This window comes from Carlito syrichta, unplaced genomic scaffold (genome assembly GCF_000164805.1).
Source record: "Carlito syrichta isolate Samal-C Ts95f unplaced genomic scaffold, Tarsius_syrichta-2.0.1 Scaffold273044, whole genome shotgun sequence".
Lineage (NCBI taxonomy): Eukaryota > Metazoa > Chordata > Mammalia > Primates > Tarsiidae > Carlito > Carlito syrichta.
This window is the reverse complement of record NW_007217140.1, coordinates 307431-379519: the sequence shown is the minus strand read 5'-3', so window position 1 is coordinate 379519 and position 72089 is coordinate 307431. Positions and strand designations below refer to the sequence as shown.

The 72089-nt window shown below is 37.0% G+C and overlaps 1 pseudogene; it reads left to right on the top strand.

Moving 5' to 3' along the window:
- The first annotated feature begins 62141 nt into the window (after positions 1 to 62141).
- LOC103254198 lies at positions 62142 to 63183 on the top strand (annotated as a pseudogene).
- The last annotated feature ends 8906 nt before the right edge of the window (positions 63184 to 72089 follow it).

The following is a 72089-nucleotide window of genomic DNA, read 5'->3' as shown; positions in this document are numbered from 1 at the left end:
TTTTGCCACAGATCCTCTGATCAAAGTTAAAGTTACAAACATTTCTAAGGCCATGCTACCACTACCACCACAATTCATGAGATTCCTTCCTCATTCCCTAAGTCTGTTTGCATTGATGCCTATTTCTGGACTTCAGGCTGCTTTGTGTCCAGGCTAGGGTATACCAAAGGGAAAAAATGGTAAACTCATTGCTGGTTTGGTAGTTCTTTGGATCCTGGTCATCTCTAATTTGCTTGCTACTATTTACTTTTCAACATCCTCAAAAAGTTGCTTCATGCATTCTGTCCAATACTAGAGCTATATTCAGTGAGACAAAATGGGATGCACTCACTCTTACCTTACCTGGTATCAATAGTCTAATTCTCTTCTTAATTTTGCCTAATTGCCTGTTAAACTTATACACTGAGTTTTTAAATTTAACTATTATATTATATATTATAATATATAACATATATATTATATGTTTAATTTGTAGGCATTCTAGATGGTTTCTTTCAGCTGTTCTAGTTTGTTTAAAAGTTTCATCCCTCATATTTTTAATTCATCCTTTCATTTTAAAATACATGACAAGCTATTTATATTCTATATCAAATAAACACAGCAACTCTATTCCATAATTCCTAATTCTGAAAAATTTAAAATCATTGTACTACATTTTGTTTTCTTGCACCTCAATATCCAATAGGACAGTCTATCAGTTGGCTTCATCTTTAACATATATCTGAATTTCACTAATATTCACCCAGTTGATGGCTACAGCATCATTAAGAGAGATTTTAATTTTTTTTTTTTTTTTTTTGAGTTGGAGTCTCACTCTGTCGCCCAGACTGGAGTGCAGTGGCCGCTCCCGGCCACTGCAGCCTCGACCTGCTGGGCTCCGGCGATTCTTCCGCCTCAGCCTTCCAAGTAGTCAGAATTACAGGCATGCACTACCATGCCCGGCTGATTTTTTTATTTATTGTAGAGATGAGGTCTCGCTGCCCAGGCGGGTCTTGAACTCGTGGGCTCAGGCAAGTATTTAAATTTTTTATTAAATTTTTTCAAAGGGAATCTCTAATGAAAAACTGATTATTATGAATAAATAATGGGCTTGAAGCCAACTTATGGATGGCATTAGTAATTGGGTGGTGTAAATGAGTGTCTACTCCTAATAATTTTGGATGAAATAACTGCTAGATCTCAGAGAATCTATCTTTTCCCTTGGTGCACAAGCAAGTGTGACCACGAGTGGTGGTGGAAATATAGACAGACATCAGAGAAGCCTGAGACTCTAGGTCTTGCATACTTCAGAGTATCTGAATACTCCAAGATGTCCTGTAAATTCTGACTCCTCCTCGTTGTTTCTACAAAGGCTGCCCAGATTTGTCTAAATACTTCCAAGTAAAGAGGATACCAGGTAGAGAAGAGATGAGCAATTTCACTTTTCTAGTCCCACTTACCTCTTTTCCTGAATGACAAGTAGATAGGCAAAATGCCAATATATATTAAGAAAGGCAGATGCTCAAACACCCATCCAAGGCAAACACTTTTTCCATTCTGTGAAACTGAAAAGGAGTTAAGAAGAAGAATTAGAAAGATAAGACTTTAGGGATGCATTGGAATAGCAACAAACGTGCTGGAACAGGAAACTTTTTAAAGGTCTCAATGTCATGTCTACTTCGGTCTATTCAATCTAAGTCAGGGGTCACACATGAAAGGCAGGCTTGTGAATGAGGTAAAGCCAGGAATCAGGGCTGAGAGGAGGGTTGATAGTCATTGGGCTGAGGATAGAGCAAAGTAGGAAAGAATAATATTTTTCCACTTTTCCCTCCCCTGCAGCATTTGATCAACCTGGAGATAAGATCCAGAGAGTGAGACCCTAGTTACTATAACCTTGTCTGAATGCTAAAGGATCTGATGTTTATAGGATCAACAAAGTAATCATTTTGGAAGACACTGAGTTAGCTAAGAGGACAAAAGTATGTTGGAACCCAATAATTTCTCTCCAGCATCCTTGCTACTTAACCATTCAACCTCTACTTGAATACCTTCATTCTAGAGAGCTTACTAAAGTTTAGAAAGATCACTTTTTTAAACTTTTTTTAAAACCATGCTTTCCTATATTAAACTAGATTTTTAAAAATTTTATTTTAAAGATGTGGGGTACAATTCAGGACTAGGTACATAAGTGGTCATCATACAAGTAAAGTTTGGTTTTCCCATTGATCCTCACTTTGCCTGGATCGGGATCACGTACCCTTATTGATGTTATGTGCCCCATCCCTACATCCTCTGGCAGTAGCAAAAACATGGAAACAGCCATGCTGCCCATCGAAAGTGGACTAGATTTTTTCAATGTGGTACATATACAGGATGCAATATTAATATTATGCAGTCATAAAGAAGGACAAAATTGTGGACTTCATAGCAACTTGGATGGATTTAGTCTATCATACGCAGTGATCTATCACAAAAACAAAGTACCACATGTTCTCACTCATATGTGAATCCTGAACATTTATCATAATATTAAACTAGATTTTTTTTAAGTTTTATTTACATATTTCTAACATTTTTAGAAGACAATGACAGAACTGTTGTATAATTCTGAGATATATCATTCAAAAAAAAATAATTATGTGTTCTTGGCTTAGTGTGTAATAGATCCAGAAAAGACCATGGTTTGTTTTGGGGTTTTTTGTTTTGTTTTGTTTTGTTTGTTTTTGTTTAATTGGTTTTGCTTTGTTTTGGGGTGTGTGTGTGTGTGTGTTTAAGATTACAAATCCCAGAAATTGCCTACAGAATAGTTCCAAAAGGAAGTGTTTCCTTATATTACACTAGAGATAACTCCTACAAGAAAGAAAACTTCTGGCTTTTTTCCCCTTTACTTTATTGCTAATATCTAGAACAGTGCCTAGTATCCATGAGATGTTCAATATACATTTGTTGAATAAATAAGTCAAGTTGCCTAATGAGTTAGTGACCTCCCCATTACTGTATGCAAAGATGGCCTTGCTGCCCACACATCTAGATGGAGAACACCACCATAGTTGGAGCAAAGTGTTGATACTGAAACATCTAGTTTTCAGTCCTGACTCTACATTTAGGGATTGTGTGAGCTTGAGCAATTACCTTAAAAGCTCTAATTACTAATTTCATCTAAAAAATAATGATAATAAATATAATCTATTTCACAGGGTTGTTGGTAAAATATTGATTATAAATCATTTATCACATTTCCTAGCAAATAATAAGTACTCATTCAAAAATATAGGGGTCTTCAAAGAAATTCAAGAAGACACAAACAAATGGAAAAATATTCCATGCTCAAGGATAGGAAGAATCAACATTGTTAAAATGTTCATCCTACCAAAGGGAATCTATAGATTCAATGCAATACCCATTAAATTGCCAACATCATTCTTCTCAGACCTGGAAATGACAATACAAAATTGATATGGAAACATAGATGACCATTAATAGCCAAAACAATCCTTAGCAAAAGAAACAAAGCAGGAGGTATCACACTCCCAGACGTCAAACTCTACCATAAGGCTACAGTAATCAAAACAACCTGGTACTGGTACTGGAACAGGCATAGAGACCAACGGAACAGGATAGAGATTCTGAAAGCAAAGCCTGAATTTCTCAACCAACTCACCTTAACAAACCCTCCAACAGCAGCCACTGGGGAGAGGAGAACCTATTCAGTAAACATTGCTGGAAAAACTGGCTGATTACATGCAAAAGATTGAAACAGGACCCCTGCCTACCACCATACACAAAAATTAACTCTAATTAGTTCAAAAACCTAAATGTAAAACCACAAACTATAAGAATCTTAGAAAATGCAGGAGACACCCTTATGAAAATTGGAACTGGCAACTAATTCCCAATCAAAACCTTAAGTGCCCATATCATAAGAAATAAGATAGACAAGTGGGACTTCATCAAACTGACAAGCTTCTGCAAAGCAAAAGAAACCATCAAGAGAGCAAGAAGACAGCCCACAGAATGGGAAAAAATATTTGCTATCTGTATATCTGACAAAGGCCTAACATCTAGGATCTACAAGGAACTCAAATGTGCCAAAAGGAAAAAAACATGCAGCCCCATTAAAAAGTGGGCAAAAGACATGAATAAACACTTCTCAAAAGAAGATATATGGGTAGCCAACAGACACATGAAAAAATGCTCAGCCTCAATCATCATCAGAAAAATGCAAATCAAAACCACATTGAAATATCACCTAACTCCCAGTAAGAATGGCCATCATTAGTAAAACAAACAACAAGGATAGGGAGAAAAGGAACACTTCCACACTACTGGTGGGAATGCAAATTAGGGCAACCTCTTTGGAAAATAGTGTGGCATTTTCTGAAAGAACTAGAAATTGAAACTTCCATATGACCCAGCAATCCCCCTATTGGGAATATACCCGAAGGAACTCAAATCATTCTACAAAAAAAATACCTGCACACGCATGTTTGTTGCAGCTCCATTTACAATAGCAAAAACATGGAACCAACCATGCTGCCCATCAAAGCTGGACTGGATTAAAAAAATGTGACACATATACACAATAGAATACTATGCAGACATAAAGAAGGACAAACATATGGACTTCGCAGCAACTTGGATGGATTTAGAGTCAATTGTACTCAGTAATCTATCACAGAAACAAAGAATAGAGCACTATATGTTCTTATTCACAAGCGGGCCTTGAACAATTATCATAATACTATAAGAAAGGAATTGGCAGTAGTGGACAACTGTCAGGGGAGGGAGAGTGGAAGTGGCAATTCAGGGAAACTGCTAGGGGAGGGAGGGGCACACCCTATCAACAAAGGTACCTGCATAATCAACGTTTGTATACCTAACTCTGAATTGTACCCCACATCTTTAAAATAAATCATTTAAAAAGTGTGTATGTTCAGGTTAAATGTATAGGAAGAACAAAAGGGGAGTTGAGAAGAGATTTCAAAGGACCATCTGGTTATTGATTCATGTATTTTTCTTTTTCTCTTATTATTAAGGCAAAATATTCTGAACAATTTGAGTAATAAGTCTAAAAATCCACGAATTCCTATGGAAGGGAAGACTATTTTTTAAAACTATTATAATTTAGATTCCAGGAAATGACCCAAATAAGAGGAACAATTAATGATGCCTCAGCAAAAATCAGGAGATCTTGTTGGTAATAGCTACTCTACCAGCAGCAGTGCCTTCACTCTGGAGAATCACACAAAGAAGGAGGGTGACGGCTTAACCTGAAGCATAACTCAAGGCATAAGACTTCCTTTGACAAATATAGGGATGAACTGAGGTATAGGCGACACCATTTTGTATGACTCTCCTCTAAGCACTTTGTATCAAATAAAGAAGAGATGGTTTCAGAACTTGTTACCTTTCTTGAATTAAATACCTTTTATTCTGAGAAATAGAAGAGCAATCATAATAATCAAATATATCAAATGACATGGAATTTTCCTGTGACATTAATGTTATATATTCTGGTATGAACAGGATATCTGAAAAAGAAAGCAGAAAGATTTGGTAAGTAGAGCAGGTTACATTATAAAAAGTTACTGCTAAGAAAGCAGGACCACCACTTAAGGCCCCCATCACACTCTGTGCTCTGTACTCTGGGCTTAGATGAAGACTTTTGGCCAATGAAGCTGGACTAGAGGAAAAAACAAAATTTTGGAGTTATTGAGCCAAGGATAGAACAAGATTGGATGGAGAAATAGTTGCCTATTTCTATACCTACATTCTTATGGACAATCTGTGAGATGAGAGAAATTACAGAAGAGGGTCCTGGGCACCGCAATAAATGTGGGATTTGGGAAAGCCCATAGTTGTTGGACTGAATCAGAAGTGCCTCTGGTTAAATTATACAAAGTGTAAAGAAAATGTGAGGGCTCTAAACTCACAGAAATATAACTGAGAGACTTTTGACGTTGAGTACTTAAATTCTCTGTAGAAACTTCTTTAGAACCAATGTGACAGAAAAATTCTCCCAGAAGAGAGCATCTAATATCCTAATCAAAATATAAAAAGAAGAAAAGAAAGAAAGAATTGTTGACTGTTGATAGAGCAAGTAACTCCTCAAATTCCTCAAAATTCAGAAAACTTGGAAACTGCAAAGCCAGCATTTACCTTATTATTGTCACCAGTGACTTGCCCTATCCCTAATAACTAATGACTTGAAGAATGATATTTAAGGTGCCTTGTGTATGAGATATTGTGAAAAGGGACAAACATGAGTTTTCGAGGAATGAAGGAGAGATTTAAGACAGACAAGAAAATAAAACCACAGAATTATACAAGTAATGCTTCCATATAGTGGAATGTTCAGATAGGAAACACAAAAATAAATATATTCGTGTATTTAAATTTAAAAATTGTGTGAAGCATAGCAGTAAATTAGTACAAAACTATTGGAACTTGAGGAATACATGGATTCTAGAAACAACCACAAAAAACTTGGCTATCTCCATGACTAAATTTGCTTTCTTCATTTTATGAACGGCTTCTGTTCAAATTTTTTAGAATAAACAAGGAAAGAGCATGGAACCTGAGGTTACACATTTATACTTTAGCTTCAACAACACTGATTGTTTTGGGTCATTCTGGCCCTGAATAACTTAGAATAGAAACATAGGATTAAAGGGGAAACCAGAAGTAAGACTCACATGAAGTGGAGCGAAAGATTGAAATTGTGAGTTGATTAGAGGAGTCCATTTTGAATTACAAAAAAGACCTAAGGACCTAAAATGGGTTTTTGATGAACAAGGAAAAAACAGACTTACAAGACTTATTTTATCAGCTTCCTAATTATTCTTCTATGAATGTGAGGGAAAAGAATATCATAAAATTCCCTGATATTAAACCTGGTAAACCAGACTTAGTTAATGATTATCCTCTTCTGTTCAGAGTTTTTTAACAATAGAGCTAAAATTGATCTGAGATCACATCCAAAGTCCCTCTGGTAGACACAGTTGGTATCTTTCAGGGAACATTCTATCTTTCTTCTTTTTAGTGGTAGTACCTCTTGAGAAATGAAACTAAAATAATTCCCTGTCCCTGTGTTAAGCAATATTAGGATCAAGGAAGTTTCTGTCTTGATGGCAAATAGTTTTGTCACTAGGCATACTTTCCTGTCCCTATGTTGAAAAACTGAAACTTGGCTACTAACCCCAGGAAATACTTACTCCTGGCTGATAAGATTGTGCATCAACTAAAGTTGCTTTTACAACAAGACTAATGAGTGGTTCAGCAAGATTCACTTGAAAACCTTCATCTTACCATGCTCATCAATCCAAAGATATCATATTTTAACCAATTTCTTACCCAAAACAGTTCCAAAATTCTATTAATGTCCTTTCCGAATTTCTCAGTTTTAGGATAATACTAATACAATGTCAACATGATGTTCTCCCTCATAGCATTAGATCTAATCCACTTAGCTTTGCTTGATCAACAGATTTTCCAGGTCTTTTAGGAGGTTGATGGCCCATACTCCTCAATATTAATTGGGCATATGGTCACCAAGTGAAAGCCTATATGTGTCAGTCTCCTCAAAAATTGATTGTAGCAATTATTTGGGGTCAGTAAACTAGTAATGGAGCAATATACACAACTTACAGATGTAAAAGGAAATAGTTTGTCTTCTGTTTCCCCACTCCCAAGAGTTGGGATGAAATTGTAATGATGAAAGTCAACTTTAATCATGAAAGAAGGACTAGAGCCCTTGGGATGGCAGAGTAATAAACTGGAAAAGACTTGAATATCTGATATCTCCATTATGTCTGAACTTTTATGGAGTGAGTCTTTTTGTATAATATTTGAGCTTCTTTCCTAACTAAAAATCATCACTCTCACTTTTTCTTACCTCCTGCCTTTCTATCTACTTTGAGTTTTCCAAGGACTGCACCCAGTTACTGATTGAAGCACAAAGACCACAATTTCATGGTGTTTGTCTCTAACCTCTCTGATCACACCCATTCCTTCCCAGAGGACAAATAGCCTTGAATCATGAGTGAGGAGCTGGTATCTAATTCCAGATATAACGTTTATTGGTTGCTGGATCTTTAGTAACCAATTTCTCTACATGTCTATGTCTCTTAAGGTAGTAATAGCATACACTTGTGACATCTATAATTTTTAAAATCAATATTAATTCTACATATTGCTTTGTTTAGTAAAGTCATTTCACTTGCAATATTTCATTTCAAACCCAAAACACCACATAACTTATCATTTCCATATAGAGAAAAATCAATGATCTTGAAGGTTACATAGTAACTAAGGTCACAAAGCTAAAAATAGTAGATCTAGCACACAAATGACATCTCAACTTTGGAAGCCTTAACATGCTATTGGAACAAAGGCTCTTTCTTTCAATATTTCCCATTGCATTAAATACTCCCCCTTAGCTTCTTGTGCTTTCCCTGTTCCTGCCAACTTAATGCAATTTAAATAGTACATATCTATAGACGTTTATAGTTTATAAAGCAACCTCACATTTATTATTTTACTTAATTTTCTCTTTAGTTTGCCATATTAATGAAAACAATTCTTCCTTGATGGAACCAAGCCACATGCACTCACCTGGTATAACAATACCTTCCCTTTTCTCTTGGCCAGTGACTGGGTTGCAAAAGTAGCAAGTGACAGGACCATGGGTGCTATTTTTGAGAAGAATGCTCATCCTCAGGTAGAATAATCCAGCTCCATCCTGAGAGTAAGATTTTGTTGAGTGTGGAATTACATTCCCTCTGCTGTCTCTGAACTCCATCTGGGCTTGTGGGAACCAACCTCCTGAGCTACACTCCACCATAAACCCTTCTGTGGTAGGAGCCTGAACATTAATCTGCACATCCACACTGAGAGCTGGAAAGAGGAGAGAGAAGTGACATTATAAATATTGGTATGAATTCAAGAATTGAAAATTAAATGGGTTCTCTCATTCTCTGTTGTCTGCTGGAAGTTTAATGGGGGTGGCCAAAATTAGGGCAAGGATAATGCTCAAAAACAAATCCAAGCTAGCAAGACATTAAAAATATTAGCTATACAATAAAATACTGATGAATTACTTTGTGAAGGTTAATATTTGTTCTTCAAAAGACAACATGCAAAGAATGAAAAAGTAAGCCACAGACTAGAAGAAAACATTTGCAGTACATCTGATAAAGTAGTTGCCTTCAAAATATATTTTTTAAAAACTATAAATTCACTAGACAGACAAATTTAGTTTTTTAAGTGGGCAAAAGACTTGAAGAGGCATTGAGTTTTAAAAGATATCCAGATGGTCAAGCATGGAGGCTCATGCCTGTAATTCCAGCACTTTGAAAGGCAGAGGTGAGAGGATTGTCTGAGCCCAAGGGTTTGAGACCTGCCTGGGCAACTTAGCAAGACCTCTCTTTTCAGTAAATCAAAAAATTAGCCGGGTGTGGGGTGGCGTGTACCCATAGTTTCAGTTACTTGAAAGACTGAGAAGAAAGGATCACCCGAGCTAGCAGGTCGAGGCTGCAGTGACTGTACTTGTACCACTGTACTCCAACCTGGGTGACAGAGTGAGACTCCAATTCACACACACACAACACACACACACACACACACACACACACACACACATGACATCCAGATGACCAATAAGTATGTGCAAAGATGCTCAACATCACCAGCCATCAGGGAAATACAAAAACTTCAGTGAGATAGTACTTTACTCCCACTAGAATTTTTAAAATGAACAGCACTAGGACTGACATCACCAAGGATTGGAGCAGCTGAAGAACAGTTATAGCTCTCTTATAAGGCTGACTCCAGGACTGTTAATTGGTTCAGTCTCTCTAGAAACCTGCTGGAAACTACCGAAATTGAATACATACTAAAATTGAGCAATTAGTTATGTACTGACAGAAATGAATACTGATATCTACAAAAAAATGTTCAAGAATATTCATGGCAGCATTATTCATAGTAGCCCTAAACCAAAAGTAACTCAAATGTCCGTTCACAACATAGACTACAAAGAAATGCAAAAAAAAAAAACAACTTCTGATATTATGCAACATAAATAAATAATGGTGAGCAGTCACAAATGAAAATGTATTTCATTTATAACAAATTCTAGAACAGGTAAAACTAATCTGTGGAAATAGAAGCTAGAATAGGGGTTACCTCACAGGAAAAGAGTGATGTTGAGTAGAAAGGGGCAAGATGGAACATTTTGGGGTACTGGAAATATTTAATGTCTTAATGTGAGGGGTGAATTCATGGTGTTCTTTTTTTTTTTCATTAATCAGTATTATTATGGTTTTGTGGTGTACAGTTAAGGGGGTTTAGGTGTACAATTACATTTCATTCAGGCACCCTGTTGATAAGAGGTGTTTTCCCATCCCCCGACAGATATTTGCTACTGTTAATTTCATCCTTCTCCCCCCCATAGTTTCCCAGTACCGTCAGTCATTTTCTTATAGTATTGCATTGGATGTTCAAGGTCCATTATATGAGTGAGAACATGTGATATTCGGATCTTTGTTTCTGTGAAAGGTCACTCAGTATTATAGACTCTAGTTCCATCCAGGTTGCAGCGAAATTCATGATTTTGTTCTTTTTTATGGCTGTGTAGTATTCCATCGTGTATATGTACCACATTTTTTTAATCCAGTCCTCTTTTGATGGGCAGCATGGTTGTTTCCAGGTTCTTGCTATTGTGAACAACTCACGGTGTTCTTATATGTAAAAATGCGTTGAGCTTACAATTAAGATTTGTGCACTCCAATGTATATAAACTATATCTCAATACAACCAGAACCAAATTCAGCTGGTACTACCAACTATACATTGACTATTTTCAAATTTGCATTGTCATTTCTTTAGCATAGAAATTGAATCAAGTTCTTTGGGGGGGTAGATGATGATGAAGTAATTTAGACTAATCTTCCTGCTGGAGACAATCCAAAGGGTGGAAGAGATACAAATAGCGCCTCATAAAATTTAAAATATAATAAGATAAAGAACCATTACAGAACCAGAACAAGGAAATGATTGGAATTCAGGGAGATTCTAACCACTTCTGCCCCTGTATTATTTACTTGTAGGAAAAAGCAGCTTATAATCCCGAGTTTCTTTTAGAGAATTTAAGGTCATAAAGAAGATCAGAATCTTGAGGCTGAAAAAGGATAAAGATGCTGATGGATCAATGTAACCGCATATCCAAGTGGGGATAAGCCAATTATCAGCCTTTTCCCGTGGAGAACTTTTGCTGCTTTTGTAGAGGTAAACAGAAAATAATGAACAAAGAGCAGACTAGTAAGATGAGCACATTCAAAAGTCCAATATACACATGACACCTAAAGTTAATAAAATTGTACTGAATTAGAGAGTTCTGCTAAATGAGAGATTTTAGCTGCTCTTGCCACAAAAAGGGTAACCATACGACATAATGAATATGCTAATTCGCTTCACTGTCGTAACTATTTTACTATTAATGCATCCCATGACACCATGTTGTACACCTTAAATATACACAATAAAATTAAAAAAAAAAAAGAAAGAAAGAAAGAAAATAGTGAGCAGTTCAGAGGCCCCCGAAGGCTGAGGGAGCTCTTTCTCAAAGGAGAACAGCACCAGCCAACGCAGAAACTTCACCACAGAAGGTGAGGCTATGGATTAGGACCCTGTAGAGTACACAGACAGGACTAGGTCCAGGAAATGTCAATTCTCTCAAAATTGCTTAATCAATTCAACAAAGACTAGTTAAATGTTCAAAGGCTTTAAGTGTGTGTGTGATTTGATAACTCAATGCTGTAATTTTCACACACATACAAAAACACATATAATTGCACATATGTGAATTTATTCAACTTATTTTTTTGTTTGTTTTGAGTTAGAGTCTCACTCTGTCACCGAGACTGGAGTGCAGTGGCACACTCACATCCACTGCAGCCTCAACCTGCTGGGCTCAGGCAATCCTTCCACCTCAGCCTTCCAAGTAGCTGGAACTACAGGTATGCACCACCACGGCCAGCTAATTTTATGATTTATTGTAGAGATAAGGTCTCACCAAGTTGCCCAGGCTGCTCTCAAATCCTGGACTAAGGCAATCCTCTTGCCTCGTTCTCCCAAAGTGTTGGGATTACAGGTTTGAGCCACCGCATCTGGACTTACTCAACTTATTAATTAGAGCGTTGCTTGTAGACTAGCAGCTTGAAGAAATCTACATATTCTTTAATAAACTATAGGTAAAATAACTTCTGAATCATCCACACCATAGAATAGGAAAAAATTCATATACTGATATGAAATTATTTTCATCTCATGTTATTAAGTAAAAAAAATTGCAAAGCAATGCATATAGTATACAGCTTTTATTTTAAAAGAGCACATCTAATTATACATATTTATGTATAAATATGCCTTGTACATCTATATGTTTGTATATTCATGTACACATATGCCTATGCACATTTTGCATTTGTTGTATGGGTATATATATATATATATATATATGCCCACATATATATGTTAAAAATCTCAGAACGTGGTACATAAGAAACAGATCACGTTAGCTGCCTGTGAAAAGTAAATTTTGTGATTTTGTGACTATGGGAAGAAGAATTCATCACAGGTCCTTGAAATTATTAAACTTTGAATCTTGAGGAAGTTTTTATTCAAAAAGTAAACAGCATTTAAAGAAAATAAAAAATAAATCACTAACACTCCAGTATCAAAACTATAACCATTAAAACTTTAAAAAATAGTATCTCATTTATAATTTTAAAATATTGACTCCTGAAATTTGACAAAAGATGTGCAAGACCTTTATGGGTAAACACATCAAATTTACCTGAAATAAAATCTAAAATCCTGAGTAAATATTCATTGATATGACATTTTATTAAACAAATATACAAAATCTCTCCAAATTAGTCTATACATTCAATTCCAGCCCAACTATAATTTCTAAGAGAAGGTAATTTTATAATAACAATTCATACAGTAAAGGGCCCAAGCACTTTTGAAGATAAACTGCAAGATTGTTAGATATGCCCTATTATATATCAAGGCACATGAGCTGTAGTAATTTAAATGAAGCAGTATTGTCATAGGTAGAGATAGTTACATCTTGATGACTCAATAGAAAATCAAATTAAATACTCATAAAAATGCACATACACAAGTAGGGACTTGATAAAAGACAGAAGTGTGTGTAATTATTGGAAATATTCAATAAACACATAATTTAATATTGAAAGACATCATTCCCTGATAAAATATCCCAAAGTAAGTTCCGTACAGGTCAAGAACTAAATTTGAAAAAAGGACTTTAAGAATTTAAAAAGAAAACCTCAATTTCTCAACTAATTCATCTTTGACAAAGCCTCCAACAACAACCACTGGGGAGTAAATGGTGCTGGGAAAACTGACCACATGCAGAAGATTGAAACAGAACCCCTACCTATCACCATACACAAAAACCAACTCTAAATGGATCAAAGACCTAAATGTAAAACCTCAATCTATAAGAACCTTAGAAAATGCAGGAGACACCTTATGGAAATTGGAACTGCAACCAATTCCGGATCAAAACTCCAAGTGTCCATGCCATAAGAGATAATATAGACAAGTAGTCCCTCATCAAACTGAAAAACTTCTGCAAAGCAAATTAAACCATCAAGAGAGCAAGGAGACAGAATGGGGAAAAAATTTGCCAACTGTATATCTGACAAAGGCCTGACATTTAGGATCTATAAGGAACTCAAATGTGCCAAAAGGAAAAAAACGAACAGCCCCATTTAAAAGTGGGTAAAAGATATGAATAGACACTTCTCAAAAAAGAAGATATATGGGCAGTCAACAGACACATGAAAAAGTGCTCAGTCTCAGTAATCATCAGAGAAATGCAAATCAAAACCACATTGAGATACCACCTAACCCCAGTAAGAATGGCCATCATTAATAAAACAGCAGATGCTGGGGAGGATGCGGAGAAAAAGGACCACTTCTGCACTTCTGGTGGAAATGCAAACCAGGGCAACTTCTTTGGAAAACAGTGTGACAATTTCTAAAAGAACTCGACATTGACCTTCTATATTACCCAGCAATCCCCTACTGGGAATATACCCAGAGGAACTCAAGTCATTCTACAAAAAAGAAACCTGCATACGCATGTTTATCACAGCACTATTCACAATAGCAAAAACATGGAACCAACTGTACTGCTCATCAAAACTGAACTGGATTAAAAAATGTGGTACATATACACAATGAAGTATTACACAGCCATAAAGAAGGACAAACATATGGACTTCACAGCAACTTGGATGGATTTAGAGTCTATCATACTCAATGATCTATTACAGAAACAAAGAATAGAGTACCACATGCTCTCACTCATAAGCGGACCCTGAACAATTACCATAATATTTTAAGAAAAGGATTGGTAGTAGTATAATACAACCAGGGTGGAGGTGGTGGGGAGGGGGCACAACATCAATAAGGGTACCCAATCTCAAACTAGGCAAAGTAAGGACCAGATGGAGGTCCAAGCTTTACCTGTATGATACTCGCTTCTATACCTAATCCTGAATTGTAACCCACACCTTTAAAATAAACAAATTTAAAAAGAAAATATTTTAAAACATCTATATAGCATGAGAATAGAGTTCTTAAGCCTGACTTGAATTACAAATCGTAATTGGTAGACTGTAAGTTTGATAGTATTAAAATTAGAATTGTGCAAAAAAGTAACCATAAAGGATTTTTTAAGACTTAAATTTTTTGCCTCACATATAGAAACAGAAATTTAATATTTAGGAAAAAAATTTCAATAAGTTAAGAAAAAATCAAATAACTCAATGGTAAAATGGACAAAAATAATAAACAGGAAGCATCAGAAAGGGAAAACCTAGTCTCCTTTAAACAAAAAGAAACAAGAAATGTTCTATTAATTTAAAAATGAGAACTAAAATAAAACTTACAAGTTTAAATGCTTAAAAATATGAAATATCTAGCCGGGCTCGGTGGCTCAGCCTGTAATCCCGCGCCTTGGGAGGCTGAGGTGAGTGGAATGCCTGAGCCCGCAGGTTCGAGACCCGCCTGGGCAACTTGGCCAGACCTCATCTCTACAATAAATCAAAAAATCAGCCAGGCATGGTAGTGCGTGCCTGTAATACCGGCTACATGGAAGGCTGAGGAGGAAGGATCGCTGGAGCCCAGCAGGTCGAGGCTGCGGTGGCCGGGAGTGGCCACTGCACTCCAGTCTGGGCGACTGAGTGAGACTCCAACTCAAAAAAAATAATAATAATGAAATAGTATTATGGAGGTAGCTTTCTCATGACTTGATTCCAGTACAAATTGTCTTGTGAACAATTTGCCAAATTAATTTGAATATGTTTGTACACAATGACCCAGCAATTTAACTCTTAATTGTGTCCTAATAGAATTCTTGCACACAAACATCACAGTATAACATAATAGACATTTATCTACCACCCTAATGTACATCAAAATGGAAAACTATAAACCAATAGTTGTATATTTATGAGATTGTATACTATATTGCTATCAAAAGAATGAACTGTGCCAGGTGCAGTGGTTATAATTCCAGCTACTCAAGAAGCTAAGGTAGGAAAATCTCTTGAGCCCAGGAGTTCAAGGCTTCAGTGGAGTAATGATCACACCTCTGCACTCCAGCCTGGGTGACAGAGCAAGACCCTGTCTGCTAAGAAAAATAATAACTTTTTTTTAAAAAAAAGTTTGAACTCTATCTACTGTTATCAATAATAAAATACTAAGAGTATAATAGAACATGTATAATGATACTATTATGTGAAATTTGAAAACCCATAAATAGTAGCTATTTTAACAGAGTCTTATACATAAACTAGCATCTGTTATTTTTTTATCTTTTTATTTATTTATTTTTCAGTGTATTTTTTGTTTCTTTTTATTTAAATTTTATTTTAGAATCAAGGGGTACATGTGTGAGTTTGTTACATGGGTATATTGTGTGATGGTGAGGGTCTACAGCTTTTCTTACATATACTGCTATTGAGGCTTTCTGTACTGTGACTGTTTAGATCTCTTGCTTGTTTTGTTTTTTTTTTGAGTGGGAGTCTCACTCTGTCGTCCAGACTGGAGTGCAGTGGCCGCTCCTGGGAGCGGCCACCGCAGCCTCGACCTGCTGGGCTCTGGCGATCCTTCTGCCTCAGCCTTCCGAGTGGCCGGAATTACAGGCACGCGCTACCACGCCTGGCTAATTTTTGATTTATTGTAGAGATGCGGTCTTGTCAAATTGCTCAGGCAGGTCTCGAACCCGCGGGCTCAGGCAATCCACTCACTTCAGCCTCCCAAAGGTGCAGGATTACTGTTTTTATATTGGTTTATCTGCTTTAAAAATAATTTGTATAATTTGTGTAATTAAAAATAAATATTTAGGATATGCAATCTTTATCATTAATATATTCTTTGTCATTATAAAGTTTTGCAAATATCTTCTCCAGCTCTGTGACTTGTCTCTCTTAGTCATTTAACACTGCTTTTATTTATTCTATTCTTTCCAATCTTACTTTTTTTTTTTTAATGGGTCAAGCTAACCTTTGCAAGAGCCATCCAATCTGTAGATTTTCTCTCTTTAAGTATATTATTTTATTTTATATTTTAAATTTTTATTTATTATTTTATTTTATTTTAAAGGTGTGGAGTACAATTCAGGATTAGGTATACATTTAATCATCATATAGGCAAAGTTTGGGCCTCCCTTTGCTCCTCGCTTTGCCTTGTTTGAGATCAGGTACCCATATTGATGTTGTGTCCCCGCCCCCCTGTCTCACCCCAACCGTATCCCACTACTGCCAATACCTTTCTTATGTTCAGAGTCTGCTTCTGGGTGAGAGCATGTAGTACTCTTCTTTGTTTCTGCGATAGATCATTGAGTGTGATAGACTCTAAATCCATCCAAGTTGCTGTGAAGTTCATATGTTTGTCCTTCTTTATGGCTGCATAATATTCCATTGTGTATATGTACCACGTTTTTTTATCTAGTCCAGTTTCGATGGGTAGCACAGTAGGTTCCATGTTTTTGCTATTGTGAACAGTGCTGCAATGAACATGCATATGTAGGTATCTTTTTTTGTAGAATGATTTGAATTCTTCCGCATCGATTCCCAATAGAGGGGATTGCTGGGTCATATGGAAGGTCAATGTCTAATTCTTTTAGAAATCACTGCACTGTTTTCCAAAGAGGTTGCACTGGGTTGCATTCCCAGCAGCAGTGTAGAAGCATTTCTTTTTCTCCACATCCTTGCCAGCATCTGTTGTTTTCTGTTTTACTAATGATGGTCATTCTTACTGGGGTTAGGTGCTTATATTATAAAACACAAATCTCATCGTGAAATTCTTATCATGGAATTATACCATTTATATTTTGCATTGTGTGCACTCCATTTTCTAGAGGGTAACATTTAATATTTTATTTATTGATATATTTTAGGTTATTCATGAACTTTGCTTTACTGTTGAATATATAAAACCAGATATGTGCCCCCAATCCAGCATGCTAATGCATAACCCATATCTTAGCAGTGTCTTTTTTTCTCTATCTGGGACCCCTAGAAAAGTAGCTTGTGCCCAAACTTACCACTAAGCTTTGATGGGTATTAGAATTGGGGTTGTAATAATAGGCAGCAAAGTGAGGAAGGAAATTAGAAAATCAAGCAAGAAAGCATGTATTTGCTTGCTTTGTCCTATTTCCTGTATCTGATTGATCCAAGTTTATCTCACAGGCATGCAGAACCACTTTTATAAATGAGTTATTTTACCCAGGCCTTCTGGGTACCTACTGGGGAATCTAGATCTCATCTACATGATGTGGCATTTACTTTGAAGTGGTGGGTAGAACCAGAAGTTCCATGGATCCAGTCAGGTCAGTGGAGTTATCAATGTTTGCAGAAGCTAGCTCTTCCCCCACCGAAGAAGGAAATCATTATCCGCATCAGGAAATGAGACAATTTTGGCAACAGCAGCCAGGACTCTTCATTGAACAAGTAACTTAGGTCAAGGGGCACATGGGGCCACAGATCTCTTTAGAACAGTTAATGTGATGAAGGCAGAGAGCCAAGGAAGGAGAAGGAAAGGGTAGAAGAGATCATCTCAGTGGGTCTGACACTTGCAGTTTTACATAGTCATTTGATTGCACATCAAAGGAAATTATCTCAAAAGACATGATTCTTTCACTCTATGTTACCATGATTTTTGCTGCCTGGTTCAGCAATTACTGTTCCATTTTCCAGATGTGATGAAGCCTGCATCTTCCTCTTCATCTGGATATTTTGTGGTCATTCTTCTCTTACAGACAATATTCAGCTCAGGTAGGAACGTCTATTTCTCTTTCATGGTGCATCATATCTATGAAGAAAAATAATGGCGGTAAATGAAATTGAAGGAAATAAGCAAGTTTCTCACTGCTATTCCACAGATTTTTACTCTTCTCTTCTAGTTTTTGAGAGTGGAAATAAGTGTTAAAATAGCCCATGATTAAGAAATGTTATTTCATTTATGGTGTTTTTTCTCAGCTTTAACTCCCCACCTCAGTGTTGCAATGATGTATCTAGGAGAAAAGACAGATAAATGGTTAATGTTTCCCCTTTAGAAGCTTGAATTCTCACTGATAAATCATAATGACTATATCTCTCATATTTAAGAACATGCCACAATCATTTATGGGACCCTATGAATTATAAGTTTAGTAGAACCTCATATGAAAGAGAAGTTGGTGTGAATGGGAGCTCCACAAGTTCTTCTTAAAGCAGTGGGTCATTAAGTTTTATAATTTAGACTTCTTATGGTAAGAAGGATAAACATTCTTGTCAGAGACAGGAATGAATCTGACATAGTTGAAAAAAACAAAAATTAATGATATAGGAGGAATGGTGTAATAGTTATCTAAAATTTCATAACAAATTAGCCTAAAATTAGTGATTTAAAACAATAATCAGTTTATAACAGCTACAATTTTATGGGTCAGAAATCCTTGTCAGTGGTCAGCTGGGTGATTCTTCTGCTCCATGTGACATAGAGCAAGGTCACTTGATGTAGTCAGCTGGTAGGTGGAATAATCTGAAGGGCCCAAGATGGCTTCATTTAATTCTAGCATTTTGGTGAAGTAGGCTGTAAGGCTGAGATCAGCTAAGATTATCAACCACGGTGGTCTCAAGATAGTCAGACAGTGTATAGCAGATCATGGCTTCTAGAAAGATCATTACAATACATAAGAACTCATTTCTTAAGACAGGCTCAGAGACTATTGCAATATGTCTGCTGCCATATTCCACTGAACAAAGAAATCCTAGAACACACAAATACATTCAAGAAGGGTCATAGACTCTCTTTATAGAAGGGGCATTAAAATTTTTATGTCAACAATGCTGTGATAAACATATGTGTGCAAGTATCTTTTTTATAGATTTGAGTTCTTTAGGGTATATTCCCAGTAGGGGGATTGGGAGGTCATATGGAAGGTTAATGGTAGTCATTATCTGTCTGGGGAAGGGGGGCACACCTCATCAACAAGGGTACCTACACAATGAATATTTGTATACCTAACCCTTAACTGTACCCCACAATTTTAAAATAAAAAAATTTTTATGGCCATATTTTCCATAAAAAGTATCTGGTGTATTTTTTAAGTAATTGCTTTCATACAGCAGTTGTATTCCACATCCCACCTCTTGACAATGGGAACATCCTCCATTCATTCTTTAAATATTTATGGAGTGCCTACTATGTTTAGGCAATGTTTTATGCACTGGGGATATAAAAAAGAATGAAACAAGAGACTCTTCTATTACATGACTTTTTAATGGGGTATGAGAATCCATAAAAGAAGGATTTTAAAAGAAAATATCAGGTGGTGACATGTGTGGTAAAGATATATTTAGATATGATTAGGGGAAATGTTGAATGAATGATCATAACATATTTCTCTAATGAATTGATTTCTAAGCTGGGATCTGAGTGAACAGAGAGGAGGCAGCTATGGGAGAGTCTGAGGGAAAAGCACTGCTATCAGAGAGAAAATATCTCTGAAAACACAGTTCCAAAGTCAGAAAGGAAATGGCACTGAGGATCAGAAAAAAGGCCAATGTGTCCAGATCACAGGCATTTAGGTGGACCATTCTATTGTGACCTTCAGACTAAATCCTTCGTTTCCAACTTTTTACACAGAGCAATTCTCTGTGAGAAGCTCCAGGAGCCACCAGGTGGTCATGGTAGGCAGCCAGGCTGAGCTTAGCTACCAGCTGTCCCCACCACAAAATGCATAGCACATGAAGGTGGGCTGGTTTTGGAATCATCACTCCTGACTGGTTTACCTGGGTGAAGATGGAAAAGAACACTCTGAAGAAAGCACTCAGAACTCTGTGAATCACACAGTGTTCTTAAAGGATGCTCTGGGAGAGGGGAAAATGACCCTCCAATCTACACTATCAGTGTTTTTGATGATGGGCAATACCACTGCTTCTTTAAAGATGGTGACACCTATGAAGAGGCCATTGTGGATCTGAGAGTGGCAGGTAAGAATAGAGGAAATCATGTCCAGATTTCCTTAGTAATGCAACTTGACCCATGAGCCCAAATTCATGAATGCTGGACCATGAGAAAATAATACCGGGGCATTTAAAAATATATAACTTTTTAATATAATAAGAGATTGAATTTATTGAAAAATACAGAGAATAATATAGAGCACAGATGTGGTTATCAGTTTGTCATATTTCCTTCAGATTAAGTCACCTTCATATTTCTCAATAGTGCCATTTATTTTCCTCCTATCTAAGAAGTAACCATTACACTCATAACATGTCTCATACATTGCAAGTGGGGATGTAATTTAGCCTCTGTGAAAAACAATATGGAAATTTCTGAAAAAACTAAGATAAAACTCCATACATTCCAGCAATCCCATTACTAGGTATATAGCTAAAGAAAAGGAAATCAGTATATCAAAGGAATACCTACACTCCCATGTTTATAACAACATTATTCACAGTGGCAAAGACATAGAATCAACCTCAGTGTCCATCAACAGATAAATGGATAAAGAAAAGAGTATATATCTAAACAATGGAATACTATTTGATAATTTAAAAAGGAATGAAACCATGTCATTTTCAGTAGCGTGGGTGGATCTGAAGGTCATTATTTTAACTGAATAAGTCAAACACCAAAAGACAAACATCACATGTTCTCACTCATATGTGGAAGCAAAAAATATTGATCCCATAGAGTTAGAGAGTAGGGTAATAGAAACCAAAGGCTAGGAAGATTGGGAAAAAATTAAGAGATGTTGGTTAAGGAGTACAAATATATAGTTAAAAGGAAGGAATAAAGTTCTAATGTTTGACTACGAGGAAGGTAACTATAGTTAACAGTGTATCGTATATTTCAAAACAGCTAGAAGAGAGGACTGGAAAAGTTTCCAACACACAGAAATAGTTGACAGACTATCCTAACTTGATCATCATATACTCTATAAATGTAACCAAATATCACATGTACCCCACAAATATGTACAAAAACTGTATATCAATAAAAAAAATTTTAAAAGGCAAATCTAAAAAAAATCTGCAGTAGAGTTGAAGGGTAGGAACCAACACTGGCTTAGGAACAAGCACAAAAATATTTACTGGGGCTATGAAATTGGTCTGCATATTGACAGCAGTGCAGTTTATACTGGCATATGAATTTATCCAAATACATTGAATTTTGCACTTAAGATTTATATATTTCACTATGGATAAATTTTGCCTGAAATAAAGGAAACATAGACAGCAACAACAAAATGAAAAGGTGTAGAACCTCATTAAGAATTAGGAAAATGCATGTTAAAACCACCATGCAGGCCAGGTGCAGTAGCTCAAGCCTGTAATCCCAGTACTTTGGGAGGCAGAGGCGAGAGGATTGCCTGAGCTCAGGGGTTCAAGACCAGCCTAGTCAACTTGGTAAGACTTCATGTCTACAATAAATCAAAAAGTAAGCCAGGTGTGGTGGCACATGCCTGTAGTTCCAGCTACTTGGAAGGCTGAGGCCCTGAGCCCAGCAGGTCAAGGTCACGGTGGCTGTGAGCATGCACTACACTCTAACCCAGGTGACAGAGTGAAACTCCAACTCAAAAACAAAACAAAACAGAACAAAAAAACATGCAATATCAACATACCCACTAGAATAGGTACAATGGAAAAGACTGACAACACCAAGTTCTGATGAGGATGTGGTTATATTGTGGTATACATGACATTCTTCATGTACACAACTGGTGAGATTGTAATAGAGAGGATGATAGTTGAAAGCATTTTAGCCATCTCTACAAGATCTGAAAATAAACATAACCTATGATTCAGCAATTCTACGTCTTGGTATATGATCAATAGAAATACATACAGCCGGGTACAGTGGCTCATGCCTGTAATTCCAACCCTTTGGGAAACTGAGGTGAGAGGATTGCCTGAGCCCAGGAGTTCAAGATCAGCCTGGGCAACTTGGTGAGACTTCTTCTCTACGTAAATCAAAAAATTAGCCGGGTAGCATGTGTCTGCGTTTTCAGCTACTTGGAAGACTGAGACGGAAGGATTGCCTGAGCCCAGCAAGTTGAGAATGTGGTAACCATGAGCATGCCACTGCACTCCAGCCTGGGCGACAAAGTGAGACTCCAACTCAAAAAAAGAAGGCTAGAGAGAGAGAAAGAGAGAGACAAATACATACACATGAATACTAGACACATGACCAACAAAGTTCATTATAGCTTTACTGATAATAACTAAATTGGAAACAATGCAAATATCGCTAACAATAGACTTGTACATACAACTCAAAATTATGTCAATACACAATAGCAAAAACATGGAACCAACCATGCTGCCCTTCGAAAGAGGACTGGATAAAGAAAATGTGGTACATATACACAACGGAATATTATGCAGTCATAAAGAAAGACAAAATTATGAACTTTGCAGCAACTTGAATGGACTTAAGGTCTATAATACTGAGTGATCTATCACAGAAACAAAGAACTGAGTACCACATGTTCTCACTCATAATCAGACCTTGAACAAGTATCATAATACTATTAGAAAGGAATTGGTAGTAGTGCGAAACTGCCAGGGGAGGGGAGGTGAGATTAGCAGTAGCAGGAAACTGCCAGGGGAGGGGGAGCACACCTCATCAACAAGGGTACCTGCATAATGAACATTTGTATACCTAACCCTGAATTGTACTCCACATCTTTAAAATTACAAATTAAAAAAAAAAGAACTATGTCGGCTGGGCTCGGTGGCTCAGCCTGTAATCCCAGCACTTTGGGAGGCCAAGGCGAGTGAATTGCCTCAGTCCGCAGGTTCAAGACCAACCTGGGCAACTTGACGAGACCTTGTCTCTACAATAAATCGAAATGTAGCCAGGCATGGTAGTGCACGCCTGTGGTTCCGGCTACTTGGAAGGCTGGAGCAGAAGGATCACCAGGGCCCAGTAGGTTGATACTGGGGTGGCCATGAGTGTCCCATTGCACTCCAGCCTGGGCAACAGAGTGAGACAGCAACTCAAAAACAAAAAGTCAACATCCAACAAACAGCTTCAAAAGCATAATGTTAATAATTGATTTTGTATTAATTTGTCAAAATCTCTTCTTGATTATAATAATTTGACTGTATGTTCCATTGTGCTTTCTAATATAAAATTATATTTTTCTGATTAATTTTTTAATTATTTTGTCTATTTAAAAGTCAATACAAATATAAAGTCCTCAGTAATAAGTGTAACAAAAGTGCAAAACTTTATAAATGAAATTATGGCACTCTATTGAAAGATATAACATTAATATTTAAAATTCAAAGGAGACAAGAGTTTGTGAACTGAATATTTTAGTATTATAAAAATATCACATCTACCCAAATGTTCTGTAGATTAAATGAATTTTCACCCAAAATTCTGACTTTTTCTATTTTTGTTTTGCATTATAAATATTAAAAGGATGACTCTAAAACATGCATAGAACAGTAATGAGCCAAGAAGAACCAAGACTCTTCATTGAAAAAAAAAAAACAACATGAAGAAATCTGCATTAAGATATATCTTTTTGGCTCATTACTGTTTTAATTAAAACTATTGTAATTAAAAGAGCTTTAGTAGTAATGTAGGCACAAATAGATAAATCGAACAAAATGGAGAGTCCAATAATAGACCCAAACATATATAGAAGCCTGATCCGTTACAGATCTAGCATTGCAAATCAATTAGGAAAAGAATTGCCTCTATAAATGGTGCTGAGACAACTGCAGAGAAAAAACAGACACATAGAATTCCCACTTCATGGTATATACAAACGTGACCCAACAGATCAAAGACAGGATTGTAAAAGATAAAATTATAAAAATGTTTATTTTATAATAAGATATTTTTATGAAATTGGATTGTGGACAAATATATTAAACTATGAATAAGATGGCAATGGAAAATGTTAAATTCAACTTTGTTAAATGTATTATTTCTTTTTATTGAAGTATAATTGACAAAACTTGTATATATCTACAAAGTGATATTTTAATACATATACTCATAAAATTGTTATAATCAAGTTAACTAACATGTTTTTCAACTCACATAGTTATCATTTTTGTGGTGAGAACATTTTAGATATACTCTGTTAGCAGTTTTCAAGTATACAATACATTATTAACTTTTGTCACTATATTTACTGTACATTAGATCTCCAGAACTTACTTATCCTACCTGTGAATTCTATTTTAGTTCATGTGTAAGTGAGATGATGCATTATTTGTCTTTCTGTGACTGGCTTATTTCATTAGCATATTGTTCCTCAGGTTTATCCGTGTCATTGCAAATGACAGAATTTCTTTCTTTTTCTAAAGCTGAATAAATATTTCACTGTATATAAACCACATTTCTATATCCATTGATCCGTTAATGGACACAGGTTAACTCTATATCTTGGCTATTGCGAATAATGTTACAATAAACATGAATATTATTACAACAGATACCTCTTTGCCATACTGATTTCATTTCCTTTGTCTGTATACCCACGAAGAGGACTTCCAGACATATGGTAGTTCTATTTAAAATTTTTTGGGCAACCCTCCTCAGGTCCCCTCCCACGTGGGAGCTTTTCTGTCCTCTCAATAAATCTTGCTTTCTCAAAAAAAAATAAAATTAAATATTTTAAGAAACCACTATATTGTTTTTCATAATGGCTATACTAATTTACATTCTCATCCATTAAATTTAATAGTATGTTATCTAAAGACAGTATAAAGAAAGCAAAACAACAAGCTCTAATCTGGAAGAAGAAATTTGCAATATGTAGAACTCACAGAGAATCACTATCAAAAATATATGAATTACTCTTTATCATACAAATTGCTACTTGTCTTTTTTTTTAAGATGTGGGGTACAATTCAGGATTAGGTACATAAACGGTCATTGTACAAGTGAGGCTTGGACTCCCTTTGGTCCCCACTTTTCCTGGTTTGGGATCAGGTACTTTGATGATGTTATGTGACCTTCCCTTCCTCCCCTGGCAGTGTCCTGCTACCGCCAATCCCTTTCTTATAGTATTAGATAAATGTTCAGGGTACACTTATGAGTGAGAGCATGTGATATTCAGTTCTTTGTTTCTATGATAGATAACTACTTGTCTTTTAAAAGATGTTCTCTTTTTTTCTTTAAAGAACATCCATGTTCATGAAGGAACTCAGACAACCCAAAGAAAGACTCTACTTTTCAGATTTCTTGCAGCCAGGTAAAACTCTAAGACTAATTTCTGGTCAACGCAGTGTAAACAAAAGAACTGTAAGTAACTTTCTTTGATCCCTAGAGGCATTAAATGTGAGGCAAATTACAAAAAATAACTGGAGCCTGTAAATTTGATAATAGGAGACACAATTTTTTCCTCTCTACTTCCTTACAGCCAGATTGAATGCCATCGCGATGGCTGTACCTCACATGTACCTTAGACCTTGAAGTGGATGCCACAGACTAAAGATGATGGAGCAGCAAATAAAATAGAAAGAGCTTGAGTCCTTAACTTTATGATGTTGCCCCACTCATCTTGGAAACCAACCTTTGGTCTTCTTTCATCTTGTGTATTAATGAGTCTTAAATGTCTCTTTTTCTGAAATGGGTTGCAGTTACATGATTGTTTTGTTTTTTATTCTTTATAATGCAAGTATATTATATATAATTCTGACATATATTCAGTATTTATCTTTATAGTTAAGGTTTTCTTAAAGAAGATAAAAGAAGGCTAAAGACAAGCATTTCGAAGCTGATAGGCTAGCTTCTCAAAATTGTTGAAAATCTAGGTTCCTTCCAGATATTTCTAATATAGTTCCCAACTTTCAAACACACACATACATGTATTTATAACCACTGAGATATTATATGTTATATGTGTGAGAAATTTTATATTTATGATTTACAAAATCATAAACCTATAGACATATATATAAAAATAAGAATCAACTAACTAATTTGTATTTAAATTCTCAGTTATGTTAATTACTAAGAACACAATCTTGTCTTCTCTCTAAAATGCAAGTTTACTCTGTATTTAGGGTTACCTTGTACAACAATTAGTTTACTTTTCATCTTAGGGATCATTTGAACAGAAAAATAATATTCTTTTATTATTATTATTATTAGGTATTCAAAGTAATGAGTGGTACATATTTGTTATTATGCTGTGCAGTGCTATGCAGTGTTTATATAATTATTTCTATTTATTAACTCCATTCCAATAGAAGTCTGTCCTTTGAAGTAATAAAGACCCACAGTGCATATTACTTTTCTTAACTACTAAAAGTAACCATTCTGCATGGAATGAAGTGGAAAAGGAGCAAAAACAAAACAAAGCAAAAAGAATTTAAAAACCTGAGGTCAAGAGCACAGGATAGTATTCTATACAAAGCTTATGTCCAAGCAAGTGAGCAATAAAAGAGATGGTTAACTTAAAAGTTCCTTAAATTTCTCCACTAGTTGACCTCAGAAAATAGAAGACAGGTCTAGAAGGGAACACAGGCCCTTCAGAAAAAATCATCCTCTGAATACTTTGTCGACCTGTTCGTGGGTCAGATTTGTTCTTGCTAACAGAAACCAACATCAGATGTGCTGTGGTCAACAGAACTTTATGTAAGAAAGTCAACAAATGCCTGCATGTGATAGCTTCTTTTTCCACTCTAACATGTAAATCCTTTCACACGAAAAATCAGGAGGTGACAACTCCACACAGTGTGTAGGATTGTTTGTTCAACTTGTTTTTAAGACCAGAATTCAACAATAATTCTCAAGCAAGCACAAGTTTTACCTTGACTAGCCTATCCCTGAAAATAAAACATAAAGCAATGTTATTTATTATTATATAATTTGGGTCATTCAAATTGTCTATAATGGAGAAATTACAAAAAAGTGTCATAAGAATTATATCATAGAATATTGTGTACTATGCTTAGTCTTGGAAAATGGAAATAGGAAAAAAAAGAAAATGGAAATAGGATTATCTTTATCCTTTCAAGAAAAGTCTTGATAAAAGTTATCTATAAAAACGATTGTAAACTTAACATTTAATGAGAAAAAATATCTTGGACTCTTTCTCTTTAAGTCTAAGTAGCTAAATATATTATCTAGCACAATAAGAAAATAAAGATTTCAGTAAAGCACCAATATTGGAAGGGAAGAAGAACACAGATAAATGTAGATGATATAACAACAGACATAGAAAGCAATAAGAAATTAGACAAATACAAACACAGTATTATATGCTGCAATATTTTCTTCCAATATGACACATACCTATTCATATTTTAAAACATTTTAAATTTTTTGTTCTTTTAATGGACATAAAATTTTTATTTTTATTTATTTATTTTATTTTTTTCTGAGTTGGGGTCTCACTCTGTCACCCAGACTGGAGTGCAGTGGCACATTCACAGCCACCCCAGTGTCCAACTGTTGAACTCTGGCAATCCTTCCACCTCAGCCTTTCAAGTAGCCAGAACTACAGGCGTGCTCTACCATGCCCAGCTAATTTTTTAATTTACTGTAGAGACGAGGTCTCGCCAAGTTGCCCAGGCTGGACTCAAACCTGCGGGCTCAGGCAATCCATTCACCTAAGCCTACCAAATTGCTGGGATTACAGACTGAGCCAACAAACCCAGCCTGTATTTTTTTTATGGTACTCATTTTTAATAATGCCTGTTTGTAAACAGAAGCTTTTAATTGTGGTGAAGTCCAATGTATTATTTTTACCTTTTGTGTTAATGCTATTTTCTTTCTTAAATTCTTTACCTATCCCAAAATTGCATAGATATTCTCCTGTATTTTCTCTTAGAAATTACAGTTTTAGGTTTTACACTTAATTATATGATCCATGTTGAATTAAGTTTACTGGATAGTGTAGGGTCTAGGTTTCAATTTTTTTTTCTTTACATATTACTGCATTTAATTTTCTAACATATTTTTAAAATTTTGCACTTATCTTTATGAGAGATAATGACCTATAACTTTTTATTGTTGTTGCTGTTGTAGAGGTCTTATCTGATTTTAGTATCAGCATGATGGTGGCCTAATAAATGAATATTTCTGGAAGATTGTATAGTTTGATGATATTATTTCTTCAGTAAATGTTTGATTTGATTAAATTTACCAGTAATGCAATGTGGGTTATAAGTTTTCTTAATAAAAACATTTTACATAGGAGTGCAATTTATTTAGTACATATAAGCTATTCAGATTACTTGTTTATTGTGTCAACTTTGACAAATATTTTGAAATAGTAGTACTTTTACTTACATTGTGACATTTATTGCCATAAACTGGTTCGCAATATGTTTAATTTCTGTCAGAATGCCTTCTCTTTCACAAGCAGTATTGGTGTTTTGTTTTCTCATACTGTCTTGATTGATTTCATCTGAGGTTTATCAATTTTGTTTTTTTAAAATAAACTATATAAAGATTAAATTTATTTTCTCAGTTGTTTGTCCAGCTTCTATTTCATTGATTTCTGGCTTTATTTTTATTATTTTGTTTCTCCTGCCTTCCAATGGTTTTATTTACTTCATTTTTTTAGCTTCCTAAGGTAAAAACTTAAATATTGATTTAACTCTTTTATTGCTTTCTTTTTAAAAAATTTTTATTATAAAGATGTGGGGTACAATTCAGGGTTAGGTATACAAACATTGACCATGCAGGCACCCCTGTTGATGAGGTATGCCCCTCCCTTCCCCAGCAGTTTCCCTCAACTGCCAATCCCCCTCCCACCGACAGTTTCCCATTACTGCCAATCGCTTTCCAATACCATTACAATTGCTCAAGGTCCTCTTATGAGTGAGAACATATGGAACTCTGTTCTTTGTGATAAATCACTGAGTATGATCAACTCCAAATCCATCCAGGATGTTGCAAAGTTCATATATTTGTCCTTCTTTTTGGCTGCACAATATTCCACTGTGTATAGGTACCATATTTTTCTTTATCCAGTCCAGCTTCTATGGGCAACATGGTTGGTTCCATGTTTATGCTATTGTGAATAGAGCTGCAACAAACATACATGTGCAGGTATCTTTTTCGTAGAATAATTTGAGTTTCTGGGTATATTCCCAATAGGGGAATTGCTGGGTCATATGGAAGGTCAATTTCTAGTTCTTTCAGAAATCGCCACACTGTTTTCCAGAGAGGCTGTACCAGTTTGCATTCCCACCAGCAGTGTAGAAGCGTTCCTTTTTCTCCACATCCTTGCCAGCATCTGATGTTGTTTGTTTTATTAATGATGGCCATTCTTACAGGGGTTAGGTGGTATCTCAATGTGGTTTTGATTTGCATTTCTCTGATGGTAAGTTAGGCTGAGCACTTTTTCATGTGTCTACTGGCTGCCTGTATATCTTCTTTTGAGAAGTGTCTATTCATGTCTTTTGCCCATTTTTTAAAGGGGCTGTTTGTTTTTTTCCCTTCAGTGCATTTGAGTTCCTTGTAGATCCTAGATGCTAGACCTTTGTCAGATATACAGTTGGCAAATATTCTGTGGGTTGTCTCCCTGCTCTCTTGATGGTTTCTTTTGCTTCGCAGAAGCTCGTTAATTTGATGAGGTCCCACTTGTCTATCTTATTTCTTAAGGTATTGGCCTTTAGGGTTCTGAATAAGAATTGATTCCCAGTTCTAATTTCCATAAGGGTGTCTCCTGCGTTTTCTAAGATTCTTATAGTTTGAGGTCTTACATTTAGATCTTTGGTTCATTTTTAGTTAATTTGTGTGTGTGGTGATAGGTAGGGGTCCTGTTTCAATCTACTGCATGTGGTCAGCCAGTTTTCCCAGCACCATTTACTGAATAGTTTTCCTCTCCCCAGTAGTTGTTGTTGGAGACTTTGTGAAAGATGAGTTAGTTGAGGAATTGAGGCTTTGCTTCCAGAATCTCTATCCTGTTTCATTGGTCTATGTGCCTGTTTTTGTACCAATACCAGACCATTTTGAATACTGTAGTCTTATAGTAGAGTTTGAAGTCTGGAAGTGTGATACCTCCTGCTTTGTTTCTCTTGCCAAGAATTGTTTTGGTTATTCATGGTCATTTATATTTCCATATGAATTTCTGTATTGTCATTTCCAGGTCTGAGAAGAATGATGTTGGTAACTTAATGGGTATTGTGTTGAATCTGTAGATTGCCTTTGGTAGGATGGATATCTTAACAATGTTGATTCTTCTTATCCATGAGCATGGAAAATTTTATTGTTTTCTTAAATAGGCATTTGAAACTATAATTATCTCTCTAAGTTCTGCTTTAGCTACATTCCATGTATGTTAATGTACTGTTTTAATTTTTATTCAGTTCTTAACATTTTCTATTTTGTCTTCTGAATTATTCTTTGATCCATGGGCCATATGGTCATATTTTGTTTACATTTAAACTATATGGCTATTTTTCAGACTTCCAAGAATTTTTTTATATATTAGTCACTTTATGATCATGAAATATATACTCTAGGATTTTTATTTTTTGGAATTTATTGTGACTTGTTTTATGGTCTGGTGCTCTATCTATCTTGACAAATGTCCCAGATATACTTGAAAATACTGTGTATTTTCTGTTTCTAAGTTTAATTCTTTATAAATATGATGTTATATTTTGTAGTATTTTAAATTCTTTTTTAATCTTACAAATTTTAGTTTACTTTTTTTGTCAAGTACCAAAAGAGGTGCATTATAATCTGCAAATACAATTGTGGATTTGTCTATTTCCCTTTTTAATTTGATTAGTTTTTGCTTCATGTCTTCTGAATCTATTTTATTGGAAACATACGCATTCATGACTGTTATAGTTTCTTGATGAGCTAGGGCTTATTGCTATAAAAATTTCCACATTATCTCTGCTAATATTGTTTATCTTGAAGTCTACATTATCTGACATAAATACAGTAAAATATTAATATGCTTGCTGTTCACAGGTATATTTTTTGTATAAGTTTATGGGGTCCAAGTGTAATTTTGTTACATGAATATGTTAATATGTTAGATAGTGGTGAGGTTAGGGCTTTAGTGTATCACTGGAGTAATGTACATGGTACCTATTAAGCAATTTCTCATCATCCACTGCCCTTGCCCCATCATCCTTCTGAGTATTCACTGTCTATCATTCCACACCCTACTTCATATGTACATATCACTTAACTCTCCACTTACAGGTGAGAACATGTAGCATTTGTCTTTCTTTGTCTACATGGTGTTTTTTTCCAAGTTTTTACTTGGAAACTTTCTGTGTCATTACATTTGATGCGTCTCTTTTTTTTTTTTTTTTTTTGAGTTGGAGTCTCACTCTCTCACCCAGACTGGAGTGCAGTGGCCGCTCCTGGCCATCGCAGCCTTGACCTGCTGGGCTCCGGCAATCCTTCCGCTTCAGCCTTCCAAGTAGCCGGAATTACAGGTGTGTGCTACCACGCCTGGCTGATTTTTTGATTTATTGTAGAGATGAGGTCTCGCCAAGTTGCCCAGGCGGGTCTCGAACCTGTGGGCTCAGGCAATCCACTCACCTCGGCCTCCCAAGGTGCAGGATTACAGGCTGAGCCACTGAGCCCGGCCTGATGTGTCTCATTTTTACCCAGTTTGATAATTTTTGTCTCTTGTAGCTTGCTTTTGTGACTTTTTTATACTAGGCATCTTATAGTATCCTACTATTTTCTTACTATCAAGGTATCTACTTTAGTGGTTGTCTTTAGTTTTAAAATACTCATCTTTAACTTGGCACAATCCACCTTAAAATTATATTTTATGAGTAATTATATAGTTTAAAAAAATCCGAGGGTATAATTGTTTTCTCTCCACTTCATTCTTTGGGTCATCATTGTCATACTTTTTACTTCTAAAAGTTATAAATCATACATTTTCTTACTATTGTTATTTAACAGTTGATTAATTACCTTATAAGGAAATTAAGAAGAGATGGAACTCTTTTAAATTTACCAGCATATTCACTATTTATCTCCTTTTATATAGATTGTGACTTACTTTTGGTATGATATTTATTTTTCCTGAGGACTGAACTTTACATTTCTGTAGTACAGATCTTCAGGCAAAAAATACTTTCTTTTAATTTTCTGAAGATGTTTATATTCCTCTCCCTTTTTTTGTTTCATATCTTTAACATTGTCTTAAAACGTCCATTACTTTAACCACTCTCAACATATTTGGAAATATAAAAGTAATAATTATACCTGGAACAACTATGCTACATCTAAGTAGGCAATTTATATGGCAACGTTTTTTTACTAAGAGTATATGTTAATTTCAAATATATATAAAATTTCTAAGTCAAAACATGACATGCAATTTGAACATAGTGTTTAAACTCAACATTCAGTAAAATAAACCCTACATATTAGGTTTCTTTTACATACAAATCATTCATTTAAGTAAATGAGATATAATTTATATCCAGGATTAAAAAGGAAGACATCACTTTTTATATGATGACATAATCAAAAGGTTCCAGGACTTTCCATTGAATACCAAGGAACAACTGTATAGACTTATAACCTTTATCTAGAATATATAAAAAGAGCTCTTACAATTTAATAATATAAAGACAAAAAAATGACAAAATTGCTTGAGTAGACACTTCACAAAAGAAGATATATGGACTTCTGGCAAGATGGCAATGGGGCAGCTTGGTCTATGAGACCCTCCGTGAAAGAGGACATGCATAAAGACTCTGGCTCTCTCCCGTGGGCTGCAGCTCCTATCTTTGGTGGCCTCCTCTTCACAGGGAGCTCAGCCACCACCACAGCTCAATCATCACGGCGGTCTGGGCTGCCACCACAGCTGCAAATGCCACTGTGGCGGCCATCACCCCACCCATGCCTGAGGCAACCCACGACCTTGGACTGTGAGGCCCCTGCAAGCAAGATCTACTGAGATCACTGCCACCGGAGCTGCCGCTGCCACTGCCACTGCCACCACCAACACCATGCCCCCTCTCCCAGAGCCAGGCTTGTGGAGCTCCTCCCATGAACCGGGAGGCAGCACCACTGCTACTGTCTGTTGACTCCCTCCCATCCTGGAGGACCTCCGACTTGCAGGCCACAGCAGCTGCAGATAAAGGTCAACTGGAGTGGTGAGATAGCACCACCTGCTGGGGATCCAAGGTAACAACATCAAAACAGGAATGACAGAAGCTCTACCCTCTTGATAAAAAGACAAGGCCAGATCTGAGTAATAGACTGGGCAGGGAGCCCAGATCTGAACTGTCCTTCACAGAAGACCATGGGCACTGATCCCAACTGTGAACAAATCTACCAGCCTGTAAAGACAGCTAGAAATCAGAGCTGAAAGGACATTGGACTTGAAGTATCAGAGTGTGCTTGGATGGCTCTGTTAGTTTGCTGACTTTATTCTATTCCTTTTGTTTTGTTCTTTTTTTCCTTTTCTTTTATTTCTCTGTAAACCCCATCTTTGTATAAAGGAATAGCACACCAATAAGGAGGTTGGTTAGCTTGTACGTTAGCATCATTGTATGTTTTAGTTTTTTCGTATGGTTGTTGGTTAGTTTTTAGTCATGGTTTTTGTTTTTCTTTTTATGGGTTTCAGTATTTGTGTCCCTTTTCACTTGCTAGTCAGTACACTCATCTTTTGTCCCTCTCACTCCTCTCTCCACAGCCATCTTCCCCCCACTACCTACTCCATTCTCTTCCCTCTGTTAACCTCAGATTGCTTTCAGGGAGTAAACCTACAGCCCCACTTCATGGACAGATTCCAAGACAGTGGGAAGTGAGTTTCAGATTATCCATACACCTGTTGGTAGATAACAGGATCAGCAGATAGATTTTGAATCACATCTCCCCCCTTAATTAAATCTCAAAACTGCAAAAAGGACCATCCCCAACCTACAGTCCATCTCCAGAATTGAACAAAGCAAGAGGAAATACATAAGAAAGAATAGGAGATTGAACAAACAGAAGTAAAAGCAACCCCTCCACCCCTGAATAACAGAATTAAAGTAACAGGGAAGTGGAAAGAAGGAAAAAATAGGGAGGAAAAATCTGCACAAGTGAAGAAAAACCAAAAAAAGAATATAGGTCTCACACAGACCCCTCAGAGGTCACACACTGAGAAAACAGACTTCAGAACACAAACAATGAAGAGCCCCCAGAATGACTGGCCACATGCAACAAACCCAGACATCAAGACATAAAAAAAATTGAGGACAGACAAGAGGAAAATAGGAAGGAGCTGGTGACAGAAATAACAGCAGTATGATAGAAAAAATAACAAACTAATAAGCATGGAAAGCAGAATTAGCCAAGCAAAAGAAAGAATCTCAGAGCATGAAGACCAAAATACAGAACTAACCCAAACTGTCAAAAACATAGAAAAGAAGCTTAAAAAGACAGAACAAAACCTTAAAGAGATGAATGATTACTTTCAACAAACCGAACCTTAGAGTAACTGACCTTCCTGAGGCAGAGGGAGAGAGTTAGAGGCCACATTGGAACAAACATTTCATAAAATCATTCAAGAAAACTTCCCTCATCTCATCAGTGATGCAAAAATTCAAACACAAGAGATTCAGAGAACCCCTGCAAGACAACAAATGAGAAGACCAACTCCCAGACACATAATAATTCACCTAAACAAAGTAGGTGAAAAATAAAAAATCCTAAAGGCAGCCAGAGAAAAAGGTCAGACTACCTACCAGGGAAAACCAATTAGAATAGCAGCAGACTTATCTACAGACACCCTCCAGGCTAGGAGAGCTTGGAGGTCTATCTTCAAAGTTCTAAAGATAAACAATTTCAACTGAGAATAACCTACCCATCCAAGCTAAGCTTCATCGGTGAGGGATGATATCCAATCCCCAAGAACCTACACTGCCACCAAACCACCTCTACAAGAAACACTTAAGAAAGTACTGAACACAGAAGAAAAGGAAAAAAGAACAACAATGTTCTTCACAAGAGTACAGGCAAAAGATTAAGAACACACATGAACCAACTTCAAAACCAAAAGAAAGACAACAAACAAACAGGAACAACAAAAACAACTCTGTAAGAACCTTATGATAGGGATCAACTCTCACATTTCAATAACTAGCCTAAATGTGAATGAACTAAATGCACCACTGAAAAGACATAGAATGGCAAAATGGATAAAATATAACCAGGCAACAATTTATTGCCTTCAAGACACTCACCTCACTAGAAAGGATACTCACAGACTCAAAGTAAGAGGATGGGAAACAATTTTTCAGGCTAACAGAACACAAAAGAAAGGAGGAATCAGGATCTTAATTTCAGACAAGATACCCTTTAAGCTATCAAAAATTTAAAAAGATACAGAAGGCCACTACATAATGATAAAAGGTTCAATCCATCAACAAGAAATATCCATCTTAAACATATATGTACCCAACATAGGAGCACCAACTTTCATAAGCAGCTTCTAGGTAAACTCGAAAAAGATATTGACTCTACTTTATCATAACTGGGGACTTCAATACCCCACTCACAACCCCAGACAGTTCATCAGGACAAAAAATCAGCAATGAGCTCTGGACCCTCAATGTGACTTCTGACCAAATGGACTTAATTGATACCTAAGAACACTCCATCCAATGACCACAGAATATACATTCTACTCATCACCACATGGAACGTACTCTAAGATCGACCACATTCTTGTCCATAAATCATGCATAAGCAAATTTTAAAGATTGAAATTTTGCCAGGAAGCTTCTCGGACCACAGTGGTATAAACATCAATACCAAGGTTCCCCAAAACCCACAAAGGCATGGACACTAAACAGAATGATGCTAAACAACTTTTGGGTCAATGATGAAATCAAAGCAAAGATTAAAAGATACCTGGAAACAAGCTGGGCTTGGTGGCTCAGCCTGTAATCCCACGCCTTTGGGAGGCTGAGGAGAATGGATTGCCTGAGCCCGTGGGTTCGAGACCCACTTGAGCTGTGAGACCTCATCTCTACAATAAATCAAAAAATCAGCCAGGCGTGGTAGCACATGCCTGTAATTCCCGTTACTTGGAAGGCTGAGGTGGAAGGATCACCGGAACCCGGCAGGTCAAGGCTGCAGTGGCCGGGAGTGGCCACTGCACTCCAGTCTGGGTGACAGAGTGAGACTCCAACTCAAAAAAAAAAAAAAAAGATACCTGGAAACAAATGAAAATGAAGAAACATCTTACCAAAATCTTTGGGTTGCCATGAAAACTGTAGTAAGAGGGGAATTCATATCTTTACAAATGCACATGAAGAAAATGGAAGGATCACAAATTAACAGCCTAACAGGTCACCTAAGGAAGCTGGAAAAGCAAGACCACAAAAACCCTAACTTCAGCAGAAGAATCCAGATGACCAAAATAGAAGCCCAAATCCAGGACATAGAAGACAAAAAGATAATACAAAAAAAATTAATGAAACAAAAAGCTGGTTCTTTGAAAGGATAAACAAGATTGATGATCCCCTAGCTAGACTGACCAAGAAAAAGAAAGAAAAAGCCCAAATAAACACAATCAGAAACACAAAAGATGAAGTCACATCTAACCCTGAAGAAATACAAAAGATCATTAGAGTCTACTATATACACTCGTATGAAAACAAACTTGAAAACCTTAAAGAAATGGAGGACTCTCTGACATCACACAAGCTGCCTAGGTTGAAACAAGAAGAAATCAAGACCCTCAATAGACCAATAACAATCAGGGAAATTGACTATGTAATAAGAAAACTACCTACCAAAAAAAGCCCTGGACCAGATGGCTTTCCAGCAGAATTCTACAAGACATTTAAGGAGGAGCTGATATCAATCCTACTGAAAGTATTCCAGGCAATTGAGAAAGATGGAACTCTCCCCAAATCATTTTACGAAGCTAACATCACATTGATACCCAAGCCAGGTAAAGACCAAACAAAGAAAGAGAACTAAAGGTCAATATCTTTGATGAACATAGATGCCAAAATCCTCAACAAGATCCTAGCAAACCAGATTCAACAACACATCTCAAAAGTCATCCATCATGACCAAGTAGGCTTCATTCCTGGGACACAAGACTGGCTCAACATTCGTAAAACCTTAAATGTAATTAAATACATCAACAGATGCCAAAACAAAAACCATATGATTACATCATTAGATGCAGAAAAGGTTTTGATAAAATTCAGCATCCCTTCTTGATAAAAGCCCTCAAACATCTAGGCATACATGGAACATACCTCAAAATGTAAAAGCCATCTATGAGAAACCCACAGCCAGCATACTCATAAACAGACAAAAATTGGAACCATTTCCCTTGAAAACTGGAACAAGACAAGGATGCCCACTCTCAACCCTTCTGTTCAATATAGTATTGGAAGTCCTGGCTAGAACAATCAGAGAAGAGAAGGCAATCAGGGGTATCCAAATAGGCAAAGAGTAAGTAAAGTTATCTTTTTGCAGACGACATGATTGTGTACCTTGAAAACCCAAGAGAATCTGATAAAGGACTTTGGCAAAGTCTCTAGGGTATAAAATAAATGTGCAAAACACAATCGCATTTCTCTACACTAATAATAAACAAACAGAAACCCAAATAAAAAGCACAATCCCATTCACAATAGTTACAAAAAAAAAATGAAATACCTTGGCATCTTCCTAACCAGAGACGTGAAAGACCTTTACAATGAAAACTACAAAACGCTGCTCAAAGAATCAAAGATGACACAAACAAGTGTAAAAATATCCCATGCTCATGGATTGGAAGAGTCAACATTGTGAAGATGTCCATCTTACCTAAGGCAATCTACAAATTCATGCGAATACCCATCAAATTACCAGCAACATTCTTCTCAGACCTAGAAAAACAATACAGGAATTCATATGGAAACACAAATGACCAAGAATAGCCAGAACAACCCTCAGCAAAAAAAAGCAAAGCAGGAGGTATCACATTACCAGACTTCAGACTTTACTATAAAGCTACAATAATCAAAACAGCTGTGTATTGCTACAGGAACAGGCATATAGGCCAATGGAATAGAATTGAGATTCCAGAAGCAAAACCTCAATTTCTCAACCAACTCATCTTTGACAAAGCCTCCACCACCCACCACTGGGGAGAGGAGAACCTATTCAGCAAGTGGTGCTAGGAAAACTGGCTGACCACATACAGAAGATTCAAACAAGACCCTTATCTATCCCCATACACAAAAATTAACTCCAAATGGATCAGAGACCTAAATGTGAAGTCTCAAACCATAAAAACCTAGAAAATGCAGGACACACCCTTATGGAAATTGGAACTGGCATCCAATTCCTGAACAAAACCCAAAACACACAGGTCATAAGAGATAAGATAGACAAGTGGGACCTCATTAAACTGACAAGCTTCTGCAAAGTCAAAGAAACCATCAAGAGGGCAGGGAGACAACCCACAAACTGGGAAAAAGTATTTTCCAACTCCATGTCTGACAAAGGCCTAACATCTTGGACCTACAAGGAACTCAAATGTGCTGAAAAGAAAAAAAAACAACCCCATTATAAAATGGGCAAAAGGTATGAACAGACACTTCTCAAAAGAAGACATCCAAGTGGCCAACAGACACATTAAGAAATGTTCAAACTCAAGGAGACGTAAATTAAAACCACACTGAGATACCACCTAACTCCAGTCAGAATGATGATTATCAATAACTCAAAAAATAACAGATGCTGGAGAGGATATTGTGAAAAGGGAACACTGCTACACTGTTGGTGGGAGTGGAAACTAGTGCAACCTCTGTGGAAAGCAGTGTGGCAATCCCTAAAAGCTCTAAACCTTGACCTCCCATATGACCCCGCAATCCCCCTACTGGGAATATACCCTGAAGAACTCACTAACTCTGTCAAAAAGATACCTGCACACATATGTTTATCGCAGCATTGTTCACAATAGCAAGAAACTAGAACCAACCATGCTGTCCATCAAAAGAGGACTGGATTTTTAAAATGTGGTACATATACATGATGGAATACTACACGGTCATAAAAAAGAACAAAATCATGAATTTCGTAGCAACCTGTATGAAACTAGAGTCTATAACACTGAATGACTTCTCACAGAAACAAAGATCTGCGTATCACATGTTCTCACTCATATAGTGGACCCTGAACATCCATCATAATACTATAAGAAAAAGACTGACAGTGGTGGGAAACTATGGGGGGTGGGAGGGGAAGGGAGGTGGGATTAACGGTAGTAATATCTGTCTGGGGTTGGGGAAACACCCCTTATCAACAAGGGTGCCTGAACAATGCATATTTGTATACCTAACCCTTAACTGTACCCCACAATTTTAAAATAAAAAAGATGTTTAAAAAAAAAAGACATATGGATGGCAAATAAGACATACATACTATTATTTGTCACCTAAGAAATATAAATGAAAACTACAGTAGGGTATATCAACATACTTGTACAGCTAAAATTAAAATGACTGACAATGTTAAGTATTTGTAGTAAAGAGCAAAGAATATTTTTATGTATTTCTGGTGAGAGTATAACATGGTACAATAATGGATACAATATATTAAGTTAGGAAGGAGGCAGAGCAATTCAGAAAGGCAGCATTGTAGCAGCAATACCCACCTGACAAGGATAACAGAACAGAAGAGGAGAAAAATTGATTAAAAGGCAATCAGTTGCTGACCACGGATCACAGCAGTAAGGGTCTAAGAGGTCAGAAGTATGATTACATACATAAGAACTAGGCAAATAAGCTAACATTTTTAAGGATAATGGGAGCTACTCTTTGCAATTTGTGAAAGTAGTTACAAATATAAAACAGAAAGTTGGGCTGGGCTCAGTAGCTCAGCCTATAATCCCAGCACCTTGAGAGGCCAAGATGAGTGGATTGCCTGAGCCCGTAGGTTCAAGATCAGCCCCAGCAACTTGGCAAGACCTTGTCTCTAAAATAAATCAAAAAATTAGCCAGGCATGGTGGCATGCACCTGTAGTTCCAGCTACTTGGAAGGATGAGGTGGAAGGATCACCGGAGCCCAGCAGGTCAACGCTGGGGCAACCATGAGTGTGCCACTGCACTTCAGCCTGGGTAACAGAGTGAGATTCCACCAAAACAAAAAAACAAAAAAGCAAAAACATAAAGTTATAATAAACTTTATGAAACTGAGTTGGAACTAGAGAGATTTATATAAAGTCATTAATTTCAATATACACAGGTAGGTAGAAAATTAAACATAAAATATGTGTTTGTGGTTAGAAACTTAAACATAAAATATGTGTTTGTGGATAGATTGATAGGTAGGTAGATAGACAGGCAGACAGACAGGCAGTAGATATTCTTAGTTCTGTTCACTGAGAGCACCTAGGAGCAATATCATTGGACAGCTCTAAGCCCCAGCTATTCCCAGAAGCAGCCCCGACATGAGATCAGCCAAGCACTCTTACAGAAAGAAGCAGTGAGTGTACTGGAGAGGCTTTTTACACATCTCTTGTGAGCGTCCATAGTCCTAACCGAGGGAAACAGCCGAGTCCTCCCCCCAAAACTCTCTCCCACAAAGGTCAGATGCAGAGAGCTGCCAGGAATTGGGACAGACCCATCAGGACAGATCCACGGGATGGATGCTAGTGAGTACCAAAGGACTCCACTTCCTGGTAAATCCTGGCACCAACAGCCACCAACCTACCCACAGAGAGGTTTCATGGGGCTCACCACGTGGGGGTGGTCTGAGCTGTATGAGTGATCCCCTTTTCTCCCTCTTCATTCCCTCACAGATGCAGTGCACCACTTTGGGGACATTTCTCCAACAGAAATGGTCCAGAGCTGTTCTCAGATCTTGATCTCTAAACATCATTCCACTCTCAATAAAGCAGGATTATTTGGAAAAATAGTGGATTCTAGAGTCAGAGCATGAAAAGAAAAAGATGAGAATAGAATAAAGACATGATGGAGATATAGAATTCAGTGTCTCCACTGGTTAAATTGAGGCAATTTGAGCTTCAAAATAAAGAATAATGGATTATATCTGTTGAATAAAATGCCTGCAAGTTCAAACTTATGTAAATATAAATAAATAAATAAATGGAGAGTAGATAAATTATTCCTTTAGAGTAGAATACCACCTAATAAGTGAATAGGAATGATGAAAGTAATGATAAAGATTCTCTGCTTGACCAAGGTTTTGTCAGGCTTCTGAACCTTCTCCTAGGCCCATCTGTGCACTTCAGTTTAAAATCTAGTTTTATCAAAGAACTCTCTTAAGTCACTTAAACAAGAACTCCCCATCCTTGATACTTGATCACCCTTGATATTGGATCAGGTTTCTCATACTCCACCACTCACCACCCACCAGGTAATATCCAATCACCCTGATCAATTTTCAACAAGAATCTTGTTGGGCCAGTTTAGCCAAAATTTCCCCTTACTCCTAGTATTTCCTCTTAGTAATTTTTGATCTACTGACCTCCTCACTCTGCTCCTTGGCTACAAATTCACACATGCCCCTGCTACTTTTGGAATTGAGTCCTCTATCTCTACCTCACTGTAAAATCTTGTTATGTGGTCTCTATACCTATTACTATGGTTCTTAACAAAATCTTCCTTACTGTACTTGAACTGGTATCTTTGAACATTTTTTTCTTTAACATTAGAAAATCACCATTTGCAACCATTATGGTAATAATCAATTTGGCAACATTAATGCATACTGAAACTTGTAAATAAAAGTAAAAAAGATGTATACAATTTTACACACTCTCAAGGAAATCCTACACAAAATAGGTATAAATAAAAATGGAGGGGAGGTAACTTTATGATGAAGAAATGTAATAGACACCATTTTCATCAAGTACTCAAAATTTTTTTACCAGAAATAGGATAAACTAACATCATATTCCACCAGAAACAAAGCAATGAAAAAACATTAATTATTTGATATCCAGCTTAAAATAATTACCTTAGTCTAACCAAGAAGAAACATCACACAAACCCAAACTGATGAGTGCTCTACAAAATGATTGTCATATAATCATCAGAAATACCTATGTCTAATTTGAAGGCAGGTAATGTGACTCTTCCAGATTCACTCTTTTTTGCTCCATATAGTTTTGGATATTATGAGATTTTCATACTTCTATATAAATTTTAGGATTATTTTTCCTTTTTCTGTGAAGAATATCATTGATTTTTTAATAGAAATTGAACTCAATCTACAGATTGCTCTGGATAGTACAGACATTTTAGCAATACTGATTATTCCAATCCATGAATGTGGGATATCGTTTCATTTTGGTACCATCTTCAGTTACTTTCACCAACGTTTTAGATTTTCATTGTAGAGATCTTTCACTTTTTGGTGAAGTTTATTTCTAGATATTTTACTTTTTTGTAGCTATTGTAAATGGTTTACTTTCTTGTTTTCTTTTTCATATTGCTTGTTGTTACAAAGCTATAGTAACCATGCAACCATAAAGAAAAATAAAATCATGAACTTCACAGTAACCTGGATGGAATTAGAGTTTATAAGACTGAGTGATCTTTCACAGAAACAAAGATCTGAGTATCACATGTTCTCACTCATAAGTGGACCTTGAACAACTCCCGTAATACTATAACAAAAGGATTGACTGTAATGGGAAACTGCTGGGGGGAGGGGAGGTGGGGAGGTGGGATTGACAGCAATCGAGATCTGCCTGGGGAGGGGGCACACCTCATCAACAAGGGTAACTGCATAATGAATATTTGTATACCTAACCCTGAATTGAACCCCACAATTTAAAAAAATAATAAAACAAAATAAAATTAAATTAAAAACAAAGCTATAGTAACCAAAACAGCAGGTTACAGGCATAAAAACACACACAAACATCAATGGAACAAAATTGAGAACCCATGAACAAATCCATGCATTTACAGTCAACTTTTTAATTTTATTTTATTTTATTACAGAGATGTGGAGTATAAGTCAGGATTAGCTACACAAGTAGCCTGCATGCAGGTGAAATTCAGGCCTCCAACTGGTCCTCACTTCCATGGGGCTGTCATCCTATGCATTTGATGGTATCTTTTGCTGTGCAAAAGCTTTTCAGTTTGATCAGGTTTAGGATCAGGTACTGTTTGTGTTGTTACATGTCCCTGCCCTGGCGGTGTCCAGCAACTGCCAATCCCTCCCTTGTGTTAATGTGATTAATGTTCAGGTTCCACTTATGAGAACATGCAGTATTCAGTTCTTTGTCACTGTGATATTCTTAAGTGTGATGGTTTCCAACTCCATTCAGTTTTCTGCGAAGTCCATGATTTTGTTCTTTATGGTTGCTTAATATTCCATTGTGTATATGTACCACATTTTATTTATCCAGTCCACTTTCGATGGGCAATAGGGTTGGTTCCATGTTTTTGCTATTGTGAATAGTGCAGCCATAAACTTGCATGTGCAGGTGTGTTTTTGGTAGAACAATTTATGTTCCTCCAGATATATTCCCAGGAGAGGGACTGCTGGATCATATGGAAGGTCAATTTTTGTTTCGGTTAGGAATTACTACACTGCTTTCCACAGGGATTGAACTAGCTTGCACTCCCACCAATAGTGTAGAAGCATTCCATTTTCTCTACGCCCACACTAGTATCTGTTGTTTTCTAATGTATTGTTGAGAACCATCCTTACTGGAATTAGGTGTTTTCTCATTGTGGTTTTGATTTGCATGTCTCTGATGATTAGTGATGCTGAGCATTTTTTCATGTATCTGTTGGCTGCTTGTATATCTTCTTTTTTTGTTTTGTTTAATTTTCATTTTAAAGATGCGGAGTACGATTCAGGGTTAGGTATACAAATGGTCATTGTACAGGTAAAGTTTGGGCCTCATTTTGGTCCCCATGTCACCTGGTTTGAGATCAGATACCCTTGCTGATAAAGTGTGTCACCCCACCCCACCACTCCTGCCTCCCCCACCATCGCTCCCTCCCCTGGCAGTTTCCCACTACTGTTTTTTGAAAAGTTTCTATTCATGTCCTTTGCCCACTTTTTAATAGGGTTGCTTGCGTTTTTTCCTTTCTTTTCATATGAGTTCCTTGTAGATGCTGGATGTTAGGCCTTTGTTAGATATACAGGTGGCAAATACTTCTTCCCATTCTGTGGGTTGTCTCCCCATGCATTTGATGGTTTCTTTTGCTGTGCAAAAGCTTTTCAGTTTGATGAGGTCCCATTTGTCTATCTTAGTTTTTATGGCATTTGCTTTTGGGGATTTGAACAAGAATCGGTTGCCTACTCCAATGTGCATGGTGTGTTTCCTACATTTTCTTCTAAGATTCTTTTCGTTTCACATTTAGGTCTTTGATGCATTTAGAGTTGATTTTTGTATATGGTGATAGGAAAGAATCCTGTTTTATTCTTCTGCATCTGGTCAGTCAGTTTTCCCAGCACCATTTGTTACATATGGTCTCCTTTCCCCTGGTGGTTGTTATTGGTGGCTTTGTCAAAGATTAACTGGTTGAGAGATTGAGTTTTTGCTTCTGGACTCTCTCTTCTGTTCCATTGGAGCCTTTCTTGAAGCAATACCAATATGTTTTGGTTATTATAGCCCTGTAATAAAGTTTAAAGTCTGGAATGTGATACCTCCCTCTTTGTTCCTTTTGCTGATGATTGTTTTGGCTTTTTGTGCTCTTTTTTGTTTGTTTGTTTCCATGTGGATTTCTGTATTGTCATTTCTAGGTCTGAGACAAATAAGGTGGGTAATTTGATGGTTATTGCATTGAATCTGTAGATTGCCTTGGGAAGGATGGACATCTTGACAATATTGATTCTTCCAAAAGATGAGCATGGAATGTTTTTACATTTGTACAGACACATTACTTTGACAAAGGTGCCAAAAACATACATTGGGGAAAGGACAGTCTCTTCAATGAATGGTGCCAAGAAGACTAAATATTTATAACCAGTGGAATGAAACTAACCCCTATCCCTCACCATATACAAATATCAGATCAAAATGGATTAAAGGCTTAAATCTAAGATCCAAAACTATGAAACTACTAAAAGAAAACATTTGAGAAACACTCCAGAACATGGATCTGGGTAAAGATTTCTTGGGCAATATCTCAAAAGTACACATAGGCAACTAAAAAAAAATAGCAAACAAACATGAATTAATGGAGTCACATTGGAAAACTAAGATGCTTTTCCAGGTTGAAGACTACAGAGACCTCAAAACTTTGTGCTTTGCATAATCTTAGATTGGATTATTTTAGAATATTCTAGGGACAAATACTAAAACTTAAATGAAGTCTCTGGCTATACTGGAGTCCTTTGTACTATTCTTGAAACATTGATGAAAGTTTGAAGTTGGCCAGGCTTGGAGGCTCAGCCTGTAATCCCAGTACTTTGGGAGTCCAAGGCGAGTGGATTTCCTGAGCCCATGGGTTCGAGACCAGCCCGGGCAACTTGGGGATACCTCATCTCTACAATAAATCAAAATATTAGCTGGACATGGTAGCATATGCCTGTAGTTTTGGCTACTTGGAAAGCTGAGGTGGAAGGATCATCGGAGACCTGCAGGTCAACCTTGGCATGACTGTGAGTGGGCCATGGCACTCCAGCCTGGGCAATGGAGTGAGACTCCAACTCAAAAAAAAGAAAGTTTGAAGTTATTTCAAAGTTTAAGTAATAAGAGATTGTTACTCCTACCCTAAAAATAAGAATGTTGATAAGCTATAGAATTACAGCTTTTTATTCCTCATAAGAGAGCTAAGGTCACAAAGAAGCTATGTGACCTAAATTCCAGAAAGTAAGGAAACTTTCCCAGATGAAAAGGTATCTACAACTTCTCTCAGCACTGGTGGAATTATGAGAGGAAGAGGAATAAACCATAGATAGAAGTAATACACAATAAGCTAGATTTTTAACAGTCATATGTGGTCTGGGCTGATAGATTAGAGTCTTGCCAAAGTGAAAGTCTGTGTGCACCACCAATTCTTTTTGATGGGAACTCAGTGCATGAGAGTAATAAGCCAAAGGCTGAGGGCAGGGTGTAAAAGATGAGAGAGCTCTCTCTCTCTTGATGCATGCAGGGCCTTTCTCAAGTGCAAGGCAATGGTTTTTGAAGACTGAGGGAGAAACAGGGAAAGCAAAAAAAAAAATCCTTCCTAGAAACTTCATCAATTGTTGTACTGCATTAGTTTTCTAGTGGCTCAGGACAGGGAGAGAGAGCAGAGAAATATCTCCTAAAAAATAGAAGAGCCAACCATACAATCCAGTAATCCCATTTCAGGGAATACACCCAGAGGAACATAAATTATTCTACCAAAAAGACATCTGCATATGTATGTTCATTATAGCTCTATTCACAATAGCAAATACATGGAACCAACCTAGATACCCATCAAAAGTGGTCTAGATAAAGAAAATGTGGTACATATTCACAAAGGAATACTATGCAGTCATAAAGAACAAAATCATGTCCTTTGCAGCAACATGGATGCAGCTGGAGACTATCATTCTAAGTGAACTATTACAGAAACAAAAAACTGAATACCACATGTTCTCACTCATAAGTGGGTCCTAAACATTGGACACACAAACATAAAGGCAGAAACAACTGACACTGGGTACTACTAGCAGGGAAAATGAGGCAGGGCAAATAAGGGATACACAACCAACCGTTGAATACCATTTCCACTACCAGGGGAGAGATGGCTTGCTAGAAGCCCAAACCTCACCTGCATGCAATTTACTTATGTAGCAAATCCTCACATGTATCCCACAATTATAAAATTAAAATTTTTTAAATGAAATAGAAAAGTCAAAGTATGGCAAGAGAGCAAAAGGAATTCCCTAGGGGACCAAAAAAAAGGCATAATTGGACTGTAAAGAAGAAAGAAAGAGAGAGAGAGAGAGAGAGAGATCTCAAAGTTCAGGAAGACAGCAACTTGCTAGTACTCAGTTCTCTGGCCCCTTTTAAAGGAAGGTCCTAACCCCACATTCAAAGTACTTGAAGCAAGCAGTGAACTTGAATTCAACTAAAGCTGAAATTGCCCAGACACAACTCAACACAAATTAGATTAACTCAGCCACCCATATTAGCAGCCTGACAAAAGTAGCACATCTTTTCACAAGTAGAATTATCACTCAATACTTATTGTTCATTAGCATATCACTATCTGATATTCCATCAAAATTTACAAGGCATATAAAGAAGTTATAAAATGTGATACCTTGTTAAGGAAGAGTCATTAGACACAAACTCAGGGATGACCCAGATGTTGAATTTACCACTCAAGAACTTTAAAATCACTATGATAAATATATTTTTTAGAAAGATGGGTAGTATTTACAAAATAACACAATGGAAATATTAGATATGAAAACTATGATATTGGTTATAAAGAGTTAATTTGAAGGGATTAATAACAGGACACAACTCAGAGAGGAGTAGTGAACTTGAAGATTAAAATTATTTTAATTGAATTTTTAAAAGAATGAAAAGTGAAAACAATAGAATATAGTATTTACTATATTAGTAGAAAGGAGAAAGATCAGATGATCATCTTAACAGGTGCAAAAAAACTTATTTGACAAAATTCAACACTTAAAATAAAACTTTCAAAGTCTGAATAAAAGAAAACTCTAAAGAACATCTACAAAAAACCTACAGCTAATGTCACACTTAATGGTAAAATATTAGACCTTTTTTTCTTAAACTAGAGACCAAGTCAAAGATGTCTGTTCTCACTACTTTTCTAAGGGTACGCTTGTTCTACCCAGTAATAGAAGGCAAGAGAAAAGGTATAAACATCAGAAAGAAAAAAGTAAAGCTAATTCTGTTAACTGAGAGCATGAATGTATACATAGAAAACTCCATGGTACCAACAAAAACAACTAAAACTAATAAATAAATTTAATTGCACTGCAGAAACAAAGCTCAATAAACAAAATAAATTTTTTATTTTAGATACTATAAACTGCAATTACAAAATTAAAATTTGAAAATATAATTTATGATAGCATCAAAAACTAAATATATAGAAATAAATCTAATAAGTATAGCATTTATACAATGAACACTACAAAACATTGTTTAGAGAAATTAAAGAAGATTCATGTAAATAGATAGATATACCATGTTCATAGACTGAAAGATTCAACATTATACATAAGTCCACTTTCAAAGTTTATCTATGGACTAAACTTAATTTCAAAATCCAAGCAGATTTTTTTAAGGTAATTACCATAGTTCATATAAAATTATATTAAAAACCGGGCTCAGTGGCTTAGCCTGTAATCCCGCACCTTTGGGAGGCTGAGGCAAGTGGATTGCCTGAGCCCATGGGTTCAAGACCCACCTGGGCAGCGAGACCTCATCTCTACAATAAATAAAAAAAAATCGGCCGGGCGTGGTAGCACACGCCTGTAATTCTGGCTACTTGGAAGGCTGAGGTGGAAGGATTGCCAGAGCCCAGCAGGTCGAGGCTGCGGTGGCCGGGAGCGGCCACGGCACTCCAGTCTTGGTGACAGAGTGAGACTCCAACTCAAAAAATGTATATATATATTAAAAATTCAGAATATAGACTATCCAAACAATTTTTTTTAAAGAAAAATAAGGTTAGAAACCTAACACTAATCAATACAACAATCAAAATAGTGTTATATTGTCAAAGGGATAGTACTGTGGTTAAAACTGATTCTAGACAAGGTGCGCAATACAGAAAGATGGCAGCTACTTCTGGATTCTCTATTTTGTTTCACTGATCCACTTGTGTACCCTTGCAGAAAAAGCACACTGTTGTGATTAGTGTGATTTTATACTGGGCTTTAAAATCAGACTCACCAACTGAATTCTTCTCTTTCAGGAACATGAAAATATCGAGGGATTCAGAAAAAAGGCAAATTTTCCTCTGCAAATAACCATTCTCATTTGGAGAATGTTTCTGGCTTACTACAGGATTATGGTAGAGACTGAATGCTTGATAATGAGACACTAAATGACCATTAAAGAGCTATGCTGGCTAATGAGCATTAGCTGATACATTGGTCAGTGGGTCAGAATCTTGGAGTAAACCAAGTTGAAAGATTAGTGAAAAGCAGTTCAGGAATCATGTGTGAATTCACAAAGCATGTGCTCAAACACAAAGTATTAAAATATTTGTGAATTATTTACATAGACTGCCTATTGGAGAGGAAGCCTTCAATCATCAAGTGGACAAGGTGATTCGTCCTATGAATATCAATCAGCTTTTTTTTCTGAGCAACTCTCGTACCTGTTTAATGGGCTCATATACAAATCTGCCAAGATGGTGAGATGAAGTTATGAAGGAGGTCAACAAAATGGATTTTCCCTCCCCACAGCTTCTCTGTACTAAAACCACTCATTGCCCAACTGTGAATAATAGGCATTAAACATTAAGTTCCTGATTTCCAATCATTCTCCACTGGTTGATTATTTTGGACCTCCTCCACCATTGACAGAAGAGTAATTTATTCGCATCCAATTAAACAATTATTCAGTATATGTTTTTGCCTTCCTTAGCTGCAGTGCTTCTGCCAGTATCATCAAGCACAGACTTAGGACATTATGGTATTCTGCACAAAATAGTTTCTGATCAAGGAACAAATCTTACCATAAAGCAAGTACAACAATGAGCTCCCACTTTTGGAATGGACCAGTCTTACCACATACTTTACACAGAAACAGTTACTCTTATAGACCATTGAAGTGGCTTATTGAAGACTCAGTTATGTTGTTAGCTGGAAAGCACCATCTGCAAGGCTGTAGCATTGCCCCCATAAGATCCAGCTCTTTGTTTGAATCAATGGCTTACACGTGGTGCTTTTTAATTCTATTGACAAAATGTGCAGTTTGAAAATGAGACAGACAAAAACAGGAGAGGTTTCTCTTACTATCATACCCAGTAATCCATTCTTTGTATTCTTTATTCCCATTCCCGCAATTTTGAACTCTGTCAATCCAAATGACTTCCTAAGGGAGGAATAATTTCACGTGAGAAGGCAACACCTGTCCTTGTGATATGGAAGTTAAGATGGCCACCTGGTCAATTTGGGCTCCCATTGCCACTGAATCAACAGATATATAAAAAGAGACTAATTTTCAACTATCAAGGGGGAAATAGACACCATCAAGGCAAACAGAACTATGCCTGGAGTCCAGGGGATTCTCTTGGACACATATAATTACTTCCAGTTCAATAATAGATGCTAATTAAAGATCAGAATAACGCAATAAAGGCAGAGCCACTAAAGACTTAGATGCCTTAAGAATTAAGATCTGGGGCGGACTCAGTGGCTCAGCCTGTAATCCCAGCACTTTGAGAGGCTGAGGCAAGTGAATTGCCTAAGCCCGCGGGTTCAACGGGCAACTTGGTGAGACCTCATCTCTACAGTAAATCAAAAATTAGTTCTGGCTACTTGGAAGGCTGAGGTAGAAGGATCACAGAGTCTAGCAGGTCAACACTGGGGTAGCCATGAGCATGCCACTGCACTCCAGCCTGGGCGACAGAGTGAGACTCCAACTCAAAAAAAAAAAAGCATTAAGATCTGGGCCTTCTCACCAGATAAACAACCCCAATCTGCTGAGATGCTGGGGAAAAAAATCTGAATCAGGTAGTGGAAAATGTGATAAATATTATTTATTGCTTGATAACTAGTTACTGAAAAGAGAACTGTAGCAGCTATGCCTGTTTTCTCTCTTTCTGGAAAAGTATTACAAATATAGTCCACATAACCTTTTCTTAGCAGATTAAGTAAGAAAAAATGTATAACTGAAACACTGATCATAGCTGATAAGAAAGTTCTGTATTCTCAGAAATATGTTCCTATTTATAATTGAATACAGGAAAAGTGGGAGAAGAGAACCAGAATTATATTTTGAAGAGCAGGCCCTTGTAATACAGGCTTTCCCTGCTAGGAAAGTGTTCTAGAAACTTATCAGCATCAGTGTACTAGCTAGTGTTGTTTTGAAAGGATGCTTTCAGCTTCAGTGAATGTTTTTTTGGACTTTCTTTCAACTTGTTTGCTCATTTCATGATGAATGATTTACAAATTCATCTGCCCACACCATGCTGAGTGTTCAGCAGTTTTTGACCAAAAACATCATGACTCTCGTGCCCCACCCTCCCTAGTCACCCAATCTTGCCCTTGGTGGCGCTTTTTTTGTTTGTTTGTTTGTTTCCCTGGATTAAAAAAAGTGCTCAAAGGAAAATGTTTTGCTAATGTGAAACAAAAAAAAAGCAGAAGCACTAAAAGGCATCAGAACAGATAAGTTCAAAAACTTTTTTGAGTAGCAGGAAAAAAAACTTTTTCAATCAATGTATTGCATCAAACAGAGAGTAATTTGAAGGTGACTGAAGTTTAAACATGTAAGAATAAGTGCAAACTTTTTCATAAATAAATTCTGGGTTTTGGGGGATCCTCCCTTGTATTTATCTACTAGTAGAGTAACAATGTGTCCTTTTTGTTATGGCCTTCCTTCACATTATCACACTGTGGTCCACTGACACTCAACCTCTGAAGTTTCTGAAGAAGGCAGCACTTTAAATATGAGGAAGAATATTTTAATAGTTTAAATGATGCTGGTCATAAGAAAAATCAGGCTGAATCATTATCTTAAAGTATTCTTTGCTCTTATACTAAACTTGCACATCCTTCCCCCAATGTCTTGTTTCTATTAGTATCTACAACCAATCTGAGAAAAAAGAAGACAAATTTGTTTTCTGTCTCTGCCTTTCTGAGCACCTATTTGTCTCTGAACTTATCATGAGATGCAAAGTATTTATCTTTGTAAACTTTCTCCAAACTGGCCAGTAGGAAACCTCTTGAAGCAGAGCAAGAGCAAGTATAATAGGAAAGTTTGATTTTTTAAAAACTGAGGGATAGAATATGAGACTGGTCACTGCCCAATTAAAGCAGAAGAAATAGACAACTAACCTGTATATGACTTAATTAATCCAAATTTCAACGCATCCTTGCTCCCTCTGTGTCCCCAGAGACATCACCTTGGTAACCAATGCTGCTATGAGAGGAGGAAAAAACAGAGTACAACTGAACTGGCAACCGGCTCGCTCACACTGGGTGATTCAAATCAGCAGCATCAAATCAAGCCAAGCCAAGTCACTACCAGCAATAAATAGTAGCATGAACACCAAAGTGGCAGCTAAACACCTCAGTGAAGGAATCCCTCTCACAGATCATCTGACAAAATGTAGTATGGTATTTTCACACCTTTACTTAGGTATAATTGACAAATAAGACCCGCATATATTTAAGGTATACAACTTGATATGTTGGTATACATATATACTGTGAAATAATTAACATATACATCACCTCAATCTCCTCACATAGTTACTCGCTTTCTTTGGGGAGGAGGGTAAGAACACAAATTTCAAGTATACAACACAGTATTGCTAACTATATTCACATAGCTATCCATTGGGACTCTAAAACTTATTCACCTTGCATAACTTAACTCTTACCCTTTGACCAACATCACCCCCATTTCCTCCAGCCCCTAGTAATCACCATTCCTCCAGCCCCTGGCAATCAACATTCTACTTCCCACCTCTGTAAGTTTGAATGTTTGAAATTCTACATATAAATGTGATTATGCAGTTTTCTTTAAGGGAGTGGCATTAGTAAAGGTTCTCCAGAGAAACAAAATGAATAAGATGTGTGTGTGTGTGTGTGTGTGTGTGTGTGTGTGTGTGTGTGTGTGTATGTGCGCGCGAGTATACAAAGAAAGAGATTGAAACTCACTTGAAAGGATTACCTCACACAATTGCATGTGCTGGCAATTCTGAAATCTGCAGGACAAGCCAGCAGTCTGGAAACCAGGGAAGAGTTGCCGATGCAGCCTTGAGTCTACAGGCAGTCTGGAGACAGAATTCCTTCTACCGTAGGGGACCTTAGTCTGTTCTTTGAAGTCCTTCACCTCATTAGATGATGTTCACCCACATTATTGAAGGTGATCTGCCTTACTCAAAGTTTGATTAAATGGTAATCACAGCTAAAAACAAAAACAAAAACAAACTTCACAACATCCAGACTACTATTTGACCAACAACTAGATACAATAGCCTAGCCAAATTAACAGAATTAAACATCACAGGAAAGAAGAAAGAAGTGTATAAATAAGGTGAGAATGTAGATTAGAATAAAATTACATGTATCCTAAGTCAACAGAAAAAAATGGGTAGAAAAAAATAAATAAAACAGTAAAAGATAAAACTATGAAAGGATTCAAAAGAAGAGAAACTGCAGACATTTCCATTTTGGAGTGGCCTATGATGATAAAGACAAGAAGCATGGTAGAACTGATATTTCTCAGAGGGAAGACCACACTGGTGAGTTTCCCATAACGTTGGAGGCCTAAGCAGGTTAGTAGACTGAGTCTTTGTTGTTATTGAAATAGAATGCTGTGGGGCACCATTCTAATTTCTTGGTGACAATCTCTTAGGAGCAGAAAGAGACCAGTCACCTTAGCAGCAAGTCGTCAATATTAGTCCCTGCTTTGTGATCAGAAAGGCCTAAGCTCTGTAAGTGGACCTGAGAAAGACTAGAGTTTTTCATGCTACTTGAATTAAATCTACTAGCTAGCCCAGGCTTTTCTTAATCCTCCAGTTTTAATATTTCCATTGTCTAATTTGAGATGTCCATGAGATATCCAAGTGGACATGTCACTCTACTTCTCTACTTTACGTTTTTGATGCTACGTATCCCAAGGCAGACCCAACTGACTTCAAAAGTCTTGCTTAGAACTGGTTTATGGGGGCAATCTTCCTGCTGGAATTTGATCTACTTGTCATCTATGTTTTTTCCTGGTGTTCCAAGTGTGGCCACTACTTCTACCATGGTCTCTCCTTTTAAGTTCCTGAGAAGGACTGCCTAGCCTGTTCCCTGCCTTGACCCAATTGAACTTTGTTCCAGAGAGTATGTTTCACATAGCACCACAATAAAGAATAGTCTAAGTCCTTTCTGAAAATATTGCTGACAATAAGTTTAGGTATTGAAGCTCATATATAACAAAACAACAACAAAACCCAACAATAACAAACCCTCCCTGCCCAATCTGCTCTGTGGGGGCAATTATAGCTGACTCTGCGTGCCTGGGTCCTAAACCCTGCCAGCCTGCTGAATGATAGCAACTGCCTGCCCAACTTCTTCATCTGAACTAGATCCTAGATTCTTCTTTTACTGACTTCTAGGGTCCCCTACTAGCAGGGCTCCAAATCTGATGCCCTCATAGTCCATATGATGACTTCCACATTATGCAAAGAGTGTGGGGTAACAGATTGCATCATACTGACCTAAATTATAATCCTTCATGCTATTAACTGTGTGGTTGCAGCAAGGCATTACAAAAAAATTTAATTACGTTATCAAAGTGTTATTGTATTGTTGGGAGCAGGCCACGGAGGCCCACTGAGCGTGGACCTCGAGACTGCTAGGACGCGTTTGGGAGCCGTAGACCCCATTTTCCTCCCCCTTTTGCCATCCAGCACAAAAACAACCTAAAGGATCTCTGCTGACCTAAGCTGAAGGCTCTGTGACTTGTGACAGGCATAGCTCACTCTAGAAACCCATTGTTCCTGTTTCCCATAAACTGTGGTTTCGGCTTAGTTATTAGATATAATTCAAATTCAGGTCACATTTGGGAGCCTTTTATACGGTACAAGCTTCTTTATAAGATTTAAAAGAATATTTGTAGAATTAGTATATACTTAGGGAGAGCTGTTTGCAGCTTTTCAATGGTGTAGATGATTATCGAGAGTGGCCCAGCACAGAGTTTGGGCTGGGCCACATTCCTGAGAGCCCAGCACGTACTTTGGACTGGGCTGCATTCTTTTGGGCCGACTTTAGCTACAGTTAGTATAAGGTCTTTTTTCTACCTATTATAGAAATTGAATTTACTTTATTCATAGAAGGTATTATAGAATAGGTTATGCTACGAATCATGTGAGTTCAAACATAATCAATCATAATATTTTTAGGTCTAATAAGAATATAGTTAACTTTAGAATTTTCATTATCTCCACTTTCTACTATCGAAGTTTTGGCCTTAGTACATTTACAGTTTACATTTAGGTTTTAGAAGCTTTGCTGCTGCTAATCAGCTTTATATATTAGAATTAAGAATTGGAAAACTTTCATAGAAATTAGGATAGATATATAGGACTGTGGAATAGCCATTTGTAAGAGATTGTAGTCTATTGTTCCAAAAGGTGGCCCACCGTGAACCTTGGACTGGGCCACATCCTGTAGGGCCCAGTATGATCTTTGGACTGGGCCACATTCTTTAGGAAATTGGCTTAAGCTATAATTAAGAGCTTCCGGAGCATTGTGTAAGTAGTATTAGCATAGAATAGAAAGATAATAAAGTTTAAGATAGTCATCATGGGTTTTGTGTGAGCTCTAGAAGTTATTGATTATCAGAGCATCATTAGGCTAGTAAGGATTGTTACACTGCTTTTGAAAAACATTAACTAGCAAAAGGAACAATAAGACAATCTTGGGGTTTGTTCCTCCTCACACTTAAGCATCTGGTGGGTGGGGGATGCCCCCTGCCCCCGCACCTGGCTTTGTGTTCACATGAAAGACTTGTGAGACTGCCTGTGAAAATTTTGGGGATAAATACCAGCTGTAACTTTCAATAAACGGCTTCTGCTCATTTCATTGAACAGTTGTCCACTTCCTTTCTTTCGCCTTCTCTTTCTTTCTTTTAATATCTATCCCTACAGATTCGCCGATGCCACCACATCTTCCAAGGGACTCCCCCAAAACTTGCGGGGGCTGGCCCCCCGCATTGTATATATTAAATGAAACCAGTCTCATGTTTGTGAAACCAAACTACCACACTGCTCAACAAAGGATTTATGTTGAGTCTGTTAAATGTGAATATTCATGACTATAAATATGACTTTGATATCCCACTTGCATTTCTCTGGGACAAGAGAAACTGAAGGATCTTGGTCCTGCTCACTAATCAGTCAGAAAGTCTTGGTTATAATAGTCTTATACCCATTAAACATGAAAATTCTGACTATATAGAATATAGAGGGATATGCCATTCACTTTTCAAAAGATTTCTCAAGATTGCAAGTTCTTCCTCTTGCAATTGTATCCTATAAGATATTAAATATATGCCAATACAGCTGATTCTATAGCAAATGGAAGAAAAAAACTTTTTTTAATTTTTGTCATTCCTTTGGCCACTCTATTACCTCTGCTGAGTTCTTATTTCTCAGAATGTCAGGAAAGGAAACATATCCTGAAAATACAAGGAGAAAAATATGTTCTTAAAAAGAATAAAAGAAAAAAGAGAGAGGACTGAAAGACACACTACCTCTTACCCACCACCCAACACATTTCCTTCTTAGTAGATACCAGTGATAGCAAGTAATTAATAAACTGAAAGAGCGGAAGTTATAATTTCTTCAACTACAGATATGCATGGAATTGTGTTTTCTTCAGTAAGACTTTTTCCTGCTGAAATAGTATATAGGATGGCATTGTGTGGGGGGTGTTTTAACGAGCATGGCAGAAACTCCTTTCACATGTTAAAGTGGTATGATGGCAAAGATAAGAAGCATGGAGGACTAGTTAGTACCAGGCAGTAGCTCAGTCCTGAGAAAATAGTGTTCCACTTAAAACATACAAGCTTGTTCTGGAGAGACAGTACAAATAGCCTAGAGCAGAACCTGGGCTGCACTTAGATGATACTCGGATGACTGAAGGGAAAGGAAAACGAATGATTGACAATAGCAATCTACCTTTCCTTGTACTGCCATTCTATTTTTAGATATTTCTGTTTGTTATTCCTCCTGTTCACATTCCTGCCTCGCCCTGGCTGGAATCTTATTTTCTCTGGACTAGTGACTACCTGGTTCTAATAGGTCCTGATGGGAACTGGAAGACAGGAAGCAGGAGGGGACTGGCCAAAATAGAAGGAAATGTGTCTTCATAGGACTCTTCATCCAAATGTAACAATTTTGCTTCTTTCAAGCAGATATAATTTTGCATCACTCTCTTAGCAAGTTTCTTGCACTTTCTAAACCACTATGTGCATATGAATTTGGTGAGAAGTAAAATACCTCATAAACTACTTTACAATCATCAACATGGTCCATAAAACAAGCCAGGCCAGGAAGCTTTGGAAACAATAAAGCAGTGGGCACATGATGAAGGACTAAACAGACAAAGAATATTTCTGCCTTTTTACAATACAAAATCCTAGTGAACTCCTCCATTCCAGAGATTTGTTTGCTTCCCAGATTCAACCAGAATATCTGAGGTCTAGTAACAGTCAGATTCTGTCATGCTCTTTTACAAAGGGAAGAATATCCACTGAAACCTGAATATTCTCTTTCTCTCTCTCTCTCTCCCTCTCTCTCTCTCTCTCTCTCTCTCTCTCTCACAAACACACACACACACACACACACACACACACACACACACACACACACACACACAACTGGAGGAATCCCAAAGAAACAAGAGAAGCTGTAATTTGATTTTTAAAAGACCAGTTTTTTAATAAAGCAGACACAGAACAAAGGAAGAATATCCAGACAGAGTGCTCAGACAGGCCACTTGGACCTGCTTGATACCCCAGAAGACATGATAATAAATGATGGGCAGTATTGTTGTTAGCAAGAGGGTAGAATCAAAGAACAATTATCCTAAAGGTTACCAGTGAGGATCTTAGACAAAAACGATCTGATGACTTATGATGTGCAGAATAAGCAGCCAGAGGCCACCTTCTGAGAGAACTGACAAAGGGAGTGGTTGAAAATCAGAAGTACAGTCTCCAACAGAATCAGTTAGAAAATAAGGTTCCAAAGAAAACAAGCTTCCAAGGAGGGCCAGAGCAGGGATTAAGACTAAAGAAACCAAGCAGGAAAAGTAACTATATGAGATGATAGATAAGTTAGTCTGCTTCACTATAGTAACCATTATACTATCTATATGAATTTATGTGTATCCATAACATCATGTGGTAAAACTCACATAAATTTTATTTGTTTATTATTTTTTTTTTACAATCAATATTTTTTATTATAATGTTGTGGGGTACAGTTAAGGGTTAGGTATACAAATACGTTTCATTCAGGCACCCTATTGATAAGAGGTGCTTCCCCATCCCCAGACAGATATTTGCTACCGTTAATCCCATCTCCCCCCACCATAGTTTCCCACTACTGTCAGTCATTTTCTTATAGTATTAGGTTGGATGTTCAAGGTCCATTATATGAGTGAGAACATGTGATACTCGGATCTTTGTTTTTGTGAGAGGTCACCCAGTATTAGAGACTCTAGTTTCATCCAGGTTGCTGCGAAATTCATGACTGGTTGCATATTTTGGGGAAGTCTAAAAACTTCTCCAAACTTCCATAGAATCAAAATAGCCAGAATACCTTTATTTCTAGCTCTTATATCCATGCATTCTGTCTCTGCTTCGTTTTCAAATCAACTCAAAAGCAGACCTCAGTGACTTTAACAATTTCCAAGAAATAAAATATCCCAAGCATTTTGTGATGTTCTTCAATTTACCGACTTGTGGTTCATAGAAACTGTCACACTGTTGAAAACACAGCATGATACTATTATAAAGATCTTTCTCCTCTTTCTCTTTTTCCTTCCTGACTCTGACATTTTCATCTTGTGTATTATCTGTTATTTTCTTATCTTTCTTAGAAGTCTTGGCACTAGCAAAAACCAAAACTCATCAGTGTTTGCCTACCTCAAGATGACTTTGCAAGGTGTAATTTCCCATAAACGCAGTATGTTCTCTAAGATAAGATGTTAAGGTCTCTTGCCATCAGCAAACAGAAAAATATTTTATTTTGTTAGTCTTTCCTTTTTATAACTTAGGCAAAATTTGAACTGAGTTTGTCTAGGTCATGTGCAAGAAAACTGGAAATTGATAAGGAGGATTAATCTCTGAGCAAGGTAGCAACTTTGACAAAGGCAAAGTGAATGATGCAAGCTCAGTCAGGTAGAACTTAACCTACAAAACACATGGCAGTGACCATCTGGACGTTACATCTGGAAGATGACTATATACAAGACCATTCTCTATGTCCAAAAAGTCTACCAGAAATGTGTTCATGCATTATTTAGATCACAGTAACAGATGAAGCAGAGAGCTTTTTAGGGGCACAGACAGAAACAAGGTCAGACTCCAGAGGGCCCAGCAAAAAGGGCAGGAATACAAAAGCCAAACCATGGACTTGAGTGAAAATTTGACAAAGCCTCATGCAAGAAGAATACCAGTTTAGAAAGAACAAGGATAGGCACTCAGACAGAAGAACATATGATTTGACATTGCTAGGTTTCCTTGACACACACAAGAATGGTGAGATAGGAATGAGGAGAACAATGTAATTGTCTATACCTGCGTGCATTTTGAATTTCATATATTTGTGCTAGAAGACACAGTTATCATTGTGTATAATTGTGAATGTTTCTCTTTATCTCTACTAAAGCTTTTGTCTTGCGATGTATTTTGTCTAATATTAGAACAGCTACATTTGCTTTCTTTTGGTTATTTTCTGCATAGGCTATGTTTATCCATGCTTTTGCACTGAATCTATTTTGTATCCTTATAGTGAAAGTGTGTTTCACATAAGCAACATTTTGAGCTTGTTTTTAACCAGCATGACAATCTATTTCGAGTTTTTAATCCATTTATTTTCAGTGTAATTACTAATATAGTTGAGTTGCTAAACACCATCTTACTGTTTATTTTCTGTTTCCTGCTTTATGGTTCTTTACCCCTTTTCTTTTAATTTATCACCTTTTTATTATTTTATTTGCATTCTTTTTTTAATTTATTAACCAGTGTTTCTTTTTTTCTCCTTTTTTAACTTTTTCTGGATTAAATAAATTTGTTATTTTTATTTTCATTAAATTTTGTTTTACATTCTATTCTACTTAGTTGTTTCCTACAGATTATATCATTCATCTTTGACCTATTACAATGTAATATAAAGTATTACTTTTGACATGTACAATGGCTCACATTTGTAATCCCAGCATTTTGAGAGGCAGAGGCAAGAGTATTGCCTGAGTCCAGGGGTTCAAGACAAGCCTAGGCAATTTGGTGAGACCTCAACTCAATAATAAAAAATCAAAAAATGAGTCAGATATGCTGGCACATTCCTGTAGTTCCAGTTACTTGGAAAGCTGAGGAAGAAAGATTGCCTGAGCCCAGCATATCAAGGCTGTGGTAGCTACGAGAGTGCTACTACACTTCACCCTGGGCGGCAGAGTGAGACTTCAACTAAAAAAATTAACTACTTAGTTAATTAATTTTAAAAATTACTTTTATCCTTTCCAAATACTGCTTGAACCTTAGATTTCATTTAACTCTTCTTACTTTTTGCATTATTTTCATCCATATTATATATAGTCTACTCTATACTTTTCAGTTGTTGTTTTGAGTACTAAATATCATTTACCCTTATACTTACCATCTTGTGTTTTTCATTCTTTTCTGCTGTTTTATATTTTCAACTGGGATCATTTTCCTTCTGCCTGAAGAAATTTATTTAATGTTGTTCTTAGTGCAGTCCGCTGACTACAAATTCCCTCAATTTTATTTATCTAAAAATGTTTTCATTTTACCTTTACATTTTTCTTTTCCTTTCATTTTTAACTGACATATAATAATTGTACAAATTTAGGGAGTACTTGATATTTCAATATTATATAACATACAGTGATCAAATCAGGACAATTACCATATTTATCATCTCAAACATTTATCATTTCTTTGTGTTGAGAACATTCAATATTCACCTTCTAGCTTTTTGAAACTAGCTTTTTGAAATGTAATATATTGCTGTTAACCATAGTCATTCTACATTGATATTGAATAGTAGAACTTATTCTCAGCTGTAAAGGTGACCTGGTTGCAACATCTCTCACCCTGTTAACCACCAAGGTTAATTTGGCTGATCTGGCTGGCTAAGTGGGCATTCCCTTCCGCCCTCACCACTCCATGTGCATCCCTCTCAAAGTTGTGTGTTTTGGTCAAAGAGGACAACTTTCTTTGATAGAGGAGAATCATCCCTCAGTTGGGGATATACAAGTAGTTGTGCATCCCAGATAGAACCTCCAAACAACCTCTTGAGGTCTTACTATATTCTTTGAATAATACTTTTATTGCATAGAATAGAATTCTAGGGTGGCACAGGTAAGGGTGTGTGTGTGCATGCACATACACATGCGTGCATATGTGTGTATGTGTGTGTGTGTTGCTTAGTACTTGATAAATGCCACCCTACTGACTTATGTATAGGTTCTGTTAAGAAATAACTGGCTAATCTCTATGGCTTTAATGTTAATTTGCCTCCTTGGAGACAAACATGAGTACAATTTTCCTTGGGAATTGTGAAAATGTTCTACATTGAGGTGATGATTGTACAACTCTGTGAATAAACTAAACTACACCCTTTAAATAGTGAATTGCATGGTATGTAAATTATATCTCAATATATCTGTTATATTTTCTAAAGTAAAAGAGAAAAAAGGGTAGAATAATGTTTAAAATAAGTAGGGCAATTGCTGGGGAAACCCAGCCGCACATCTTGCCTGACTGTCCCCACCAAGCCATGACCACCCAGCAGATAGTCCTCCAGTGCCTGGGACCATGGGGCTTCTGGCTCCTGGACCACAAGGACTTCAAGCAGCCATTTCTGGGTCACTCCTAGAAGCAAGGCCGCTATAGTTAATTTATGTATCAGAGATGTGATCACAGCCATCGATGGAAAAAATACCAACAGTATGATGCACTTGGAAGTTCAGAACAAAATCAAGGGCTGCACATACAACATGACATTCACAGTGGCCAGATATGAACCTAAAGTCTGGTCTCCTCTGGTGACAAAGGAAGGAAAACATCACAATTCAAGATACATTTAGCCTCCAAACCAGAAGAGGTCCTGCACATAGGACCATAACCATAACCATAATCAAATTGCCATGTCATTTATCCCCTCATCTGCCTCCAGCACTGCCCCCGGGGTCATCACGAATCAGTACAATCCACCCGACCTCTACTCTTCTGAAAACATCTCCAGCTTCAACAACTCCTTCGAGTCAAAGACTGCTGCCAGAGGGGCGGATGTGAACAGCAGGCCCTTAGACCATGCTCAGCCTCCAAGAGGCCTTGTCATTGACAAAGAATCAGAAGTTTACAAGATGCTTCAGAGAAGCAGGAGTTGAATGAGCCCCTGTCATTCCTGGTTTCTGCAGGAAATCCTGGAGTCAGAGGGAAAAGGGGATCCCAATAAGCCCTCAGGATTCAGAAGTGTTAAAGTTCTTGTCCCCAAGGTGGCTGTATTGATTGGAAACACCCAGAAGTTGTCCATGTGTGACAAATGTGGCATGAGCATTGTGAGTGTGTTTGTGAGGCTGTGGGATGGTCACCTCTCCCCACCTCCTTGAGTGTTATGAGTGCACTGACTGGGCACCAACCTGAAACAGAAGGCTCATTTCTTTATGGAGGATCAAATCTACTATGAAAAGCACAACTGGCAGCCAATCACTCCACCCAAGGGCTATGATGTGGTCAGTCAGCAAGTTCCCCAAGAGATCCAGCCATTCTTCATTGACTGCTGTTCTCCTGCCAGCTCTCCTCAACTTGTTCTCTAGGTGTTCTGGCCTTCTCCTCCCTTGAAAGTTCTGCATTTACCTGACTCACACTGACTCACACTGAAAGTTCTGATTAACTGACTCACACTGGCTATGTGATGCCTGCTTCTCCAATGAATGGAAGACTGTTTTATTCAGTGCCCCCTTGCCAACAATGTGTATCACTTCCTCTCCCAAGTTTTTTTCTGCTGCAAATGGACATCAGTCAAATTTGAACCAAATCTAATTTAGTATGTCTAACACTGATTTTGTTTTTACTCAATAAATTTATAGACTCCAAAAAAATAAATAAATAGCAAGACTTAAATCCAACGAGTTCAAAAATTGCATTAAATGTGGACTGATTATTTCATTTAAAAGGTAGAATGGTCAATGTATAGTGGTCAGACTGGACAAAGAGTCATGATCCAACTATATTTAATCTACAAGAGACATACTTGAAATTCAAAGACACAAATAGGTTGACAGTAAAATGATTTTAAGGTTACCCTATGCAAAGAGTAACCCTAAGACAGGTGGAATGGTTATTATTATAATAAGACAAAATAGAGATTAATGCAAAAAGGAATACTTCATAATGATGAAAGGGTCAATACATCAGAAAGATATAACAGTTATAAATTTTATGTGCATCTTTATACAGGATCCTAAAGTACATAAAACAGAAAACTGAACAAATTGGGAGAATAAATACAAAATTCAACAATCATGATTAGAAATTTCAGTTATTGGTATCTCAATAATTGATAAAAACTACACAGAAAAATCAGAAAAGATATTTAAAAACTTTACATTCAGTGGTCTAGCTTGACTTAACTGACATTTATAGAACACTCCATCCAAGGCTATAGAACATGCATTATTTTAAAGCCCATATGAAACATCCTTCAAAATAGACTACATATTAGACCATAAAATAAGTCTCAAAATAAATTTAAAATGATTAAAATCATACAAAATGTGCTTTCTGAATGTAAAAGTGTTAAATTGAGAATCAATAATAGATGAAAATTTGGAGAATCCCCACATATTTGAAATTAAATTTAAAAATTTCTAAATAACCTGTAACACAGAAGAAATAGCAAAAAAAAAAAAGGAAAATATTTTGAACTGAATGAAAATGAAAATACAACATGTCAAAATCTATGCAATATAATTAAACTGGTACTTAAATAGAAATTTATAGGTTTAGGCGCTTATATTAGTAAAGGTCTCAAATCAATAATCTAAATTTCTACCTTAAAAAAAACTAGAGAAAAAAAAGCTAGTTAAAGCCAAAGCAACCAGAGGGAGGAAAAAACTAAAGATCATAGTGAAAAACAATAAATATGAAGCAGAAAAACAATAGAGAAAAATCAATAAAACAAAATGGATTCTTTTAAATGACCAACAAAATTAACAAACCTTTAGTCAGGCTGATAAAGAAAAAAAAAAGAAGACCAAAATACTCAAACCAGGAATTAAATTTAGAACATCACTACTGAGCCTACAGAAATTAAAAGGATGATGAAGGAATGTTATGAACAATCTTTTGCTCACCAATTGAAAATGGATAAATTTCTGGAAGGACTGAAATTGCAAAAACTCAAAAAGAAAAAGAAAATCTAAGTATACAAACAATTAAAAATTGAAATACTAATATTCCCATAAAGAAAAGTTCAGGCCCCAGTGGCCTCTCTGGTAAATCCTATCAAGTACTAATAAAAAAAAAATACTATATTTTCAGAAAATAGCAAAAGTAAAAACACTTCTCAGTTAATACTCTGAGTTCACTATTATCTTAATGGTCAAGTCAGAAAAAAAGACATTGCAAGGAAGAAAACTAAAAACCAATATCCCTCATGATCACTGAAATAAAAATGCTTTTAAAAGGATTAGTGAACCGGATACAGCAACATATATAAGTTATCATATACTGTTACCAAGTAAGATTCCAGGTTAATTTAATATAGAAAAACAATAATGTAATATTTCATATTAATAGTATAAAGAACAAAACCAGATGATCATTTTCATATATATAGAAAAAGCATTTGACAAAGTACAACACCAATTCATGATTTTAAATTCTCAACAAATTAGAAACAGAAGGGAAATTCCTCAACTTAATTCTTTCTTAAAAGCTACAGACAACATATCTGATGGTGAAAGACTGAATGTTTGCCCCTTACTATAGGCTGAATGTATCGCTCCAAAATTTATATGTTGAAGCCCTAATTCCCAACATGATGGTATTGGGAGGTAGGACCTTTGGGAGGTAATAAAGGTTAGCGTAGGTCATAAGGGTGAGTTCTCATAATTATATTTATGCCATTTTTTTTAAAAAGGAAGAGATGAGATAGCATTCTCTTTACCATGTGAGGATACAGCAAGAAGGTGACTATCTGCAAACCAAAAAGCAAGCTCTCACCAGGCAGCAAATCTGCCAGCCCCTTGATCTTGAACTTCTCAGCCTCTAAAATGGTAAGAAATAAATGTTTGTTGCTTACGCCACCCAGTCTGTGGTATTTTGTTACAGCAGCCTGAACTAACTAAGACACTCCTTCAAACTGGAAACAAGTAAAGATGTCTGTTCTCACTATGTCTACTCAACACTTCACTGAAAGTTGTGCAAGTCGATGAGGAAAAATCATACAGATTACAGCAGAAGAAGTAAAACCCTCTTTACTCACAGATGGCATACACCTTTACATAGCTAAGTTTTCTGATTTCCCTGTCCCCTTTTATGACCTTGGAACTATAGCTCCCTGATACCAAGCTCTATTCATGGACTTAATCATTTGCTTCAGACTTAAGAGAGTTATTTTCTGTAAGGCAAGACCTGGAACCCACTCTTGGGAATGATTTGAAGTCATTAGATCTCTCTCACAGTCACAATATGTTAATCATTTCGTTTTTCACTACTACTTATTACATATAATTGTAATCATTATATCACTGCTTTATAATGAATCATTTATTTGTCTGTCTTCCATTAGAATTTGAATTTCCAGAGAAAAACATACTCCTTTATCTTTTTCAAATATCCTCAGCTCTTACATTGTGCCTAATATATGTTTGGGTATGAGAAAAGTTTGATGAATTAACAAATACATGAATGAATCACACATGATCTAAAACAACTGAATCTAGGGTAGAAATATATCTATTCAAAGGAGGTGATCGAGTTATGTTAAGGATATGTGAGTCTCCTGACAAATTCAACCTGTCTCTTGATCATAAGGTCTCAAACTGCCCAACTGTCTTTATCTCAGATCTAATGGAGGTCAGAGGCTCCTTGTTTTTCAACTACCTCACTGTAATGTTCTTCCTGCAAATAACTTCACCAAATTCATGTAGAAATTGCTCCACATTTTTTGTTTGTTTTTGAGACAGGGGCTTCCTGTGTTGCCCAGGCTGAAATGCAGTGGCACAATCATGGCTCACCACAGCCTCGAATTCCTAGACTCAAGCAAACCACCTGCCTCAAACTTCTGAATGGCTGGGACTACAGGTGTGTGTCACCAATCTCAGCTAATTTTTTTAAATGTTTTGTAAAGATGAGGTCTCACTTTGTTGCCCAGGCTGGTCTCAAAATCCTGGCCTCAAGTGATCCTTCTACCTGAGCCTCTCAAGTGTTAGGATTTCAGGTGTAAGCCACCACCACGCCTGGCTAGAATTGCTCAGCATTTCTATAAGTGGTTTTTCTGGTAAGGATGCTGCTAACCAAGCAGAAGAAGAGCAACCCTTAACTTTGTCAATGCCCATTCCCATCCCTTTCCAGTCAGCCTTTTAACATAAGGAAGTGTCTCACCTGAATAACTACTACGTGTCAGCCCTAGGCAAGAGATTGTGGAAAGTAGACAGGTAAAGAAGAGTCATTCTAGTTGGGAGATAGATGAAACAACCAGATACAAGACAACACATGATAAGAGTTCACATATATTTTAGAAATAGCCAAAGCTTGGAGTTGTGAGAAATTAATAATAATGAGCACATTCTGCTGAAAGTAGAATTTAATTGAATGTAGGTAGGGGTCAGACCAAGGGAAGAAGTAGGGGTTTTTTTAAGCTATATATTGCAATGCCCTAATTTATTCAACTTCAACCAAAGTTCTACTATTAGATAATTTCTTTGTTTCTGTTTTCACGATTGTAAGCAATGCTGTGGTGAATAACCTTTGCACACATCTTTTCACATATAACAACTAATTTCCTTAGGCAAAATTCCTAGAGCTTTAACTCTCTGACATTTCTGGACTGTCCGAGTTGTGGGATGAGCATACTCTAGGGGTGAGGTATGGAGAGCTAAGATAGGGCAAAGATATTTCCATAGAATAATGATGCACCTGCTATGCTACATAAAGTTGGAAGTAGCTAAGGTAGATATATTTACAAAATACTTTTTATCATATCAGTAAAAGCTCAGATAAGCATTTCCCACTTTTCTGCTGTTCTTGTCCTTCTTTCGGTTTACATTTGGATTTCTAAAGTTCTTGGCAAGCACAGTAAGGTCTCTAGGTTTAGACAATAAACAAATCACTCATTTCCCATAAACAAAACATCACCATGAATTATAATTTCAGATTTTCCTATGACTGCCAACTTCAGATTAGCATCTGCAGGCTGATTTCAGGATTTGTATGGCAAATCACATTGTTTGACAGAAATGGGCCAGTACTGTCAAGAAATTTGTTTTTGTTGTTTACATTTCAATGTCTATTCCAAGACACTGTCTGCTTCAGAGGGAACAAGAGGAATTTACATTCTGCTTGGCATTAAGCAAAGCAATTGTGAATTAAATGGCACAATGTTTTCAATTCATTCTAGCATTTTTCTTTTTAACACCTTGCATTGGCTAGCATCTTGAACCATTGGCTCCTCTTTCCCTTAATCTTATTTAATGCTCATGGCTTCCTTGGGGTTCTAAAGTAACCAACAGAATGGCAAAACCATCTTGGAATATGTTGAATGTTTTTGTTATCCTTGTGAAGCTAAAAAAAATCCAATGAAAATTACAATACTATAACTCAAAAACAGATTATTTCAAATCAAACTTATATATCAGAGAAACTCCTTTTTCCAATAGGCAACAAAAGTAGAGATAGCTCTTGCTGGAAAGCTCTATACATGGAATAATAGTCTTTACAGTAGATCTTCCCAATTGACATGCAGTGTATGAGTATTAGGTGGGCCCTGTGATAGTTTGCCCTTAGCTTTAAGGGTGCTCAGGCCCAGCAAAGGGGATGAACTCCCTGGGCCAATGTATTTTTTGCCAGAAGATGATATAAGGTCCCCATATGGTGGCCAAAACAGACTGGGGACTGATGGTAACCCAAAGTCCCAAAATCCATGGAAAAAGTCCATGAGTACTCTGTCACCTACATAGCAGGTCACTGCCAAAGATGGAAAAAGAACCCATGGAACTGTTAGAGAAGTTCTTTTATTTCTTCTTCAACAGCAAGACAGGATTGATCATTGGGCAGGAAATGGGTATGGCAAGCAGAGGTCCTATCTTTATATGGTAACCCCAGATGTCTATCTTAACAAATTTCTGATATTTCTGAACATTTTGCATCTGAAATTCTTGGAGGAAGACTGTCAGTGTGCCCAAAAATATCATTAAGGGAGTAAAAGATCTGTTGAAGTAAGAAAAATAATTGCAACGAATTTGATAAAGCAAAGTTACTTTTCTTTAAGATGCCAAGATGAACTCTAAAATGGTCCCACCACTTGGTATTCACTCCCTTATGTAATCCCCTCCCTTTAAGTGTGGGCTATCCTAACAATTTCTAATCAGCAGGTTACCTCGATACTGAGGGGATTTCACTTCTGTGATTAGTTATGAAAGATTATTACTTACATTTTGCTAATGCACTCTCTTCCTTGCTGGCTTTGACAAAGGAAGTTGACATGTTGGGAAGGCTTGCTTACAATAAGAAACTGAAGGTGGCAAGGAAATAAAAATGGCCAGCTAATAGCTAGAAACTGAGGTCTCCAGTCCAATAGCCCAAAAGGAGTTGAATTGTGTCAACAACTATGTGAGTAATTTTGGAAGTAGATCCTTTCCTATTGAGACTCCACCTGACTGATCTTTAAAAAATATATATTTTACAGAAGTTCCAGCAAGATGGCAATGGGGCAAGCTGGTCTGTGAAACCCTCTGCAAAGAAGAACTGCAGTGGGTCTCTGGCTCTCGCCCCGGGGGCTGCGGACCCCAAAATCGCAGTCTGCTCTTCATACGGAGCTCGGCCGTTTTCACCGCTGGGACATCGCAGCAGACTGGACAGCCACCGCAGCACAGACGCCACCTCCGCTGTTGCTGCCACAGCCGCCCAGCCACAGCCTCTGCCGCCACCACTGGTAGCACATCGCACCACCCAGGCCAGAGGCAATCCACGACTTCAGTCCTTCCTTCAGGAAGATCTGCTGGGATCTCTCCCGGGACCAAGACGTCCTGCCCGCCGCGAGTCCCCTTCCTGTGCCCTGAGGCAGGCATCCATCTCCAGTCTCTGGAGGTTCCTGTCCAGCCCCACCCCCTCTGGGGCGAGCAGCTGAGATAGCACCACCTGCTGGCGATTCAAAGTAACAACACCGAAATGGGAGAAACAAGCTTGAAAAAGACATAGGCCAGAGTGGTGAACGGAGTGTGATCTGAACTGTCCTTCACAGCAGACCAGGGGCAACTGACCCTAACTGCAAACTAATTTACCTGCTTGAAAAGAAAGCTAGAAATCAGAACTGAAAGGACATTGGACTTAAACAAAAAGTCTCAGAGTGTGCTTCATTGATTCTGTTAGTTTAATGACTTAATTCTATTCCTACTGTATTGTTCCTTTTTTTCCCCTCTTCCTTTTCTTCTCTTTTCTTCTATCTGTAAACTATATCTTTGTATAGAGGAACAGCACACCAATAAGGTGGTGGTTAGCTTGTATGTTAGCATCACTATATGTTTTTTTGTTGTTGTTGTTAGGGAATTGGTACGTCAGTAGCTGTGGTCTATTGTTTTTATCTATTTCAGTATAGGTTTCTCTCTCCATTTGTTGGCACACGTTTGTTTCCCCCCTTACTCCTCTATCTCTCCACCCCCCTCGTCAACACACTGTCTGCTCCATTCTCTTCCCTTGCTAACCACATTTTATTTCAGGGAATAAACCTACAGCCCCACTGCACGGACAGATTCCAAGGCAGGGGGAAGTGGGTTCCAGATTATCCACACACCTGTCAGCGAATACCAGGACCTGCAGATAGATTTTGAATCACAGCTCCCCCTTAAGTAAATCTCAAAACTGCAAAAAGGACCACCCCAACCTACAGTGCAACTCCAGAATTGAACAAAGTAAGAGGGCATACATAAAGGATAGGAGATTGAATAAACAGAAGTAAAACCAATCCCTTTACCCCTGAATAACAGAATTAAAAAAGACAGTGATGTGGAGGGAAGGAAAAAGTAGGGAGGAGGAAAAATGAACAAATGAAGAAAAACCAAAAGAAGAATATAGGTATCACACAAACCCGTGGGAGATCAGACACTGAGAAAACAGATTCTGGAACACAAACACTGAAGAACCTAGAATGGCTGGTCACATGCAACAAACGAAGACATCAAGGCATTAATGGAGAGAATTTAGAAAATTGAGGAGAGACAAGAGGAAAATAGGAAGGAGCTGATGTCAGAAATAACAGCAGAAAAGAATACTGTGATGGAAATGAATAACAGACTAAGAAGCATGGAAAGCAGAATTAGCCAAGCAGAAGAAAGAAACTCAGAGCTCAAAGATCAAAACACAGAACTAACCTAAACTGTAAAAAGCATAGAAAAGAAGCTCAAAAAGACAGAACAAAACCTGCAAGAGATAAATGACCACTTCAAGAGACCAAACCTAAGAGTAATTGGCTTCCTGAGGCAGAGAAAGAAACAGAAGCCACACTGGAACAGACATTTCATGAAATCATTCGAGAAAACATCCCTCATCTCATCAAAGATGAAAACATTCAAACACAAGAGATTCAGAGAACCCCTGCAAGACAACAAATGAGAAGACCAACTCCCAGGCACATAATAATTTGCCTAAACAAAGTAGCTATAAAAGGAAAAATCCTAAAGGCAGCAAGAGAAAAAGGCCAGACTATCTACCAGGGAAGATCAATAAGAATAGCAGCAGATTTATCCACAGAAACCCTTCAGGCTAGGAGAGCCTGGAGCCCTATCTTCAAATTTCTAAAAGATAAATAATTTCAATCAAGAATAACCTACCCAGCCAAACTAAGCATCATTAGTGAGGAAGAATTGAAATCTTTTCCAGATATCCAATCCCTAAGAACCTATGCTGCCACCAGACCACCTCTACAAGAAACACTTAAGAAAGTACTGAACACAGAGGAAAAGAAAAAAGAACAACAACATTCTTCACAAGAGTACAGGCAAAAGATTAAAAACACACATCAGCCAACTCCAGAACCCAAAGAAAGACAACAAACAAACAGGAACAACTCTGTAAGAACCTTATGACAGGGATCAACTCTTGCATTTCAATGATTAGCCTAAATGTGAATGGACTAAATGCACCACTGAAAAGACATAGAATGGCAAAATGGATAAAATATCATCAGGCAACAATCTATTGCCTTCAAGAGACTCACCTCACTAGAAAGGCCACACACAGACTCAAATTAAGAGGATGGGAAACAAACTTTCAGGCGAACGAAATACAAAAGAAAGGAGGAGTAGTGATCTTAATTTCAGACAAAATATCCTTCAAGCTATTAAAAATCAAAAAGATACAGAAGGTCACTACATAATGATAAAAGACTCAATCCATCAACAAGAAATATCTATCTTAAACATATATGCACCCAACATAGGTGCGCCAATTTTCATAAAGCAACTCCTAGGAAAACTAAAGAAAGATATTGACTCTAACACCA